Below are 71,357 nucleotides of genomic sequence, written 5' to 3' on the forward strand. Positions count from 1 at the left end.
ACTTGTCAAGTTTTGGCATAATATCTAAGAAAAATATCCACAATTACTGGAAATACTCTTTCTTTTTTTCAAATTACATAACTTTGTAAGGACGATTTTTCTTTCTTGTTTTAGAGAGAGAGAGGACAGGAGAGAGAAAAAAAAATTGATGTGAGAGGTTAACATTGATCAGTTGCCTCCCTCACACACCCCGACCAGGGATCAAACCCATAACCCTTTAGATGTAGTGGACTAGGCTTCAACTAACTGAGCCACACTGGCCTGGCCAAGGCTGATTTTCTATAATTACTTCAACAACAACAACAACAATAAAAAATAGCAGCAGACTGAATACAGAAGCAGACATGAAAACCTAGCTGTCTTTTCTATAGCAGACGTTTAAAAAGTTGCAAAAATGGAAAATAATGCTATTCTCATTAATTTTTTTCAGTTTGGGAAAATAGCATGTTCATAAAAACATGTTCTTTGTGTTAACATAATAGATGATGTAGTAATTTTAAATGAATTAATATTTTTAAATTTTCTCCCTTTTAATTTCTAATATAGTCAAGATCAGTAGCTATGACCTACATAAAGCAAAGCTGGTTGTGTTCTCATTTTTAAGAGTGTGAGGGGTTCTGAGAACACAAAGTTTGAGAACCGCACTTAAAAAACAAAGCTAGCGACCCTTCAGCGAGGGGAAAGCGGGATGGGTGAATCCTCCCTCTTCCCCCAGGTGGTAACTGAGAAAATGCCAACCAGCATGAGGGCTGCAGGCAGGGACCTCATTGCGCTGCTGCCCTGAAAACTAGTCTCTTACTATGAAAGCCACAAGTTACACACGGTCCCGCCGAGCCACTGGCCGAAGTCGAACTGAAACACCATGCATCCGAATAAAGCTGGAGATAAGCAGTGCGTCCCTTTCTGTGGGAAGGGGCCGGCAGGACTGCAGGAAGGGGTACTGCAGCAGCATTTACCATGACGAGCCATTTCATACCATGGGAGGGTGACTGCCAAGGGAGAACTATAAGATGCTCAACTTCCCACTTTTAATAGGGAGCATGAAAGGCCTTGTTCAAAAAATAGAAACTTCTCTTAAGAGACGTGTGGGTGGGTGGGTGGGTGTAAAATGTAACTCTTTTTATGGTCAGTGTGCAGATGAGGACAAGGAATCAGAAAGCCACACAACCTGAGGGACCTTGGAGAGGCCCTAGGCCAGTGGCTCTCAACCTTCTGGCCCTTTAAATACAGTTCCTCATGTTGTGACCCAGCCATAAAATTATTTTCGTTGCTACTTCATAACTGTAATGTTGCTACTGTTATGAATCGTAATGTAAATATCTGATATGCAGGATGGCCTGAGGCGCCCCCTGTGAAAGGGTCCTTCGACCGCCAAAGGATTGCGACCCACAGGTTGAGAACCGCTGCCCTAGGCTTTCTTCTTTGTTTTAAGTGGAAATAGACAGGGGGCTGGAGAAGTTAAGTGGTTTGACTGAAGTCAGTGCTCTGACATTAAGCCATGTTTTGGAGAAGGGCGATGAATGGGGATGATTTGGAGAGATGAGTGACAGGAAGGATGAGTGGGAGGTCAGGGGAGAGAGACACTTAATACCACACACACCACACACACACACACACACACACACACACACACACACACTGGGCAGTGAGTTGCAAGGCAGCTATTAATCTAATTAAAACTGGTTGTCACACTCGGGCACCGCTACACACACCTAAAGTTTGGAGACCACCGCACCAGGCCCAGTGCTTTGAATTCTGCAAGGCATGGAAATCATCTGGAGATCTTGTTAAAAGGCAGAGTCTGATTCTGTAACCCGGGGTGAGTCTGGGATTCTGAATCTCTAACCAGCTTCCCGGTGACACTGAGTCAACAGGTTCGAGGACCACACTTGCAGTAGGAGGCTCCGTGCCGCCAGTTCTCAGCGTGTGGTCCCTGGCCAGGCAGCAGCAGCACTGCCTAGGAACACTCTGGAAATGCAGGTTCTCAGGCCCCCCCCTCCCCCCGGTACCTGATGAATAAAAAACTCTGGGGTTGAGGCTTATAACCTGTCTTCACAAGCCCTTCAGGTAATTTGGTGCATGTGAAAATGTGGAGCCATTGCCCTAGGTCACAGTGCCTCCCCTCACCTTGTTGCCTGTGATCAGCTACCTATGTGTAGCAATACTGGATGTGCAACTCATTCTTTCCACTGGGTTGTCTGAAGTTTCTACTAGGAAATTCAACATTCCTCTAATTCTTTCCAGACACCCTTCAGGTTTGGTAATGACACCAAGATGCCGGGGCTTAAGTGTGATGCATAATTAAGGAAGGCCTCCTTTATTGGGATCTCCCTGACGTCCTCTAATTGGGTCACAATTCCAGGCACGGGGCTGAACTAAGAGAGATTCCCAACATCAGCACTCAGAAATAGAAACAGCTCCTCAAACTTTTCTTTTAGAATAAAATATCCCCTGGGCTCATTCACCCTGCTTGCCCGCTCTACACCCCTAGATCTGGTCCCGGATTCCCCAGGACCTCGGTTAATCCCGGGACCTTGTGAATCTGGCTCTCTGTCTGAATGGAGATAACAGTGGGGGGACCCTTCAGATTCAGTTGCCCCCCAGACTCCAGACTCAGAGTCCATCTCTGGCCTTCCCAGCCCCCTGCAGTCATGAGCTCTGATGCAGAAATGGCCGTTTTCGGAGAAGCAGCCCCCTATCTGCGGAAACCAGAGAAGGAGAGAATTGAAGCGCAGAACCGCCCATTTGATTCTAAGAAATCCTGCTTTGCAGTGGATGATAAGGAACTATACGTGAAAGGTATGATTCAGAGCAGAGAAGATGACAAAGTCACGGTCAAGACCCTCGATGACCGGGTGAGTGCTGGTGTCAGATGTCCTTGATAATCAGGGCATTCTCATTTTCCTTGGGGAGGAATACTGGAAATTGCATTCGGGTCCGTAGGAATCTGGCATTTATCTATCCTGCAGGGAAGCAGCAGGGGGAGTTGCCGCCGCACACACCTTTGCTCCTGCTTCTTTCCTTCTCTGAGGTCTTGGGCTTTGAGAGCTTTTGTGATGCTTGCTTTGGAGAAAGGGGAAGGTGAGGGTGGAAGAGCTTGGACTGTTTAAGAAAGAGATTGGTGCTGATGGCTACTGGGTGGGCTGAGCAAATATAGCTCTTTAGGTTCCAGAGTGACTTACAGAGGACGCTCCAGAGGCAATGCCTAGTTTAATGTAGAGAATTATAGTGCACCATTCAGTTCAATATTTACTGGGCGCCCACCACCTCTAGGTTATAGCGTCTCTTTCCAAATGTAATCAAATCTCAGCACCTGCCTCCCCAACGTTTATCACCTAGTGTAGAAGTCAAGATGGACATGGCAGGTATCAGTCTCAGGCCACAAACTCGGACATATGAGACAGATCTTGTTTTTCTTTAAATTATTGAACTTAATCTCTGACTTCAATCTCTTTTCACTGGGAAATTATAATTTAAAAAATAAATGTTCTTCCATCATTCTTGGGGCCCCCCTCCCAGGCTTGTGCCACATTTTCACAACCTTACCCAGAACCACACTGGGGCCTCACTGCCTCCCTGAAGGACCTGAAAAGAAACAAGTCCAGAGCCTGAACCTTGGGGTTCACAGACATTCCATCTCCCTTTGTGCTCCCTTGGGTGTCTCTCTCATCGAGGGCAGAGGGTAGGGGAGTGGAATTGTCTTCTTTCTTCAAGATAATTGATCTATGTCAACAAATCCCCTTTCATTTCTCTTTTCAGTAAAAACTTCAACTTTCTTCTAGTGACTTAGGCTTTTGGAAAGCAAAAGCCAGAAAGCTTTATAGGCTCTTTTCTGCCCTATTTTTTTTTTTTATCTCTTCCTTGTAATGGAGTGCAGAGCCAGTGGTGTGCTCGACTGGGGGACAAAGGTGGGAAAAACACAGAAAGGAGAAAATTAAGTGATAGCCTCAAAATACTGTTCAGTCATGGACTACGATGCAAGACCAAAGGTTTTAACTACTGGAGCAGAGGTGCAAACATTGTGAGAGCCTAGCCCTGGTGACTCCGTTGGTTGGAGCAATGTCTCAGGCACCGAAATGATTGTGGGTTCAATCCCTTGTCAGGGTGTGTACGGCAGACAACTGATCGATGTTTCTCACATCAGTGTATCTCTCTCCCTTCCTCTCTTTCTAAAAATCAATAAGCATATCTTGGGTGAGGATTTTAAAAAAATTACGAAAGCCTCGAAAAGGCAGGGGAGAGAGGAAACACGTTATGGAGAGATGGTACTTGAGCTGAACTCTGAGATTTTCTAGACATCATTTCAATAGACATTCCAGACAAAGAGCCCACGTGAGTGGCGGTACTGAGGTGGAGATGCACAGAATACATTGGAGTCGTTCTTTCCAGCCTTCCGACCTTTGTCTCACCCCAGTGCTCACAGCAAGTGGGGTAAACAAAGGCTGCTGCCCTGGCCCTGGCTGTCCTAAGTCCTACCTGGGCCCTGAGGGCCGAAGGACTCTATGCTCTGCACACCTGTACCCTGCTCCTGACACATGGAATGGCATGCTGACTGGGGGCAGCAGACCAGAATTGATTAAGCATTTTGACCAGAATTAGGTTAATCAAGGACAGTTATTTGTGGATCATCTCTGGGCCTGGAAATGCACTGCAGTCTCTCACTGCTTCCTCTATACCAGCAGATTGGGGTACAAGTCACCCACTCCACTCTCATCATTGTTCTTCCTCTCAATATCCAGACTCTCACTCTGAACAGTGACCAGGTCTTCCCCATGAACCCTCCCAAATTTGACAAGATTGAGGACATGGCCATGATGACTCATCTGCATGAGCCCGCTGTCCTGTACAACCTCAAAGAGCGCTATGCAGCCTGGATGATCTATGTGAGAGCCCTTCCAATCTATTTATTGTTTATCTCTCTGAGTAAAAACATGACCCACACGCTGCATTTTCTGCTTTCCTCAGACCTACTCGGGCCTCTTCTGTGTCACCGTCAACCCCTACAAGTGGCTGCCGGTGTATAACCCCGAGGTGGTGGCCGCCTACCGAGGCAAAAAACGCCAGGAGGCCCCGCCCCACATCTTCTCCATCTCTGACAACGCCTATCAGTTCATGCTGACTGGTGAGTACTTTCTTCAATCCATAGTCTAAAAACTAGTTAATTATTTGAGCCCTTCACAGGCCTCGGTCATCTGAATGGTTCAATGATCAAAGTGACCTTAGGAGACAGATGATTTCATGATGGAAAGCCAGGATGCAGTGTCTTCCACAAACACAGGCTGATCTGGGGGAATGTGGAACACAGGAGGAGTCCTGCTCCCACCTCCAAAGAACCCCCAACATGGGCACACATGAAAGAGAGACTATTGGCAGCCACTTAGGAATGCAAAGGGCACAGCAGTGTCCCTTCACCTGTCTTCCTCCCAATTCCAGGCTCCTCTTTCTCTTCACTAAACTTCCAGAATGGCACAAGAAACAAAGACATGATACCATCACACCGTCATGCCTAATATCACTTCTGTCTGTCCAACGTTTACCTGCCTTGCCGTGGAGCAGATACAAGTAGAAGCAAGCATCTGGGGTCTGATGACAAGAGTCATCTACTACAATGCTGTCCAAACGCCAGTCATTCCCATGTCACATTCTCCATCCTAGTCATTTCTGCGTGCTTAATATTCTTCTTCAAATTGTCTAAAGCTAGGGAGGATTAGTATCACTACTTGTAATAGCTTCCTAGGGGTTGCTGTAATAAAGTACCATGGACAGGGGACTAACAACAGAAATACCTTGCTCTGGGGGCTGGAAGCCTGAGATCAAGGGGTGGGCAGAGCTGGTTCCTTCTGACTCTCCTGGAGCTTCGGGTGGCTTGCTGGCAATAGGCAGCGCTCCTTGGCCTGTAGAAGTGCGTCCCTGATCTCTGCCTTCCTGTTCACGTGGCGTTCTCCCTGTGTGCATCTGTCTCCAAATTTCCTCTTTTTATAGTAAGGACACCTGTCATATTGGATTGAGTATCCACCTACTCTCAGTATGACCTCACCTTAACTAATTGCATCTACAATAACCCGATTTCCAAATAAGCTCAGATCCCGAGGCACTGGGGGTTAGGACTTCACCGTATGAGTTGGGGAGGAGGGAGAGACACAGTTCCAAGCCCTAACACTATTGTAAATGGAAAACCATCACTTTCCACAAGGGGAAGGTAAAGGTTAAAAAATATGCGATGTCAATCCATCAGTGTCCACACATTCTAATTCAAAGATGTGGCTTCTCACAGCTCTGAGTCTGAGGCTTCCTTTGTTAAAAAGGGAGATGAGGAAGTGCCACTGAAGAATTAAGATCTATGAACACAAGCCTCCCAGATCTTCATTGAACTGTGGGATTCACCGTTCACTTCCCATGCTGCCCATATGACATGTTTGGGAAATCTGCACAAATTATCTCAAAGAAGTTTACACATGTCCAGATCACCACACTTCTAGTTCGTGGCAAAGCCAGACTCTAACCACCCCCAACGTTGCCCAACTTTTATATTCTCTGTTTTTATTGTTTATGAGTTTTGTTTTGCTTCCCTATGTCTTTCTAGATCGAGACAACCAGTCCATTCTCATCACGTGAGTAACCTGTGTTTGCACCATGATGACTGGGAGCCAGCGCCACCCTTTCCACTCCTTCACGTCACTTACTTTTAAATCAACAGCGGAGAATCTGGTGCGGGGAAGACTGTGAACACCAAGCGCGTCATCCAGTACTTTGCAACAATTGCAGTTACTGGGGAGAAGAAGAAGGAGCAACAGTCAGGCAAAATGCAGGTGAGCAGCTTCCTCCACCCCAGGCTCGCTGGGTGGGTGCCACGTGTATGCAGAGCTCTGCGCTCAGCAGAGATGCACAGCACAAGGTCTGGCCCCAGCGGAGCTTCTGGGGTCCACCTAGTGGACTCGGGCTCTTGCACCAGCTCCACCAGTAACAGCCCAGTGACCTCGAGCAGCTGCACACCCTCCACTGGAGAAGGAATGGTGTGGGCCAGTGGTTCTCAAACTGGAGCACGCGTCCACCACCAAGAGGGCTTGCTAATACCAAGGCTGAGCCCAGGCCCAGAATTCTCGATAGAAATTTCTATCCCACATTCACAATCCTGATATTTTGCATTTCTAACATATTCCCACTGTTCGTGCTATTGGTCCGGGGATCACACTTTGAGAACCACTGGGCTGGACAGTAGTTTCCAAACCTCTCTGGAGCCAGAACGATAAGTAATCATAGAGGGGGTGAGGGTAAACACTCTATTTTTATAAGTGGACTTCTGAGGAATCAGTCTCATGAAATATTTTTTGGTACATAAGGGCCATGGGTTCGAGTCCCAGTCGGGGGCATGTACCTGGGTTGCAGGTTCCATCCTGCCCTGGTGCAGTAGACAACCAATCTCTCTCTCCTCTCCTCTCCTCTCCTCTCCTCTCCTCTCCTCTCCTCTCCTCTCCTCTCCTCTCTTCTCCTCTCCTCTCCTTTCCTTCCCTTTCTCCTCTCTATAAAGCAAGGTAAAAAATGTCCTTGAATGAAGCTTTTAAAAATTATTTTTAAGTTTTTTGAGAAGCGATGTTTCTATTATGTGATCTCTTGGGTCATTTCATGGGTTCTATGTATCCTTCTGAACTCAAATGTCTATATTGGATGGGTCATGACACATGCAGTAACAGAGGCATATACTCTAAAAAAATCTATGATTTATAATGAGATGTTATCAGAGAAGAGAGGCAGCCAGGGAAATCAGGATGGAACTTGGACCCTGCTGTGGCAGAAGCCACTTGGATGCTGTGCAAATAAGACCCCCTCTAGGGTGGGATCTGGAAGCCTCCTCGGGTGGGGTGGGGCTGTGGGTACACTTTGAACTGGCCACCAGGTGAGCTGGTCAACATCTCTCCCTGGACCCTGCCCAGAGCATCCACACTTTTGAGTCATCAAGGGGCTACTTCAGAAGACGTTTAACGTCCTCTCTTTTCCTCTTCCTGTTTAATACCAGGGGACCCTGGAGGATCAGATCATCCAGGCCAACCCCCTGCTGGAGGCCTTTGGAAACGCCAAGACCGTGAGGAATGACAACTCCTCGAGATTTGTAAGACTCAGTCCAGTTTTCAACCCTCCCCCAAACCAGGCCCCTTCTTCCGGTGCCAGCTATGGAAATTGCTGCATAAACTAAGACGTAGCTGGCCTTATTCTGTCCCCACGTGATTATGGTCAATCTACCCAACCGGGATATTCTCATACATTTTGAAGACAGTGTTGGCTTGCTCCTGGCAGAGGGACAATTTAACTTTCCTAACTAGTCAGCATCACCTCAGAGCACCCTGAAGCCACATGATTCAAATTCCACAAGAGGGGAGCAATTCTTTTATGCTCAAGTTGGTGTGTCTCAGTGGAAACATTTTAAAGCACTGAAATCCATTTAGCAACATCCATTGACTTATTAGCCACAGAAACCTTAGTGTGAATGAAGTTAGCAGATTAGAACTCCCCCGAGTCAGGAGGTATTGGAAGTAGGGAAAACCTGCTGAAGGCAAAAGAGTTCAAAACTTGGGAAGAAGTTGATATTGAAGATATTAAAGGATATGTTCATCCATCAACATTTCACTTAATATTAGCTCAACCAAGGATGCATTTACTTCCACATTGGCAAAAAACATAAACAAAATCACAAACAACACAAACAAAATCCAGCCCTCTAACTAATTTCACTGGCTAGTGGAGCAAGAACCCTAAGGGAAAGCCTTCATTTATGCCTGTAGTTGCAAAAGTGCATCAAAACGTCACACACGTCGATAGCAGAATGATCTCTAGCTTGCGTTTTATTGCTCCCTCTCCAAGATAAAATCATATTTGATGAGAAGGTAGGTGAATGAATTAAAGACTGTGGCTTCAAGCCCTGACCTCTTTTTCTTTCGCTTGTTCCTCTGTGCATTGCCCATTTGCACATCTGTCTTCCCAGTGCACAACGAAACTCTTCCTTGTAAGGGATGTGTTGCACAGCAGAGATGTGTTACACATACTTGGACCCATTAGTCATTGCATTAACCCGGCACCAGCTTCAAACGGAAGACGATGCTTTCAGGTACTCCCCATCGTCACCCCCATTTATGTTGTCCAAGGCCTCTTCTCTTGGCCCTGACCCAGAGGTCGCAACCATTCCGGTTATTCTGTCCACCTCTAACCCTCCAAACAAACATGTGCAGGCAAATTTTCCATCATCTTCCAATCAGCAGGTAACAATACTGAAGACCCAACACTTACAGTTCAAACATACCTCCACTGACCCTTCACTGACTCCTCTGAAGCTTTATTCAGAAAATACTGAGAATATTTTTGAGTACCAACTACATGCCAGACTGTGGGTAAACAGGGAAGGCAACATTTCCACCCTCAAATTTGCTCGCAGTGTGGTAGAGAGGACTCTAGCAAGTAAGACAAGAAGGGAGCACACACACACACACACACACACAATTTTACCCCTTCCTCCCCCCAAAATGGAGAATTCAGACTTTAAGTGGGTCTTTCGGGAGCCAGAGAGCCTGGCTGGGGCCTGGGAGATAGGTTTGCAGTAAGGAAAACTAAAGCAAGAAATCTCAGAATTAACAGCCAAAAGCAAAAAATAAGTCAGACAGATGGTCCAATCAGACTGTCAAAAGTTTTATAAAGAATTTGAAAATTTCACCAAGGAAGTAAAATTACTGCGGTGTTTGTCCACTTGCCATTGGACAGGGGAAGTTCATTCGGATTCATTTTGGAGCCACAGGAAAGCTGGCATCTGCAGACATTGAAACCTGTGAGTCCAAACACTCTATTTTGGTACCTTGGTATTTGGCCACAAAGGCATCTCTGGGGAACCTGAAATCACATTATTTTTGTTGCTTAGATCTCTTAGAGAAATCCAGAGTGACGTTTCAGTTATCCAGTGAGAGGAGCTATCATATTTTTTACCAAATCATGTCAAACAAGAAGCCAGAACTAATTGGTAAGTTCTTAGACTACTGTTCTCATCTTCCAAATTTGTCACATTGAAAAAACAAACAAAAATGCCAGCATAAGTTGTGCCTGAGAGGCTCAATGGATCTTCGTGTCTCACAGACCTGCTTCTGATCTCAACCAACCCCTTTGACTTCCCCTTCGTGAGCCAAGGAGAGGTCACCGTGGCCAGCATCGATGACAGCGAAGAACTGTTGGCAACTGATGTAAGCATTGGGCTACTTGTTGCTTTAAGCTTGGATTATTGTGTTTATGAACTGAGAAGCACCTTAGAGATCTAATGAGAAAGCTGAGATCCAGGGCTGCTGGGCGATTATACCCAAGAGCTCAGGGAATGAGCACCCTCCCCGCTGAGCTCCACTTCAGAATGGGAGTGCGGAGAGTTCTCCAAAGCAGCCTTCGTTCATTCGCTAGCATTTTAGAGTACATTTCTGCATGTGCCAGGTTTTTAAAGGTTTTGTTGGATGTTTGCAGGTTACAAATCCACCTAGTGGTTCTTTAAGAACAGTTAGAAAATGCAGAAAAGTATAAAGCAGGAAGAGACAACCCCAGTCTGTAGCAGCCGCTCCATCCCTCCTGCTGCCATCACCTCAAGCTCCTGTCAGGCACCCAGGTCCCAGCAGGCCCCCCGGGTCTCTGCCTGCTGCTTGGGGGAGCACCTACAGGGTTAATAGCTACAATAACAATGACCCGGTCCATTGAGCACTTGCATGAGCTAAGATCTGTGGCTGCATGGCCTCAGTATAGTCTCAACACCCCTTCTGGGATAGGTACCACCATGGCCCCCATCTCACAAAGGTGGAAACAGAATCTTAGAAAAATACAAATTTGCTTGAAGGCGCGGAGTTTATAAATGACAGAGAAAGTGTCTGAACCCAGGTCTGCTCAACTACAGAAGTTACATTTTTAACTAAAATACACCATCCCCGAGCAATCCATCTCCACCCTGCTGGCCGTGTCCGCACAGAAGCTACAAGAGCTGTGGAAAGGGGTTTGTCCGGCACCCTAGGAGCACGGCCCGGGGCCCAGCTTCCTGGCCGTCATTGTGTGAGGTTCCCAGGTGAAGCTAATTGTTCTAAAGCAGGCAGATAATGCTCGTGACCAAATACAGTTCAGTTAACTTCATTGCACCATTTTAACCAGGTTTCGCCAGCCTTTACCGACCGAAGGTACAGAAAGGGCAGGTTAGTAACCGATGCAAGGCCTGCAGCCCCTGAGAAAGGCTTCCCACATGATTCTGAGGGTCTCAGGTTCTCCCCGGAGGTCGCCGGCTGTCAGGGGCTGCTGTTGCAAGGCACCACCACCAACCCGCCCCCCCCCCCCCCCCCCCGCACCCTCCCGCCCCTCTCCCGGGCTTCTCCTGAGCAATGGTTTACGGCCAAGGAGGGGGGTCGCTGCCTCTGAGGGAGGCTTTCTCCAAGAGGCTCCATGGCAGCAATGCCTTCACCTGGCTCCCTTCAGTTTAGCAACAGCTCTTTGTCCTATGACCTCAGGGGCCCCTCTCCAGGACACACATGCATCCGCCGGGGTGGGATGTGGAATCACGGTGTGGGGGCGTCAGAATCTCTCCTCCTTCCTCACCTCCTGGTGGGAACTCTCCCTCCACCAAAGGGGGCGCCACAGCAAGAGATCTTCACTCTGCAATACCGTCCTGCTGACACTGACCTCCTGGTCTGTCCCACCAGCTCCCCAGGCATGTCCAGAGACATTTCAACTCCACCAGTGGCATTGACTTGGCTCGGCCTGCAAACCCGGATATGTAATAAATATGTATCCCCCCAGAGAAGGCTTTTCTAGTTTAAATTTTTGTAGTAGAAGATGGGCCAAGTGGTTATAAAACCAAGTCAGCAATTGCTGTAAGCTTTGAAGTGACCCGGTGCTATCTCCAGTCCCCGTCTTCTCGCATCCTGCCCAATACTCACCCTGCTTAGAAGCTCTGTTCTTCACCTGGACATTTGGAAAAATCTGTACACCTGTGAGATTCTCACAGGGACGTAAGGAGATAACATGGATGGTGCCTAACTCCATGCCTAATACACAGAGGGCTCTGCAAACTGTAGTACTTTCTTATTTGAAAAATGAGGGTGTTCTCTTTAATGAGTTTTCCTTCCAGTTCTCAACTATGCTTGGTTCTGGACAGTGTTGGAATTCCTGGACTGCAATGCCAGCCTCTCAAACTGTTGGACATTATTTCTCTGGCACTGACCATTAGACTTCCTTCTCCCTGTTTCACACAATGGCTCCCAATGGCCTTATTTAGAAAATATCCTCCCCAAATCTATGTACAGTGGGAAAGGACTCAAGTCAGTTCCTGTTGAATGAAACAAAACTTGTTCACATTTCCTTCCCATAATCTCCACCCACCCACACAAACATGTTAAATTAAAGAAACAGATTTAACCCCTAACTTACTATACCCCACCTGCCATCCACGTGTGTGGGCAAGGGCCGCCTCCCGTGCTGTACGGAAAGGCTGAGTGAGGTCTTTGCCAGAGAAAAACTGCATTTGCAACCCTGAGTCCCACTGCGACCGCTGTCCTTTCTTCAATTCCCAGAATGCCATTGACATCCTGGGCTTCAGCTCCGAGGAGAAGGTTGGGATCTACAAGCTCACGGGCGCCGTGATGCACTACGGGAACATGAAGTTCAAGCAGAAGCAGCGGGAGGAGCAGGCGGAGCCCGATGGCACGGAAGGTAACCGCATCTGGGAAGGGGGCTGGAATGGACTCTCGACCTGCGTGCCCATGTGAGACAAACGTTGTGTTCATCTCAAGAGCTGCTCTTGGGAAACTGTACAAACTGAATGTGAGGAGCCCAGAGCTCATTGTGCACATGCTGGGGGAGCTGGTTCACTCGGTCAAGGAACCCCATGGCAGTGAATCCTGGACAAACAAAAAGCCTAATTCTCATGTGGATAATCACCATCCACGCTGCTCTCTCTCACCAGCAGTTTCCCCATTACCTTAAGGTGGGCATTGGCGAGAGGAGATGGTAAAGCAAACTTCCCCTTCTCTCTGTGCCTATCATTATTAATATCCAGAACACTTTCCTAATCACCGGACCAAAGATGAAGCCGTTAGTAAGGTGGCAGCTGGGTTTCACCCTCCCATCACTTTCTCCTCCACTCTGACATCCATTGAACTTGAGCCTGAACCAAGGGCCAGTGTACAAATCTTCCTGCCCAGGACTATCCTCTATCCTGTGGAGGATCTCACCACTCCCCTCAGCCTCATTAAAGGCCAGGAAAATTATATATATATATATATATATATATATATATATATATATATATATAGTCACTGATCATAAAGGTCCACCTGATTAAGTTAGATTTGCCCAAGACAATCTCTTTTTAGTAACTCAAAGTCAGCTGATTAGTAACCCCATTACAGAAATAATATCCTATCACATTCACAGGTTTCACCCACATGCAAATAGAGGGGATTACATAGGGAATGTCCAGCAGGGGGTGCAAATCTTGGGCACCATCTTGGAATCCTGCCTATCACAATGGTGCACATGGGGTGGTAACAGGAGAGAAACTGTGTGTCAGAGCAGGAAGCACTTCTGATTGGGGTAATCAGGGAAGGCTTCCTGGAGGAGGGGGCACTAACATTGACTTTGAAGGATGGGTAGGATTCTGAAAGGTGAGGGTGAGAGAGCAGTCTAGTCAGAAGGAATATCATGAGCCAGGGGCAGAGGAAGGAAGGTGATGGGACTGAGGAGCAGCGAGTGGTCCACTTGGGCTACAGAAGAGGATATGTGTAGTGGATTTATAAGAGATGAAAGTTAAAAGTGATTATTTTGGCATCAGTTTGGGAAGGCCTTGGGTGCCAGGATAAATGGTTTAGAGAATGTATGTGGTAGGCACCAGAAGCCATGGATATCCCAGGTAGCGCAGATGTATGTGGGACAGCCTGAAATTAATCTGTAAGCAGTCAGACTCACCAAGAGTGTGGGACCCTGGAAAAAATGTGTCAGGCTCCTCAGCAAGAGCAGACCACATATGACAGCAGGGTCCCTGCCCTCTCCCAGCCCTGGTATCTGGGTGTTCAGTGTTCAGGGTCAGGAAGAGCCTGGAACGGGGAAAGGGGGGCAGTCGGGGGGCGGCGGGGAGGTGAGCTCTCATGGTGGTAGCAATCTCAGTTAATATTCACTGAGTGGTTACCGTGCACCAGGTCTGCATCACAACAACCCAGCCACTGTGCAAATGACAAAACTGAGGCGTAAGCGAGCACAGACAATGTTTGACCCAGGCAGACTGACGCTAGAGCTCAGGCTCTCTGTCACCATACTGTGCCCAACCACAACTCTTGGAAACAACGGAGATGCCAGCTTTTTTGAAGGTGAAATGGGCAGGATTTGGTGCCTGTTTGAACAGAGGCATGCCATTAGTGAGAAGGAAGGACCCCAAGCTTTCAAGAGTAAGTGACTAGAAGGATAATGGTACCAAACACCAAAATGGACACCGCAGAAAAAAACCGTAGTTTGAGCAAGGAGTAATGCATGCATTTGGCCTCTTATCAAACACTTAACAAGTTCTGTGCTGACTTTCATTAACTCCCCAACCAGCAATGTGGAGACGGTCTCCACCAAGGAGGAGCTGTCCCTGGGGAGCAGCATTTTTCCATCTTCTCCGTGAGCGTAATGCCAGGAGCCAGCCTCATCCCAAAGCTAACTGAGCTCCCAATGAACTATTAGTTGCCAAGAGTCAACTGCTTTTGACCATCTCCCAACGCTTAAAGACTGCGTCAGGTTTCACACTTCTCTCTCAGCTCTTAGTACAGTGTCTTATACAACAAATTAGAGAGGTACTTAACCTTCTGTTGTACTAGCAGACTCCAATATATAACTGTATTTTTAAATAAAATTTAAATATCAGCAGAGCAAGATCAACCTATAATTAAAGATTGTGTCTAGAAGGCAAATTGAAAAAACATTTTAAAACCTGGAGCCCTGGACTATGGACTTTAAGCTTCACTGGACAAGGCCAGGCCTGGCGCACATAGAACAGAAAAACACCAAGAAGGATTATAGAAAACATTTCTGGGAGGACCCGATTGGACACTGTAGCATCTGCTGTTTTTGTTTTGTTTATCTCTCCTCTTCCTTCAGTGGCTGACAAAGCTGGATACCTGATGGGTCTGAATTCTGCAGAAATGCTGAAAGGCCTGTGCTGTCCGAGGGTGAAGGTCGGGAACGAGTATGTCACGAAAGGGCAAAATGTCCAGCAGGTAACGGAGATGCTCTGAATCTAGTTGACTCGGGTATTTTGCTGTTTTCACCATCATCTTAAAGTTGGTTGGGTTGCAGGTATCAGAAATACATATGAAAATGGCTTCAACAGTGGGGTTCATCAAGGGATGCAAATCAAGGCATGCCCACTGGGTCTCCAGGGAGCCTGGAGCCAGGGACTGAAGAGCCCTCCAGAGGCAGGCACCCTCTCTCCAGCTCCTTCTCTGGGGCTCCCTGGGCTGCCATTGCTCTTCTTTTCTGTTGTGCCCTCACTAGGCAGATACGGTTTCTCAACCTCTCCTGCCCACAGCCGCCCTGCAGCTCCGACATTGGTATCTCCACAGTTCTACCTCCCCCTGCGACTGAGACCAGTGTCGTTTGATCCCAATTCCAAATTCTCAGGAAAGACATTCTTTTTAACCCAACTTGGATCAAATATCCATGTCTGGTTCAATTAAGTATGGCCAAGGGCTAGACGCAGCCGTGGGCAAACTACGGCCCGCGGGCCTGATCCGGCCCGTTTGAAATGAATAAAGCTATTGAAAAAAAAGACCGTACCCTTTTATGTAATGATGTTTACTTTGAATTTATATTAGTTCACACAAACACTCCATCCATGCTTTTGTTCCAGCCCTCCGGTCCAGTTTAAGAACCCATTGTGGCCCTCGAGTCAAAAAGTTTGCCCACCCCTGTGCTAGAGTCAAGTGCTACCACCAGTGTTTAGAAAACGAAATGTAGAAACGGGATAGTTCTCAGGAAAGGAGAAACATTATGAGCTGGGCAAAGCCTCAAGAAATAGTTCGTATTAGGTTGAACTATATAAAATTGTCATTTCCAACTGTTTTTAATCGTCAAGATGTCAACTTAACACAACCATAAACACACTAATTTGAGGGTTGAGTGGGTGATCCTTCCTCAAGGTGACCAACTCCGTGGGTGCTCTGGCCAAATCCATCTACGAGAAGATGTTCCTGTGGATGGTCACCCGCATCAACCAGCAGCTGGACACCAAGCAGCCCAGGCAGTACTTCATCGGGGTCTTGGACATCGCTGGCTTTGAGATCTTCGATGTGAGTTGTTGAGTAGATGACTATCCTAAAAAGGCCCTCCCACTCTGTGTCTGCTTTACTGGATCTCCATGGAATTTCCAAACTCCCTCCAACTGTTTTTTATTTGAAACACCCAGTACAACAGCCTGGAGCAGCTGTGCATCAACTTCACCAACGAGAAACTGCAACAGTTTTTCAACCACCACATGTTCGTGCTGGAGCAGGAGGAGTACAAGAAGGAAGGCATCGAGTGGGAGTTCATTGACTTTGGGATGGACCTGGCTGCCTGCATTGAGCTCATAGAGAAGGTAAGGAAATAAATGCTATTCCCCAGGGATAGCTCCTCTTTAAGTGGGGCCATCACCTCTTCGCTGTAACTCTTTCCTGCTAATACGTTGCTGCCCCTAAGCCCACTGACCCAGGCTGTAAGCCCTCTGACAGTAGAATCCCCTTGTGCATAAAGGCTGTTTGGAAAGCACCTAGAGAGGTGCCTGGGTGGTTAAGACCCCAGGGCGCAGTTATCCCCAAAAATGTGATGGGAGCCCAGCAGGGACTGTGGCATTTCATACCCTTCTGGTTTGTCCAAAGACCCATGGAGGAGGGACCATGGAGCAGTGGGGTGCAATGTCACTGTGAAAACACAGATAACATTAACTTTTAAAAAAATGTTTTCCATAATGTTTTGAGCGCTGGTCATGTTGGAAGGAGGTGAATGCTGATCAATCCAGATTATTGTTTAAAATATTACTCACATTTTAAAAAATAAAATAAAATATTACTCATATTACATGATGTCTATGTACATAACTACATTGTTGGCAAACCTATTGCTAAAAGTGGGCAACATTTACATACACATAATTTCATTCCATGTTCTTTTGTTCAATTAAGCACATACCATATGTCTGGTGCTGCTCTGTCATTGCCCCGAACAGACCAAGGGCCTTGCTCTCACAGCACTTACAGCCCAGTGTTCTAGTAACAGAGCGGCAGCACCAAAGTGGCCTTGGCTCCTGCAGACAATGGAGTCATTGGAATAGACTGGTATTGAATACTGAGGTATGTTATGCTCCTTCTAGCCCATGGGCATCTTCTCCATCCTGGAAGAGGAGTGCATGTTCCCCAAGGCCACAGACACCTCCTTCAAGAACAAGCTGTATGACCAGCACCTGGGCAAGTCCAACAACTTCCAGAAGCCCAAGGTCGTCAAAGGCAAGGCCGAGGCCCACTTCTCGCTGGTGCACTACGCGGGCACCGTGGACTACAACATTGCCGGCTGGCTTGACAAGAACAAGGACCCCCTGAACGAGACCGTGGTCGGGCTGTACCAGAAGTCTTCCCTGAAGCTGCTGTCCTACCTTTTCTCCAACTATGCTGGTGCAGAAGCAGGTGAAATTCTTTTATCTCTTGACCTGTGGAAATCTCTGTGTACGTACTCATAACCCAAAGCTGCTTCTGAAGAAGCAGTAGTGAAACACAAGCTTCCAGTTTGGCTTGCTTTATTTGTTGTCTCTGGTCTCCATTTTCCTTTCTCCTCTTCTTCCTCTCCCTTATGAGGTGGAGCTCTATGGAGCTGGACAAACCTCTCAGTAGACATGACAGCCAATACCGCACACTTTAATAGTTTTTTATTGAGATATAATTCAGAAAGCATAAAATTCATCCTTTAAAAATGTAGTGATTTTTAATATACTGACAGGGTTGTAAAACCATCACATTATCTAATTCAAGAACATTATCATCACCTTTGTAACCTGTTAGCAGTTGCTTCCCACTCCTCACATCCCCACCTGCTAACAACGACTATTCTACTTTCTATCTCTATGGATTTGTCTGTTCTGGATATTTTGCGTATGAAATCATACACTCTGTGGTCTTTTGTGTCTGGCTTCTTTCACTTAGTCTAGTGTTTTCAAGGTTGTTCATGTTGTTGTATGTATCAGTACTTCTCTGCTTTTTATAGACGAATAATATTCCTTTGTATGTATATATACATTTTGTTCATCTACTCACTGATTTATGGACATTTGGGTTGTCTCCACTTCTTGGCTATTGTGAATAATGCTGCTATGACCATTTGTGTACAAGTTTTAATGTGGAAATATGCTGTCAATTTTACCCAGGAGTGGAGTCACTGAGTCATGTGGTAACTCCATGCTTAACTTTTTTGAGTAACTTCTAGACTGTTTTCCAAAGTAGCTGTACAGCCCAGTATCACTTTGTAAGGTTATTCATATATGCATTTCTAACATAATTGCCAAAATAGCGTTTAAAAATCATAAATTATCTTAAACACATAAATTTGTCAAATTTATTTTTAATTTGAAAAGATATGCAATATAATCATTCATTCTATAATTAGACAATTTAAAAAATTAATTGGCACAAGTTTCAACTTGAACAATTAACATCAGCTTCCTTTAATCTAATCAGAGTTCTCTGAAACTATTGAATAACATCACTTAGAGATACACCAGGACTCTAAATATAAGACCCCCGGTGGGTGTGGATCTGGGGAGGTGGTTTCCTGTCTCTCTTCCCCAACCCAAACATGAATCCGTGATGGACCCTGGACAGGAGAGTGGAGTGAGGGGAGTACAGGGGAAACTAAGACATGACATTTCCCACATGAAACTTGATGACATATCAGAGACTAAATCGGAAATTGAGCCATTTAGGAAAAGTAGACCTGGTATCACTGACTCCAAATCAAATTTCCATCTTTAGAAAAGAATACTCTACAACTCATTCCTTGTACAAAATTCTTGAGAATGTTCAGTTGCATTACTTCCGGTTACTTCCTCGCTAAGAGATGAACAGGGCTCAAGCATAGAAGGAGGAAACCTCATGAAAGGAAGGTCAATCCTCAAGAGAGGTGTCTCCATCTTGCCGGCGACTTGGCTGAGCGTCAGGTCTGACTTCTGGGGGAAAAGATTCTCCTTGGATGCGGAGGACCTCAGTTACATCCCGGTTACTGCCGTCCACACCCCACCCCACCCCATTCCCAGTGACAAAGGATCGCATACCCAAATCTAAGGAGTTCAGAGGCACATTAAAAAACACACATAGAAACCCTCAGGTCTCTTCTATCAGGAGAAAACCAAAACCTTCAGGGCTGGGGAGAGTGATGCCCTCAGAGCTCATCTGACACCTCCTCTGTGTCTGTCTCCAGGTGACTCCGGGGGGAGCAAGAAAGGAGGGAAGAAGAAGGGCTCCTCCTTCCAGACCGTGTCGGCCGTGTTCAGGGTGCGTGTTTGGCCCCTTCCACGTTCAGCTGTGGTTGTTTTGCCCAGTGAAACATTCGCTAAAGTAACTGAGCTTGTTCTGGTTTGTGCCCCAGGAAAACCTAAACAAACTGATGACCAACCTGAGGAGCACTCACCCTCACTTTGTACGATGCCTGATTCCCAATGAAACCAAGACTCCTGGTGAGTGCGAATCCCCCAGAGCAGAGCTCCCTGAAACGTATGCAAAATTCTGGGGGTGTGAGCGCACACATGCGTGTGTGTACGTGTGTGTGTGTGTGTGTGCGCGCGTGTTCATATGCACCGCTGTGTCGCTGAGAAAAGCTCTCTAGTCTTCGTCACTTCTCTAGACAATCTATGAAACAGCTGCCAGATTTAGCAAATAAAAGCACCAGACACCCCGTGAAATTTGAACTCAGATAAACAATGAGAAGTGTCTTAGTATAGCGATGATTTATGCGATATTTGGGAAGTACTTATACTAAAAATATATTCCCTGCTTATCTGAAATTCAGTTTCAACTGGGCACCTTGTATGATTTATTGGGCACTCCTACTATGAAATCACATCCAAAGTATTGGATATACACACATAGATACATGAAATCCATAACTTTCATAAAGTTCTTCAAGGGTTCTGTTGTTCCCTTTCCCCGAGAATGAAGAACCACCAGAACTGACAAGTAATTCTCTTAGGTATCCCATAATACAATCAACATCAATCACAGCTGTTTCTTGAGCCTAGACCAGCCGTGGGCAAACTACGGCCCGTGGGCCGGATCTGGCCCGTTTGAAATGAATAAAACTATTGAAAAAAAAGACCATACCCTTTTATGTAATGATGTTTACTTTGAATTTATATTAGTTCACACAAACACTCCATCCATGCTTTTGTCCCGGCCCTCCGGTCCAGTTTAAGAACCCATTGTGGCCCTCGAGTCAAAAAGTTTGCCCACCCCTGGCCTAGACGGTATGTCAGCCACTTCATTACATTGCCTCTACTGCTTACCACAGTTCGCTGCAAGAGGAGAATGATCTCCATCTTACAGAAGAGGAAACTGAGGATGAGACCAGGTGTACAGGGGACACTGTGCAGCCCAGCAGACCCTCCACCACACCCAGCCCTGGAGTCACAAATATTCCCATAGCACAGCCGTGTTTCAGGGTCGTTTGTCACGAAGGGGAAAACGAACTGTCACGTGGAGCTGTGGCTACAGGTAGCTCACTCCGCAGTCAAACTGTTCTATCCAGAACATGGGTTTCTGGTACATGAGTAACCTCCCTGCCTTGGCAACGTTGCAAGTGAGCAGAGGAATTAGATGGTGGAGAAAAGAAATCCCAGCTCCATCTTCTACTGCCCGTGGGACCCTAAGCCAGTAACTAACTTTCTGCTCTATAGAGCAAGCAGAAAACCTGTGCTCATTCGTCCATTTATTTAGTTAGTTCTTCATCCATTCCTTTAGGTAATGGGCACTTATAAAATGTTTACTCACTTTGTAAATATTAACTCATTTAACCCACCTCAGAGGGTGGTGAAGAGTAAATGAATGAGTGCACGGCAAGCATTTAAAACAGGACCAGTCGCATTGTGAACACTGAATTAATGTGGGCTGTCAATTATAATAATGATAATTATTATAGGATAATAATATGTAAGATGATAAAATTATAAGAAATTATTATGAGAATAATATTATTTATAATAATGATAATATGGGAATTATTATTACTATTATTTAAAATCAAAAACTTTAATTCCCCACACTACCTGGTCTACTATATGTAGCAGAATTTATTTGCCATGGAAGTTCTGTTCTGAAGTCTAAGTTAAAGGCACCGTGTCTGGGGCAAGCTGCACCCCTCCCTAGAGCCCAGCACAGCCAGTTCCCTCCAGTGTAGAAACAGAATTGTTTCTCTGGTTAAGCATCAAATGAAATTGTTGGCTTGCATTGTCCTAAAGAAAATCAAGTTCCATTATTGTTGTTGAATATGTATTTGTACCTGTGCGATGACTCTTCGATAAGGCACATGGCCTGCAAGCGTCAGGTGACGGGAAATAGACTGACCGTCTGTGGGTTTAAACTGCATCTTAGGGGCCCCAGGGGCTCGGTAATCCATTGGGTTACTATTCCTTCTGGAAGGTAGACGTTAGCGAAACCTCTGTCCCATCCTCTCTGTTGGCGTCCCCTTTGCTCTGGCACTCTGCTTCCTATCCCCATCCTGGGGGTAGACTAACATGCGGATACCGGAGCCTGGGGGTAGACTAACACACGGATACCGGAGCCTGGGCAACACTCCGTAGCCGCTCCTTTTCTAGGAGGGGGAAGTGGGACCATGCAGACTTCAATGCCTCACCCCAGGTGCCCAGAGCTGGGCTGGAGCCACGGCCCTTGATCTAATCGCAAGCCCCCCTCCCGCCCACGTGTTCCCTTGGTGCTTTGTACCCGTCCTCACTGTCCTCCAGGTTTCAGGGGTACAGCCTCTCTCGGCAACTGGAGCTGGAGCCCCTCCGAACTGGGCTCGGGGCTCAGGCCTCGCGCTTGCTCTGTGGCCAACCTGGATCCGCCAAGTGTGTGCGGTGCAAGGGCCATGGGTGACTCACTGCTGCTTTCATGTAGGTTCTGTCCTTACTCAGGCGGGAGGCCAGCAGACCAGCAGGCGACTGCACTGAAAAGATAGTTATTCACAGTGCCCAGGAGGAAAAGGCTGCCACACCACACAGGGTCCCTCGGGGACCACAGGGTCAGGCAGGAGGAAGGGAAGAGAGGGGAGCCCAGGGCAAGAGCCTTTATTGTGGTTTCCACGGGAAGACATGGGCGAGGCGGGGGGGGGGGGGGGGGGGGGGGGGGGGAGGGGGGGCGGAGGGGGGGAAGAGTGGGGAGAGCGAGGCAGGGGAACAGGCTTGGGATTGGCTGCTTTGAATACCTTCAGTGGGCTCTGGGGGTAGAGGCTGTCCTCAGGTGTGGGGCACCTGGCCCTCGGGGAGCAGGGCCTGGGAATACAGGCCCTGAGGGTGAGAGGCCTATACAGGTAGTGGTTGGGGCGACGGGCTCTGCATTGGATGGCTTGCCTATGAACTATGTGTCCGCAGGGGAGTAACTTGCCACCTCTAGGAATTGGCCGGTTCTGGGAAAAGCAGTCTCTCCTGGGCCAACATGGCGCCAAGATGTCAGAGTATCATAGAACACAGAAAGTAAAACACACAATCAGTACAACTGCCCATGAAGGCTGAAGTCGCTGGAGGAAGGAGTGGGGCCGAAGGAATAACTAAGGAGGGGAATAAAGAGGGAAATGTCCTGCAGCAAACGTAACAGGACAAAGATGAGGCAGTAGCTTGGGGACCTTCGCAGGAGCTTTGCATGCTGGTACAAAGGCAAAGGCCGGAGGGGGTGGGGAGTGGAGGGAGAGTATGGACCTTCTATAAACTGCCGCAGCCTGGGTTGAGGGGGACATAGAGAGGGATCTAAGAGAACTCAACCCCGAATTCTGAGCCTGCACGAATAGAGGGGCCCTTGCGGGGTGGGGAGGGGGGCGTCCAGGCTCAGACCTGCTATTACCTTGGGAGGCACCTCACCCCTCCGGGCCCTGCCTCCCTGGGCATCCTCCCGCCTTACAGAGCGGCTCTGTGGGAACTAGCAACAGTCCCCGCTCCCAGTAGCTCCTGCGCCCCTCTCGGTGTGGCCAGGGCTGGTTTAAGCTCTTCACTCATGTGAACTCACTTCGTCCTCACAACAGCCTTATGAAGCAGATAGATATCATCGTTATATTTATGTTGCAGATGAGGAAACTGTGGCATAAAAAGTACAAGTTCACACGGCTAGTACACAAGTTCCCAGGTTAGAATCCTCAGCGGAGAAATGATGGGGTTGGACTGGATGATTTCCATGGTTCTCTCTCATTGGAGATTCTCTGAGTTTCTGACACATTTCCTCCTTGCTCGTAACCACTTCTTCCTTGAGAATCGCTCTCCACTAGGACTTCTGGGAATGATGGAGAAGTTGTCTATCGGAGCTGCCCCGGATGGTTTATACGTCATGGGGCTGGTGCAACTAAGACAGTGGTTCTTTTAATTTAATTCACTTTGAATTTAAATGTAAATAACCACATGTGGCCAAAGACTACTGGGTCACACAGTGGTACAGCTCTAGAAGAATCTTCAAAATTGTATAAATGTGTAAGCAGCTCTCCTCGCAGCATTCAGGGGAACTTTTGAGCATTCTAGAAGTTTCCATAAGGTTAGGCCAAAACCAGCTCTAGCCCTTCCCTAGAAACTTAGGGAGCTCACAACTAAAAGCCATTATGTAGCCATATGCCTCTCCTCAAACCCCTCTCAGAGTCTCAAGGCAGAATTTTCTGGGTCCCCGTTTGGTTCGTGCCTGACCCAGGCTGGTGCCAAGAGTGACCACGTTGCCTCCCCACAGGGTCTGGTCCCTCTGGCTCCTCTTCTCGCCTCCTCCCTTGCAGGTGCCCAATGTTTAACAGACGACCGCCCTGCATGCTGCTCCCTCCACCCCTGCCACAGCCCCCCTGTTCTCTCTGGTTTTCTTCCCCCACTGAATGCACAGCCTGCACGTTGACATCCCTGTCCTTGAGTAGGGACCGCAGGGCACCTCAGGTCTCACTGGGAGGCCCAGAGGGTCCGCCCCACCCATCTGCCTCCCTTGGGGCCTAGCTACAGGGCCAAGGGCCATCTACAGGGTAAACATCAATACTTGATGTTGACTCTTGCTCCCATGGTGATGGGATGTAGAGTCTACCCAATAAATCGGGTTTGTTTCTACTGAGACTTAGGCAAGCTCCAGCCACTCCCACCCTGGAGCGGGCACCAACCCTCTCCTCTCAAGTCTGGGTGTCGGAGTGGCCCATGGTGTCCAAAGCGGCAGCCTCGGCACCTCTCTCCGCAGGCGTGATGGACCACCACCTGGTCCTGCACCAGCTGCGCTGCAACGGGGTCCTCGAGGGCATCCGCATCTGCCGGAAAGGCTTCCCCAGCCGGCTCCTCTATGCCGACTTCAAGCAGCGGTAGGTGGTCTCGCCGTTGCCCTCTCGCTCTCGGGCGCCTTTGCATTCCCCCAGTGGCTGGGTGTGGGGTGGGCCCACAAGCCCCCCACCCCAGGGTGTCCATGGCTCTGTCTTTTTCTTGGGGGAGAGGGAGAGGTCCTCTGCCCAGGGACAGTCGACACCACTCCTTTTCCACTCCTTACCCATGGGGGGGGGGGCCATAGCCTCGCTGGCCTGGACCTCGGAGGGCTCTGCAGCCCCTGGGCCTGAGCAGCGAGGAGCAGGGTGCAGCCCTCAGGAGAGCTGTGTGGCCAGAGGCCCTCCCCGCTGAGGCCGTCCACCCCAGCGGCCACAGCCAGCAGCCCCGGGCCAGGCCTGCGTCCTCCCTCCCCAGCTACCGGCTCCTCAACGCCAGCGCTATCCCGGAAGGGCAGTTCATTGACAGTAAAAATGCCTCCGAGAAGCTTCTGACCTCCATCGACGTGGACCGGGGGCAGTACCGGTTTGGCCACACCAAGGTGAGAGCAGGGGGAGCTGGGCACCCCCTCCCTCCCCCCTGTGTAACCGTAACCACAGCCTGAGCTGCTTGCTAGCTGAGCAGAAGAAAGGGGTCTCTTTCCCCATCTGCTGAGTCTGACCGCTCCCTGCCCAGTGGCCCAGGAAGAGGGAGGCTGCGGGCTGGGCACAGAGGTCTCCATCTCGGTGCTGGCTGTTCAGAGTCTAGAGCAGCCGTGGGCAAACTACGGCCTGTTTGAAATGAATAAAACTAAAAAAAAAAAAAAGACCGTACCCTTTTATGTAATGATGTTTACTTTGAATTTATATTAGTTCACACAAACACTCCATCCATGCTTTTGTTCCGGCCCTCCGGTCCAGTTTAAGAACCCATTGTGGCCCTCGAGTCAAAAAGTTTGCCCACCCCTGGTCTAGAGGCTAAATTGGAAGTGGGAGCCCCAACAGCCGCTGAAGAAAGCGATGGGAGCTGGGGTGTCCTGGATGGAGCAGAGTAAAGACACTCCAGTGGAGATGAAGGAGCCCAAGGGAGAGGAGAACATGGAAAGAATTACAGGGGCCATGAGGACTTGAGAAGAAGAGCTGTCACCCACAGAAATGGCCGCCATTTGTTGAGCTGATGTGACTGAGGGAGCCCGCGACACGTCCTCTGCACACGTTTCATTGGGCCTCCCAAGAACCTAGTGGCGATGGAGGTGGTCCTGACCTCAGGGGGTTGATGGGAGGGTGAGATAACATAGGCTCCTGGAGGCAAGAAACTTGCTCACAGTCACTTGGATGCTGAGTGGCAAAGGCTGGCTTCAACGCTGGCTCAAGCCCAGCGCTCCACGTCCCAGAGGGACAGGTGGGACTAGAGCATCCACCCCGCCAGGGAGGAGCCTGCTGCCCCCAGGGTGCCCTGCTTCTTGGAACATCATGGAGGCCAAAGGAGCTCTGCCCACGTGGGCCGGGGGTGAATGGGCCCGAGGTGAGGCCTGCCTTCTCGGATGGGCAGAGAGAGAGGGAGGCGAGGAGGTAGAAGGCTGGATCTCTCTCGGTCTGGACACAGCTAAGAGCGGAGGTCACTTTCTGGACTCCTCTTTGCTTACTATGTGTGAGCTTTGTCGGGATCTGTCCATGTGGGTTGGTGGGGCCTGGGATGTGCTTTGGGACAAGACACAGGAGGGGCTGCTGAGGAGACCGGGCCCCTGAGACTTGAGACCGGGGAACCACCCGGCATGAGGTCCCCACTCAGGCCTAGATGTCGAGGGCTGGGGTTGGACAGGAAGAGGTTCTCCTGAGGCAGAGGCTGCTCCCCTGCTGAGAACGGAGCAGGGCTGTCTCTCCTTTAACACAGGTGTTTTTCAAAGCTGGGCTCCTGGGACTTCTGGAGGAGATGAGGGATGAGAAGCTGGTGATCCTGATGACGCGCACGCAGGCCCTGTGCCGAGGGTACCTGATGCGGGTGGAGTTCAAGAAGATGATGGAGAGGAGGTGACCAGACCCTCACCCCCTCCTTACCCTGCCCTCCCTCCTTAGGAGCAGACGATCACTTCCTGCTTTTAGTCTCGGGACTTTCATGTACTTGTTCATCCACTCAACCAACATCCCCTGAGCAGGAATTCATTATTGGGGTCTCTGCTCGGCCCTGGGGACACAGAAGGGAACCCTGGCCTCTAGGAGCTCCCATGGCTGGGAAGCAGACAGGTGCGTGACTAATTTTAATGCCTGTGATGCGCACACTGTCAGCATTCTATTCAGGAGAGGGCGGGACTTGAGAATAGGTCCCCAACCTTGCTGGAGGTGGGGTTGGCCTGAAAGGGTCAGTGAGAAGGAAGGACTTTCTGAAATCAGCTCTGCCTGGCCTGAGAGGGTGGCTGGAGAGGGAGCCCAACAAGCCGGTCACATTGGGAGCAAAGGTGAGGTGCAGGGAGTGAAGGTCCCCGTGTTAATGAGCCCCCACGGGACCATCTGGTCGGTGGGGAGCCGTGGAAGGTGTGTAAGGAGATAAGTGAGAGGCCCTGCCTGCAACTCACACCTCTGGCAGCTCCAAAGAGAGGGGGACCTAGAGGACGGGACCAAGACCAGTTCAAATAACAGTTGGCATGGACCTAAGTGAGGAAATGGCCCATGGGTAAGCGGGAGGAATAGCAGCAACGGTAGCTGGTCATGAGTGGGAATCCCAGGAAAAGGGGCCTTTGGGGGGAAGCCCACCCTCCCAGATGTCCTGACCAGAGGTTCTCAACCTGTGGGTCGCGACCCCTGAAAATACATCCTGCATATCAGATATTTACATTACGATTCATAACAGTAGCAACATTACAGTTATGAAGTAGCAACGAAAATAATTTTATGGTTGGGGGTCACCACAACATGAGGAACTATATTAAAGAGTTGCGGCATTAGGAAGGTTGAGAACTACTGTCCGATGCCCTGTGTTGCTCAGGCATTGTCACTGCCATCTGGGCCATCAACATGTATTAGTCAAGAACATCTCCCAGGCACCCGGCTTGGTGAAGCGAAGGAAAGCCAGTGCAGAAATTAAAAACATCCCAAGAGAAGGTACAGTTTAGAGGAAAGAAAACGTGAGCTACGTGATAGGAAGCTGCGGAGGGTGAGGAGTAGGAGACAGTGTGGGTGTCGAAATTAGGAAAATGGATCAATTCAACGAGGGCAGGAGTCTGGGAGACGACCAGTGGACTGAAGGCAGGCCCGGGTGTACGCCGATACTTAAGCATAAAAACGGAGCCCACATGGCAAATAATTAGCTCTCAGAGTTTCAAAAGGTGAGAGCTGACTAATCAAATGTGGGAGAAACACCCAATAAACAGGAGGCACCAGCACGCTTAGGCACAGCACTTCCAGGAGGGAACTGGTGAATGGGAGACCCACCAGTGGCCCCTGCCCCCTCTTGCCTCCCAACTTTTGCACATTGTTTCCTCTGCCCCAGCGCCCCCCTCCCCACCCCCCTTTTAAGAATCTACTCTGGAGTCCGTAGGCTCTGCTCAGCTTGGCTGTACTTCCTTCCCACCCAGCCGGGAGCGGTGCAGGTCCTGGGGCCCACAGGGTAGGTGGGTGGAGACAAGACCTCGCTGTGGTCCCTTAACCCCCGTCCTAACGGATGTACAGGGACTCCATCTTCTGCATCCAGTACAACATCCGCTCTTTTATGAACGTCAAGCACTGGCCCTGGATGAACCTGTTCTTCAAGATCAAGCCCCTCCTCAAGAGTGCGGAGGCGGAGAAGGAGATGGCCACCATGAAGGAGGACTTCCAGAGGGCCAAGGAGGAACTGGCCAGGTCTGAGGCTCGCCGGAAGGAGCTGGAGGAGAAAATGGTGTCCCTGCTGCAGGAAAAGAATGACCTCCAGTTGCAGGTCCAGTCTGTAAGTACCTTCTTAAGAGAAAAGGGGGAGCAACCTTGAGGCCCCATCGGGTGTCTATTCGAGGGACATTGGTGCCACCTCGTGGTCATATCAAGTATCGCAGCACCACACTCTTGTCAAAGGAGGCGGGCCCTGGCTTAGGGAAAGCAGAGCCTGTGGAACACACACTGCCCGCCTGTGTTCCACGGTGGAGTTAGACCTGCCTTGCTGTGGGTATGTGTCATCATAATAAACGTTGTCAGGAGCGTAACAGGTATTTTAAATATTTATAAATAAGCCCTGGACAGTTTGCTCAGTGGTTAGAGTGTCAGCCCTGGTCAAGGGTTCGTACCTCGGTTGCAGGCTCCATCCCTGCCGGTCTGGACCAGTGTAGGAGGCAGCCAATCGCTGTGTCTCTCTCCATCGATGTTTCTCCATCTCTTTCTATCCCTTCCACTCTCTCTGAATATCAGTGGAGAAAATATCCTTGGGTGAGAATTTTTTAAAAAAAATGTCCATAAAAATTAAAAATTCACAGTAGAAAGAGTAATTTTCTATACATGATTTTTAATGATATAATTATAGTAAAAATACTTTAAAGATCCGCATTTTTATCAAGGAAATAGGGGAGACATGGCCATGTACACAGTGACACTCTGACCATGTAATTGCACCATTTCACAGAGTTAAGGCGTTTATCGTTTGTCCTTTTTAAATTCCCAAATACCTTTTGCCTTCTGTGAAAAGCATCTTCCCTTCCCCTTTTCACGTTCCTCGTCCATAAATGTGGTTATTAGGTGCCCGCTCCCAAGCATAGTGGCCAGAGGTTTGGAACCAGCCTGCTGGGTCTGCATTTCAGGTCCTGCATTTGACAGCTGCGTGGCCTTGGGCAAGATACTCATCCACTTTGTGCCTCAGTACTCTTATCTGTAAGATGGGCGTAGTAATAGACCCACCTCATAGGGTTGCTGGAAGGATCAGATGAGTCCATACGTGTAAAATGCCCAGCACAGAGCACATGTTCAGTAAACACAGACGCTTACTCTTTGCCTGTCTGTGTTCATTCATAACCTTGGAAGATGCGTCCGGTCCTTACAATACTCTTGTGTGAGAAGCTATGGCCCAATTAAGTTTAAGAACTAATACGGTCTGTCCTAGAGACAGGTGTTCTGGGATGTGCACTTATTTAATCACTTACCCCTGTCTGTTTTGAATTTTCTGCTCTGTAGCTCTAGGAGGCAAGGCTAAGGAGACATAGACAGAACTTTCCTGTTGAAAGTTAAAAGGCAGTGACATTTTCCAGATATTCGTTAGTTTGTGATAACATTGGGATCAGTTACTTTTTAGCTGGTGGCAGTAGGCAGAGTGAGATGGTTGGGCATCGAGAATTAGCAGAGGCTTTATCAACTCCACGAATGCCTTGGCTTGAAGTTATTTGAGGTGAGTTTTTATGAAGTGGGTGGTGCCCACAGTGGTTTAAAATGAAGCATGTGGATGCTATATGCACGTGAGGGGGTGTGTGTGCGTGTGCGTGCGTGTGTGAGTCTGTGTGTGTGTGTGTGTGTGTGTGTGTGTGTGTGTGTGACCACTCCTTGGCACTAGTTAATGGGCTTGGGGAGGGCAAAGCCCTTCCTTCCCAGGGTCTGTCAGGAGCCTGAGCAACACATAACGCCCCGGTCCCTCCAGGAAACGGAAAACCTGATGGACGCCGAGGAGCGGTGTGAGGGGCTCATCAAATGCAAGATTCAGCTGGAAGCCAAGGTCAAGGAGCTGAATGAGAGGCTGGAAGAGGAGGAAGAAACGAACTCTGAGCTTGTTGCCAAGAAGAGGAACCTGGAGGATAAGTGCTCCTCTCTCAAAAGAGACATCGACGACCTGGAGCTGACCCTGACCAAAGTGGAGAAGGAGAAGCATGCCACGGAGAACAAGGTGGGCGAGCCCCAGGGACCCCGCGGCTTCTTGGCTGGTCCTGACTCCTCTCTGCAAGGAAGAGGCAGGCAGGCGGGACCCCCACTAACCCAGCATTGCCTGGCGTGGCGGCAGGAGGAGTGGAGGGTGGCTGGAGTCCACCCCATTCCACCCTGTTCTCTACCCTGCAGGCTTCTCAGCCCTCCCTGGGGGTACCAGACTCCCAGCCCCACCACTTCCTCCACAAAGCAGGAGGTTTGGAGTCCCGTTCATCTTTGTTTCAATTCACTTGACACAGGAAGAGCAAACAAGAATGCCCCCAGGGCCAGGCAGATAATGAGGGAGGCAGAATGCCCCCAGGGCCAGGCAGATAATGAGGGAGGCAGAGGGGGAAGGAGGCAGAAAACTGGATAATGGCAGGGGGGCACTATTGGTATGGACTGACGCACTGACGCGCGCAGCCTTCAGGAAAGCCATCTGGAAATATATCGTTGAATTCAGAATCCACACATCCTCAACCCGGTGTTTTTGCTCCTCAGTGTAGAGACCAGGGACATTTCACTCCAGTTCGTACCGGGACATGTGTGAGGATGTTCGTGGCAGCATTGCCTGTGGTGGTGGGCGGGCGTGGGGTGGGGGGCGGGTGTCGAGCTGGAGGCAGCATCAGGGCCCCTGCTGGGGAATGGAGAGGTGAGATGTGGAGGATGCTCATAGAGAATCAAGATAGATATAAAAGAACTAGTGCTGAGTGGAGGAAAGTAGGAAAATGAAAGACACAGCACGATGCCATGTGTAGACTAAAATTACATGCACACAAAAGAGTAAATATTTCACAGAACTAAGTGAAGAGTGCACAGTACATGATTCATTTCATATTGGCTGCCAATGAGATAGAACATAGGATGATGTTGGCCAGGTGTGGGATGACTCAGTCAGTGCTGGGTGGACAACTGGATGTAGTGGAAAGAGACAATAGGGAGCGGTGAAGATTGTGGCAAACTGGAGAGCATTTACTCTGTGCACAAGTGGCAGCCATGACAGCGCCAGCCAGCTGTTGCCAGGTGAGGATGGGAATCCAGCATTGCCAGGGCTTCCAACTTTCGGTAAGAGACCAGAAACCCAGATTTTATGTGACATCTCAAGTTTTTCAAAGTTGGTAACTTATTCAAAGAAAAGGAGTCTGTGGTTGGATTCAGCCTACGGGCCAGGAGTTAGTACTCTGTGATCTGGAAGAATGTTGCACATGGGGCAGCGTTTAATTTAATGCTTTCAAGTTCCGTGTTCGGTGCCCTTGTCCTGCTTCCGGACAACTTAGGACCCCCATTCCGGATTATCCTTCCCCTTCCTGCCTCATTCTAAACCCCCAGCAGCCAACCTAATAAGCAAGTTCCCGTGATGCGTCAGGTGAATAGAGATTGGCGTGTTCCCTTCAGAGGCAGCATATTCTCATCGAACGGTGTCCTTCAATAGAAGGTCACCACTTAGCCAAGTCCTTCAATAAGAGAATCAGTAGCCTTTGCTGGACGCCTTGGTTTAACTGTCTGACTTGGACTGGTGTTGACATTGTCCCAGGTAAAGAACCTTTCCGAGGAAATGACGGCCCTTGAAGAAAGCATCTCGAAGCTGACCAGGGAGAAGAAGGCCCTGCAGGAGGCCCACCAGCAGACCCTGGATGACCTGCAGGTCGAAGAGGACAAAGTCAATGGTCTCATCAAAGTCAACGTCAAGCTGGAGCAGCAGGCAGATGACGTGAGGGCGTTTCTCTGCTGGGCTCTCAAACCCGGCGCCTGCAGACGCTCAGGAAAGGCGGGGTCTAGGTGGGATGCAGGGGTCTAGACAGGATGCAGGGGTCTAGACAGGATGCAGGGGTCTAGGCGGGATGCAGGGGTCTAGGCGGGATGGAGGGGTCTAGGCGGGAGGCAGGGGTCTAGGCGGGATGCAGGGGTCTAGATGGGATGCAGGGGTCTAGGCGGGATACAGGGGTCTAGGCGGGATGGAGGGGTCTAGGCGGGGTGCAGGGGTCTAGGCGGGGTGCAGGGGTCTAGGCAGGATGCAGGGGTCTAGGTGGGATGCAGGGGTCTAGGCGGGATGCAGGGGTCTAGGCAGGATGCAGGGGTCTAGGCGGGATGCAGGGGTCTAGGCGGGATGCAGGGGTCTAGGTGGGGTGCAGGGGTCTAGGCAGGATGCAGGGGTCTAGGCGGGATGCAGGGGTCTAGGCGGGATGCAGGGGTCTAGGTGGGATGCAGGGGTCTAGGCAGGATGCAGGGGTCTAGGCGGGATGCAGGGGTCTAGGTGGGATGCAGGGGTCTAGGCAGGATGCAGGGGTCTAGGTGGGATGCAGGGGTCTAGGCGGGATGCAGGGGTCTAGGCGGGATGCAGGGGTCTAGGTGGGATGCAGGGGTCTAGGCGGGATGCAGGGGTCTAGGTGGGATGCAGGGGTCTAGGCAGGATGCAGGGGTCTAGGCGGGATGCAGGGGTCTAGGTGGGATGCAGGGGTCTAGGCAGGATGCAGGGGTCTAGGTGGGATGCAGGGGTCTAGGCGGGATGCAGGGGTCTAGGCGGGATGCAGGGGTCTAGGCGGGATGCAGGGGTCTAGGCGGGATGCAGGGGTCTAGGCGGGATGCAGGGGTCTAGGCGGGATGCAGGGGTCTAGGTGGGATGGAGGGGTCTAGGCAGGATGCAGGGGCTGAGCTTATAACTCTGGAATCAGAGTTGCTGAGTTGCAATCTCAGCCCTTTCCAAGCACATCTGGAATGCTGAGCAAGCACTTAGACTCCGAGGCCTCAGTTTCCACCTTGTGAAACCGGGACACAACTAGCTCCACCTCAGAGGGTGCCAAGGAAAGCTCAGCACGTAGTGTTAGTGAACCATGAGCTAATATCGTCGTCATCATCATCATCATCATCATCATCATCATCATCATCACTGGCATCCATTTCTAGGTCTTTGGGTCCCCAAAGCTTCAATTTTGTTCTAACATTGCTAAAAATGAGTTCTATTTGTGACCATGAAAATGGTCATTTCTCCCACCGTGTTACATTTGTTCTTGAGCTAAGAGCCAGGTTCAGCGTCTCTGGGTTTCACGCACAACTGTGGCTAGAACTTGACCAGGTGTCCCTGAGGCCAGAGAAGGTGTGCTCCACCCCTACACTCCCCCCACACACACCCACAGGTGCCCACATGCATGTGTGCGCACAGACACACACACACACACACACACACACACACACACACACACACACTTTGCCCTGGGCTCCCCGCAGTGCATGGTGTAAGTGGGGAGGGGGACAGTGAGCATCTAGGCCCTTGGGCATGGCTGTGGCAGTGCCCACCCCCAGAGCCCCGTTTGTTCCTGCCTGGGCAAGAGCACGACCCTGTGGGCACCATGTTTCTGCAGGGAACCTGTCCCAGGACAGGCCACCTGGGAATCGGGAATCGGCTGAAAGAGGCACCATGGGAGCCTCTGAGGCGCCAGCCCCTGGGGGAGCCTCTGCTGGAGGAGGAAAGGCAAACCTGCTCCCTCCCCTCAGAGCCCAGGACGCCCTGGAGCCTGGCTAAGGGGCACGCTCACTCTCCCGGGAGGGCCTCAGCCTTCCCCCTTTCTCCCCAGCTCGAGGGCTGCCTGGAGCAGGAGAAGAAGCTGCGGGCCGACCTGGAGAGAGTGAAGAGGAAGCTGGAAGGAGACCTGAAGATGGCCCAGGAAGCCATCATGGATCTGGAGAACGACAGGCAGCAAGTAGAGGAGAAACTGAAAAAGTAGCTGTTTCATCTGGTCCTCTGTGTGCGAGCACGAAAGCCAGCTTCCCCTTTAACAGGCTTCTCTTTCATGCGAAATGCATGTGTATCTATTTGCAGGAAGGAGTTTGACATCAGTCAGTTACAGAGCAAGATGGACGACGAGCAAGTCCACAGTCTGCAGTTACAGAAGAAGATTAAAGAGCTGCAGGTGAGGCTGGGAGCCCCTGACAGTGCCCTGGGCCGCGCCGCCCCGCCCCGCCATCCCCTCTGCTTCCGTCGCTGCTTCTTTCCTCCCTCCCCTGGCAGCTGGAGACAATGTCCTTCCTTCCCTTTATTTACAGAAGTTAATATTTCAATTTTCCAAGTCCCACATCCATGGGTGTCCTTGGACATGATTAACCTCTTACCAATGAGGCAGGACATTGCTTTGCTCGCCACTCTGAGCCCAGTGCCTTCGCCGTCTTCTCGGGGGTCACCACCAGTGCCAGTTGGAGGTGCATCCTTCTGGATGTGTCACTATGGATTTATGTACATAAGACCTCAAAATATATCTATATCTATAAAAGCCTAAGCGACCAAATGACCAAACAACCAAACTACTGAACGACCAGTCACTGTGATGCACACTGACCACCAGGGGGCAGATGCTCAATGCAGGAGCTGCCCCCTGGTGGTCAGTGAGCTCCTATAGCCAACCTCCCATGGCCAGCCAACCTCCTGTGGTCCCTCCCCCACCCCCCAGCTGGCCTCCCATGGTCCCTCACCCTGGCTAGACAACTGCCTGTGGTCTCCCCCCACACCCCTGTCCAGCCTGCCCTGATCAGCCCCAATGGCCCTGATCGCCAGCCAGGCTGAGGGACCCCACCTGTGCACAAATTCATGCAGCGGGCCTCTAGTGCTATGTTATATATACAACACACGCATAAGCTTATATATATATGCATAAAAATATAGGGAACAAGAACATTATTATATATATATGTACATAAATATATACATAAAATATACATATAAATGTCATGCTGAGACTATCATTCCACAACTTACTCAATTCATCCTGCAGAGCTGTCCATGGTGCCATGGACCAGCTGCTGCGGACGCCCAGAGGGCGCAGCTCCCTCATGGCGGACCTGACCACCTCCCTACTGGGGGACAGTTGGATTGTTGCTGAGTTTTCGACACTAATTTAGTCGTATAGTGTGTTCTTCAGTTCACGCGGCCTGCGCTCTATCCCGCACCCTCCTGCCCTCCCCACGCGGCTGCTGCCCCCACAGCCGTGCTGACACAAGCCCTTGCAGGCCCGCACGGAGGAGCTGGAGGAGGAGATGGAAGCAGAACGCACGCTCAGAGGCAGGATTGAGAAGCAGCGCTCGGACCTCTCCCGGGAGCTGGAGGAGATCAGCGAGCGGCTGGAGGAAGCTGGTGGGGCAACCTCAGCCCAGGTTGAGATGAACAAGAAGCGGGAGGCTGAGTTCCAGAAGCTGCGCAGGGACCTGGAGGAGGCCACGCTGCAGCACGAAGCCACGGCGGCTGCTCTGAGGAAGAAGCACGCGGACAGTGTGGCTGAACTTGGGGAGCAGATAGACAACCTGCAGAGGGTCAAGCAGAAGCTGGAGAAGGAGAAGAGCGAGCTGAAGATGGAGATCGATGACATGGCCAGCAACATCGAGAGCGTCTCCAAGTCGAAGGTACCTGCCTCTCGGCTCTTGGCAGACGCGAGGCTGCCATAGCCACTGCCCAGCGGGCAGGTGTCAGAAAATGCCCTAACTCCCTGCACGTTCTACCCCGAATCCCTCTCCCCACGCTGCCTGCTCTCAAGTCCCCAACTCAATTCAAGTCAGTCGAGCTTGACCCAATGACCTAATACAGTGGTTCCCAACCTTCCTCATGCCGCGACCCTTTCATACAGTTCCTCACGTTGTGGTGACCCCCAACCATAAAATTATTCTCGTTGCTGCTTCATAACTGTAATGTTGCTACTGTTATGAATCGTCATGTAAATATCTGATAGGCAGGATGTATGTTCATTGTTACAAATTGAACATAATTAAAGCATAGTGATTAATCACAAAAACAATATGCAGTTATATATTCAATATGTGTTTTCCGATGGTCTTAGGCGACCCCTGTGAAAGGGTCATTCGACCCCCACAGGTTGAGAACCGCTGACCTAATACAACTCCAGCCCTCATCATCTTCCCAGAGTTTTCCACAAAGTTTCCGATCCATCCCGCATTTTCTAGAACGAAACCTGTGGGTGGATTGCACCGAGGGGACTTGCTAGGTGAGCTTCTCTGAGCCCACAGCACGAGTCCCTGGGAAGCAGAGCCCTGGGAGGCCCAGGGCAGGCCCAGGTTTTGCGGCACTAAAAGCATAGAAAACTCGGGGGGGGGGGCGCCTTTAAGGAAAATGTACATAAAATACAAACACAAAGTTAAGCATGTAAGTACATATTTATTTAGAATGAGAAATAAGTCACAGATTACTGGCTCCTTGGAGAATGAGGGCCCTGCCTGCTCAGGCCTCCTCAGGCCATTGTCAGAAATGCCCGCCCAGGAGGACATTCCTGCTTGTGCCTGGACTCCCCCGGCCCCCGCCCCACCTGGGACCACAGCTCCATGCAGTCGGGGCCCACGTGAGTGAGGGCTCGGAGCCTAAATGTCGCCAGCTTCATGGAAAACTGGCCTCTGTGTGTGGCCAAAGCAAAGAGGTCCCCGGAGAGGAGCCGTGGGCTCCTTGATTCAAGAGGTGCCCTGGCTGGTGAGGCTCAGTTGGTGCACTGAAGGGTCTCAGGTTCGATTCCCAGTCAGGGCACATATGCAGGTTGTGGGTTCCATCCCCAGTCAGGCTCCAGCAGGAAGCCACTGATTGGTGTTTCTATTTCTCTCCCTCTCCCTTCCTTTCTCTCTAAAATCAATCAAAGCATGTCCTCGGGTGAGGATTTAAAAATAATGAGCTCAGAGTTGTCCTTGAGACTGCTCGGCTGGGTTAGAAGATGGGGTGACCCCAGACTGGGGCTGTGGACCTCCTGCAGAGGGCTGCCCAGAGGTCGGGGTGTCTGTGGAGGGAAGGAATGGAGAGAGGATCAGAGAATTAGGATGGTCTCCTTGGTGCCTCTTGCTGCCTTTATTGAGCTTCTGGGTTCACACTGCTCATTCAACCCTTTTATTTCTTCCTCACTGCAACTTGTTTCTCTCTCCCTCTCTCCTTGTAACGTAGCCATTTTCCCCACCTGTGTCGTTTTTCCCCCTTCCCTTGAGAAGTGTGTCTGTATGTATTCTCTTTCTATTTCTCCCTCCCGCCCCGCACCCCCCACCCCACCCCCAGCAAGCCAAGCCAGGTTGCAGGATGGGTGAGTTACAGGAAACTCCAGGATCACCCATGTGCTGTGCCCATAACCAGACCCACCCTACTGCCCCCCTATCTTAGCACCATGCTCTCAGTTCTCATTTTTAATATTCAGTGGAAGAAGCACTTTATAGTGCCTTATTTTTTTAAATATATTTTTATTGATTTGAGAGAGAAAGGGAGAGGCAGAGAGGGAGATAGAAACATCAATGATGAGAGAGAATCATTGATTGGCTGCCTCCTGCACACCCCCTACTGGGTATTGAGCTGCAACCCGGGCATGTGCCCTGACAAGGAAGCAAACCATGACCTCCTGGTTCGTAGGTCAATGCTCAACCACTGAGTCACACAGGCTGGACTATTGCCTTATATTTTTTTACGAGGTTCAATCCTTTGATTTTTCTCTTTGTGAGTCCCCATCCCTTTTTTGACTACCCCCGAGTTAATGATTTCACACCCCTAAGTCATCTCCTCAAAGATGCCCTGAGCTCTTTCCTCTGAATCTAACGTCCCTGCCTCTCCTGCTGTCATCTCACACTTTGCAGCCTAAGGACAAATACATGCTCAATATATTTATTTTATGTTTATGAGGTGGGAGGGGAGGGACGAGGTCTACAGCATATGCAAGGTTTTTAAACAAACTTCACGAAAAGACAGGACAGCCAGCGGCTGCGGGAGGGGCTCTGGCGCGCGGCCGCCACCGCAGGAAACTTTTTGTGTAATTAATGAGATGCTCAGCACTCCCACCTGATTACGCTGCTGCAAACAGACGCATCAGGAGGTCATGTTATCGACATGGGAATAGAACTGCTTATGTTGTAAGGAGAGCCCGGGGCTCCTTTGAGTGGCGTTTTCTCAAAGGTCTGTTCACAAATCACTAAATACTTGTCTGCCAGGGCAGGCTGCTCCCAGCTACTGGTGATTAAGCAGCAACCACAAATAAAAACACAGCACAGATGAAATGACTTTTTAAAACTTTCCTCTGTGCGCTCTCTGTATTTTCATCTAACCTAACAAGAAGCTAATCTATCAGACAGCCTGGGCCACTCCGGACACCAGCAACCCATTTCCCACTCACGTTGGCTTGTTTTTAAGAGTAACATGGAGAGACTGTGCCGGACTGTGGAGGACCAGTTTAATGAAATCAAAGCCAAGGATGACCAGCAGACACAGTTAATCCACGATCTGAACATGCAGAAGGCGAGACTGCAGACCCAAAATGGTGAGCCCGGGCGGGTCGCTGCGGTGCCGCGGGCCACGGGGGGAGGCAGGCACAAGGCTGACCGGGGCCATGCCCGTGCGTTAGGGGAGCTGAGCCACCAAGTGGAGGAGAAGGAGGTGCTGGTTTCACAGCTCACCAAAGGCAAGCAGGCCCTCACCCAGCAGCTGGAGGAGCTGAAGAGGCAACTGGACGAAGAAACCAAGGTAAGGACCACCGTTCCTGGGATGGCAGCGCCGGATAGCACCTGAGAGCCGGGAGGCCTCAGAGCTGGTGGGAGGCCGGGTGCCGCGGGCCTGTCCTCTGCCTGCAGTGTGACAGGAGCCGGGTCTGCGAGGTGAGGGGACCTTGGCATCGGATCTCCTTCCTCAGCCCTAGAAAACTCTTCCAGGTGCTCCATCCTCTGGGGTTCCCTGTCCCCCCAGGGGGTTCTGATGCACTTCCCTCTCCAGCTAGGGGCGTCCCCTTCCAGCCCTCCCCACACACACTGCCCTGGCTTGACCATCCCTGCCTTTGTGTATTCTTTCTGCCCAGCAATTCATCCGGCCCCTCGAGATGGCCTCTTCTTTCTTTATCACACTTTGTGCAGCCCCTGCTGCAATACCCAATTTTAAGCTGCCCTCCTCCGAACAGACTACATGATTGTAGAGGCTCCCCTGGGACATCTGCATAAACATGAACATCATCATCATGTTCTTGATGCCAATATCTAGCCGTTTGTGTTCATATTGCAGGTCTCCCACTGATCTGTAAACTCCTAGAGGGCAGGAATAATTCCCCACCGTAGTTGTAAAGAGCAGGTACAGTGCACAGTAGGACAGAGCACACAGCAGGTGCTTCGTGAAGCTGCTCCTTAGAGTGAGAATCCAGGAGTCCACAAACGTGTGTAATTCTAATTCTGAGGGCCGCGTGCACTGGCGAAGACTTCTGGAGCCATCTTTTGGCAATCTCTCACGCTCTGTCTAAAAAGGAGCCAGTGCTACATTTGTCTCCGTCTTTCTGTTGTATGGAAAGGGCCGGGGAGCAGTGAGAACCGGAGCCTGATGGGGTCACGAGAAGGTCCGCTAACGGAGCACGCTGTCCTCCGGCCAGGATACCATAGCCGCTAAGTTCTCCTCAGCAAAATCTTGTTGTTTATTTGTGTCTTTAAAAGGATGCAGATGTACACATTGCTGCGTTTGGTGGTACCACAAAATGCTTGTGACCGGGATGGTGAGCGCTAAACCATCCGGGGTCCTGCCCAGACAGGGAAGCGTGTGGAGGCCTCCGGGCATGTCCTCCTTGCAGGAGGAGGCAGAGTATGGAAATGGCACAGATCAGGTGCACGGAGGTGGGGCAGCAGCCCACGGTGGCACCGAAGATGCCTTTGAGTGTTCATGGTCGCAGGGCTCCACTGCATTGTATCGACCTTTGTTTCAATTCTTCTGATCACATGAGGACGCGGTCTCTGCTTGGGGACCATCTCTCTAGCACTTGCTGATTTACTGACCAGCACCTAGGGGGCAGGCCCTGGGCACAGAGCCACGGTGGCCAAGTACCTACCCACGGAGAAGGCGATGACGCTGCTTTGCCGCCGTTGGTTGATTCTTAGGGGCGCCTTCTCATCGCGGCACATATTAACGGTGTTCCATCTGCTGTAGTGCGACAGTTTGCTTTTAAATCAAATATAATTAAATGTAACAAAGGAGTCAGCTTCCTAAAAATTAAGTACATAAAATAGGCGATGCGCTGTTACAGCCAAGTTTGGGAAGGCAGCAAGGAAACGATTCGACTTGGGGAAATGCTGGTTTACGTGGCTATACCTTACCTTGGGAAATGGCCAGATATTTTTTTGCCATTTGTCACCCCTGCGATTCCCCAGGCCAAGAACGCCCTGGCCCACGCCCTGCAGTCCTCCCGCCACGACTGTGACCTGCTGCGGGAACAGTATGAGGAGGAGCAGGAAGCCAAGGCCGAGCTGCAGAGGGCGCTGTCCAAGGCCAACAGCGAGGTTGCCCAGTGGAGGACCAAGTACGAGACGGACGCCATCCAGCGCACGGAGGAGCTGGAGGAGGCCAAGTACGGCCCCAGGTTACGTAGGAGAGGTGACCTCAAGGCACAGGTGATGGAACAGAGAACCGACCCTTCCTGGAGCACCCCTCCTCCCAGGCCTTGGGTTTTCTGAGCATTCACATAGGTGCTCCTGTCCCTCCTGTGGGGACTGTCCATTCCACCTGGCTCCCTGGTGCCCACTCTGTGACCTGCGTGGCCACCAAGCTCTTTGGGGTCCTTCGGATGTTACTTAAATCCTCTCTATTCATCAAACTCTAGGTCTTGCTCTTGTCAAATTCCAGTCCGTGTAAACCAGTGGTTCTCAACCTTCTGGCCCTTTAAATACAGTTCCTCATGTTGTGACCCAGCCATACAATTATTTTCGTTGCTACTTCATCACTGTCATGTTGCTACTGTTATGAATCATAATGTAAATATCTGACATGCAGGATGGTCTTAGGCGGCCCCTGTGAAAGGGTCGTTCGACCGCCAAAGGGGTCGCGACCCCCAGGTTGAGAACCGCTGCTGTAGACTGTGTGTTTCTCTCCCGATGTAGCCCTTCTGAAATAGTGCCCCTTTGCCAAGGGCGACACGTCTGGTTCTCGTAGGAAAAAGCTGGCCCAGCGGCTCCAGGAAGCGGAGGAAAACAGGGAGGCCGTGAGCGCCAAGTGCGCGTCCCTGGAGAAAACCAAGCAGAGGCTCCAAGGCGAAGTGGACGACCTGATGCTGGGTCTGGAGCGGGCCAACGCCGCCTGCGCCACCCTGGACAAGAAGCAGAGGAACTTCGACAAGGTCCTTCCTCCCGCGCGGCGGCGGCGGCGATGAGAGCCACGGCCCTCATGCCCGCGTGCGAGATGCTCACACAACCTGCCCAGCATGGAGGCCCCGTCCGGGGAGCTTGGGGATTGGCGGTGTCTCTTTACTTGGGTGACGGTCCCTCGAAAAGGGATTCTCTTCTTAGTTAAGGCTAATTCTGTTTCCTTTGAGATGAAAACATCCTCAAGAACACAGTGGATCACGGTGGGGGTGGAGTCTCTGCTCTAGAAGGGGGCCCTGTCTCCCTAGTCCTAAGGATGGAGGGGTAAACCGCGGTGTTGCTGACGGTCCCTCCCCCCTTCCTGCTCCCCACATGCCCTGCGTCACCCCCAGGTCCTGGCAGAGTGGAAGCAGAAGCTGGATGAGGGCCAAGCTGAGTTGGAGGCAGCCCAGAAAGAGTCCCGGTCACTGAGCACTGAAATCTTCAAGATGCGGAACGCCTACGAGGAGGTGGTGGATCAGCTGGAGACGCTGAGGCGGGAGAATAAAAATCTGCAAGGTGAGCCCTGGCCGGTGCGGCTCAGCTGGTTGTAGCGTTGCCGGGTACACCACAAGGTGGCAGGTTCGATTCCCGGTCCAGGCACATACCTCGGTTGTGGGTTCCATCCCCAGTTGGGGTGCATGCAGGAGGCAGCCAATCAATGTTTCTCTTTTTCTCTAAAAAAATAATAAAATTTAAAAATCTGCAAGGTGAGTTCTCTGCCCACCACAGGTGTGTAATAGTCCCCCTCTCGTCCAGCCACCCCTCCCCCATGTGCCAGAGCCACCCCCGGACGCCTCCTCCCTCCCACTGCCCACCCAATCCCCACATCTGCTCAGTTTTCCACGAGGCCTGAGGCCTCCTGTGGAAGGCACAGTGGCAGAAAGTCGCATCCTCACAACCAGGGGGCACAGTGGGGTGCTAAGGTCCCTGTGGGAGAACGTTTCCCAGATTCCGTCTCAGTTGGCATGTGGTCCTGTGCATGGCCCCCACACTTCTCCCCTCGGTCCTCTGGGCCGCTGCAGCGCTTTGGGGAGTTTGGGGCCACACGCTGCTCTTTCACTCGCTCTCTGCACAGCTCAGGTGCGGCAGCCCACCCCCGCTGCTCACACCTCACCCCGAGGGCTCCGCCTGCTCTCTCCCACCTAAATGTCCTGGTGAATCGCCCGCCCTAAGCTGCCTGGCCAAGGCCTGCGCTGTCCCTCGGAACCTGTCGCGCAGCCTCAATCAGGCCTGTCCTTTGCAGAGGAGATTTCCGACCTAACCGAGCAGATGGCAGAAAATGGCAAGCACCTGCAGGAAGTGGAGAAGACCAAGAAGCAAGTGGAGCAGGAAAAGTCGGACCTCCAGGCTGCCCTGGAGGAGGTGGAGGCAAGTTCTGGGACGCAGCACACGGGAGCTCAGGAGGGCGGGTTCTGAAGGAGGGGCCAGCGCACCCCTGGGGGCCCCTCCTGCAGGGAGGCCCCGGGAGACAGCTGCGCTCTGCTGCATCCTCTGGGGTCCTCCTGTCTCCCCTTTTGAAGATAAATACATTTGTTTGTTACATCCTCAATGTTTCCTCTTGGGAAGCAAGAAATCCTTCACCAAACATCTGACAGCCGGCTCTGAAGCCCTCGTTTTTAACCGTTGCACATGATCACCTCTGGCTACTGGGAGTCCTGCACTGACCACATACTCAGCTGCAGCCAGTGCAGGGCGGCGCTCGGGAAGTTTCTAGGGAAATTTGCGTAAATTTGTAAAGTTTCACAGGATAAAGGGAGAGCAATTGCCCTGACATTTTAGAGAATAGGTTGGCTCCCGACTTATAGCCTTATTAAATAGACACACTCAATAAAATGTTCACTAATTCAAAGGGATTCGCTGTCCCCCTCAAGACCTGGTTGTTAATAACAAAGTTTTAGTTCTAGTTTCATTACTAGAAGGGACATTCAGGAGCAATTCATTTGAGCTTCTTGAGTGTTGTTCTACTCATCTGTAAAATGGGTGTTATTATCATACTCATCCTATATAATAAAAGGCTAGTATGCAAATTGTCCCCTTGGGAATACAACCTACCTGAGTTAGACTGCTAGCTATGACATGCACTGACCACCAGGGGGCGGTGCAGAACAAAGGAAGGCCCTGGCTGGCAGCCGGAAGGCCCCGATTGGCCCTGATCGCTGGCCAGGCCTGAGGACCCTACCCATGCATGACTTTCGTGCACTGGGCCTCTAGTTTGATCATAACAGTGGAAAATACACATTCAAGTGCCTATAGCACTTCCGATCGCTCCTGTGTTTTTATCAGGGCTCCTTGGAACACGAAGAGAGCAAGATTTTGCGTGTCCAGCTAGAGCTGAGCCAGGTAAGATCCGAGCTTGACCGCAAAGTCACGGAGAAGGATGAAGAAATCGAGCAGCTAAAGAGAAACAGCCAGCGGGCGGCAGAGGCCATGCAGACCATGCTGGATGCGGAGATCCAGAGCCGGAACGACGCCCTACGGCTAAAGAAGAAGATGGAGGGAGACCTCAATGAGATGGAGATCCAGCTGGGACACTCCAACCGCCAGCTGGCGGAGACCCAGAAGCACCTGCGCACAGTCCAGGGCCAGCTCAAGGTGACCGTGGGGCCTTTGGGGGAGGGGGGTGGCTGGGCCCTCGGCCTGTGGACTCCGGCCTCACCCCTGCTTCCCCCTGCAGGACTCCCAGCTGCAGCTGGATGACGCCCTGAGGAGCAATGAGGACCTCAAGGAGCAGCTGGCCATCACGGAGCGCAGGAGCGGCCTGCTGCTGGAGGAGCTGGAGGAGATGAAGGCAGCCCTGGAGCAGACGGAGCGGGCCCGCAGGCTGTCGGAGCAGGAGCTGCTGGACGCCAGCGACCGGGTGCAGCTGCTGCACTCCCAGGTGCAGCCGGGGTCCCTCCACGGGGCCCTTTCCTCCTCTGAGCATAGACGGTCATGTGTGTTGTGGGAAGTCAGAGCAAGGAAGGGTGAACGACTGCATGAAGGGGCTGGAGAAGGCCTCACGGTAGAAGCCATAATCTTAGAAAGTCAGGATTGTCGTTCAAAGTACTTATTTTTGTCATTTTTATGAAAAGTTTTTAAAAGTTCCTTTTTATAAACAAATAGAGAATGCAAGCAAAGGAACAGAAGAAAAGTGCTAACCATATTGTTAACATTTTAAGACTTTTCATGCTAAGCCCTGTTTATGTCCATAAATATTATATTTTTTGTAAAAATGGGATCAAACATTTTGCAACTTATTTTCATTTAGCAATGTGTCATGGACATGTGTCTACATCTTTAGAGATTTTTCTATTACTGTTTTTAATGGCAGAAAGATAGTCCATTTTAGTTGTGTATTATGGCATTTTTATCTAACTAATTCTCTATGATTAGATGTTTTATATCATTCCCCCCCAAAAAATTACTATTAGAAAGACTGCTATGATGAACTTCTTTATAATCAAGTTTTCACATATATCCATTATTATTATTTTCCTAATATTCCTAGAAATAAATAAATTCCTAGAAGTAAAACTTCACGATCCAAACAGTAAAGACATTTTTAATATACTGTAAACTGATCTTTAATTAAGTCTCAATTTTTATTACCCATTGGGAGCTCCTTCCTATAAATTCTCAAAGACCTTAGCTATTATTTTTAAAACTTGACCAATTTTATTGTTGAAAATATTTCTTTTTAAAAAATTCTTATTTCTTTCATTACTGAGGCAGAATATTTCATCATATTTTTTGCCACTTGGATTTCTTCTGTTGTGTCTTACCTATTTGTGCTTCTTGCCCTTTTTGCTTATCGATTTGTTTTACGTTAAGACAGGGAATATTTTTCAGTAATAATCATTGCAAATGTATTCCAGTTGGTCCTCACTTTTGCAATTCCATTTATGGTATATTTTGATCATTAGAACTATTTTTCATTTTATGTCACTATGTCAACAAATCATTTCCTTCTTCTAACACCTTTTTGAATAATCTCTTCTTCCCCAAATATTTGAAAGTCCATTTTTATCATTTATTCAATTATTTCACATGCAAGTCTTGGGTCTGTCCTGGGACTTTCTGTTTGGTCAAGACCAAAACAGTGTCTCGCACACCCCGTGTGACAATGAGGAACGGAACCTGACCATGGTTTACACCCTTCCCCACCAAGCCCTCTCCCTCCCAACTGTTTGACGTGTCCAAGGATAACCTACCCTTCTGGTATCTGATTTTCCTTGTAGAACACAAGCCTGATAAACATCAAGAAGAAACTGGAAGCTGACATAGCCCAGTGCCAGGCAGAGGTGGAGAACTCTATCCAGGAATCCAGAAACGCAGAGGAGAAGGCCAAGAAAGCCATCACGGATGTGAGCGCCCTTCTTTCTCTTCAGAGACGCCCTTGGGAGAGAGGGAAGGGGCTTCTAAGCCCGGGCGTGACACGCAGGTTCCATCTCCTTAAGACCTAGGTCCGTCAGGGGTGGCTCCCTGAAGAGATGGCCTAGCAAAGTGGGGGAGGGGAGTGCAACGCACACTCCGTGGCGGCTGAGGGAGGGAGGCACGCATCAGCACACACAGCACCAACCTTAGCATCTTGCGGTGCTCCGGGCAGGGGTGGGCTGGGTGGAGGGCCCACGGATGTTTTCTGTGAACTTACCCAGGCGGCCATGATGGCCGAGGAGCTGAAGAAGGAGCAGGACACCAGCGCCCACCTGGAGCGGATGAAGAAGAACCTGGAGCAGACGGTGAAGGACCTGCAGCACCGTCTGGATGAGGCTGAGCAGCTGGCCCTGAAGGGCGGGAAGAAGCAGATCCAGAAGCTGGAGAACCGGGTAGCTGGCCCGAGGGGACTCCCCCCAGAGTGATGCCCAGCTCCCGGGCAGAACCCCCGTCTGGAAACGTGGGTGGTGGGAGGGTGGCCACTGGCTGAGCCGACTGCAGCCGTAGCTTGAGGACCTCTTGCAAAACTGCCTGTGAGCCATGCATCCCACCGGTTTCCTCTCCGCCGATCCCTGCACCCCAACTCACGCAAATCCACTGCGGACTGCTTCTGCCTCCATAACTGCAGGGCGGTGACATTTGTAAATGTTCACATTCTGGTTTTATAGCGTTTCAGACCCACACAAATGGGGTGAGATACAGTTTACAATTTAAAAAGTACACGTTTTAGTGGGATTTAAGTTTTGGACCAACCTCCACTCTGATAAATAGTGGCCCATCCTGTGTAAAACCTGGAGTCTCCCTCCGTCTCCCACTCCTGGATCACCCCCTCCCCTGACTCCCCCATCTCTGAAGGCATCTGGGGCATCCCTGGGAGGGCGGTTGGCGCCTCCTGCGGCCGGTGCACCGCGTCAGTCCCCACACAGGGCAGCCCTGCGCTCTGCCTTCTGGGAGTATACTTTGTGGTTGTTTAGTTTCTTGGCTGATCGGCCCCTTTGTTGCTTGCTTCCCTTTAGGCCTGTGATGGTTTATTTAATTTGTTCTTAAAATGGGCTCCACTACCAGTTAATATTTTGAAGAAGGGTTGTGAGGAGGAGGTTGTCAGATGCCTCTTGTCCCCGGGAGAAAGGAAATGAGAGAGTGGGAGGGGAAGAGGAGGAGGAGGCGACCGAGAGAAGGAGACCACTTATCCCAGCAGGAGAGACCCAAATACAGTCATTCTCCCGGCCAGCTTCCCCCGGAGGTGGTCCCAGCACGGGCGCACTTGAAATGTGAAAGGGTTTTTTTGGCTGGGAACGACACAGCATGAGCAGCGAAAGTCAACACCGGGGAAGCTGGGGCTTCCAAAAAATATCTTTCCATGTTGTTTTTAATTATTTCCAGTCCTATTCTATTAACACAAGCTCAGGCCTGCCCTTCTCGTGGCTCCTCCCTCGAGGGAGGAACTCGATCCCTTGCCACCCTCTGATTCTGTGATTCCTGGGTTGGCAGGGTCCCTCAGCCAGCCTCCACCCTCCACCCTCCCTCACCCCGCAGGATGAGGAACCTTAAAAATCCTCCCATTGCCAGCTGCCCAGTTACCTTGGTTTCATAAACCTTACAGAGGCCTGGAGGGCTCGCCCTGGGGAAAGAAAGTTTTGTAGAACCTGAAGGAAGACAGCTCCCAGGACCCACAGGGTATGGGAGGGGGTGGGATCCTGTTTGGAGCGGTGGCCAGAGGTGGCCTTTTCCACTGGTAGTTTACAAAGCTGACCTGGGGAGTCTGCAAGCCCAGAGCCGCCCCTGTGTGTGGCAGCGGGATCCCCAATGGCTGGCCGCCACCCCACGCCCCACTTCTGGGTTCTCTCTGATCATGGAGTTGGGGCCACAGTTGGTGACCTGAGTTCTCGACGGCTGTCCTCTGCCGTCAAGACTTCAGGAAAGGAGGGCGCAGCTATGAAATTAACACCACCCGTGTAGTGCCATATCCTCTAAAAAGTACTTCCACGCCTTTTGTGTAATCTGATCCCCACACTGGAGGTAGCCCGGGCAGGAATGACCATCTCCACCCCAAGTACACAAAACCTCATTCCCAGTGCGGAGCTGCCTTGCTTTGGCTCACTCAGCGGACCCGAACTTGAGCCCCTGGACTGCTCCTGGCTCTGGTTCTCGCCGGGACCCCGCTGCCTCGCTCGGTCAGGAGCCGGGCCACCTGGAGCAGCCATGCAGCCTTCCCTGAGCCTGCGGGGCAAGTCAGGCTGAGGCACAGCTCTCGCCGGGCTGCGTGGCGCCCGAGGAAGCGGCTTCCTTGCAAAGCCGGACCCGGCAGCTGAGCTGTGTGCACCTGAGGCTGCCCCTGCCCACAGAAGGTGCCTCGTTCTCATTTGCACAAAGCCCGCCGTGTGCACGAGTGCTGGCCTCGTGAATACACGTGGCTTCTGATCCTCCAAGGAGACCCTGAGATCACCCTGCAGGACAGGCACCCGGGTCCGAGAGAGCCTGGCGGTCTGGCCTGAATCCACGTTTTCTTTCCCAGGTGAGGGAGCTGGAAAACGAGCTGGATGCTGAGCAGAAGAGGGGAGCCGAAGCTCTGAAGGGCACACACAAATACGAGCGAAAAGTCAAGGAGATGACTTACCAGGTAGAGGCTGGAACCTGGGTGAGTGCTCGGACCGGAGGCGGGGGTGGCCGAGCCTGGAAGGATGCTCTGTTCGCAGGCCGAGGAGGACCGCAAGAATATTCTGAGGCTCCAGGACCTGGTGGACAAGCTGCAGGCCAAAGTGAAGGCGTACAAGAGGCAGGCCGAGGAGGCCGTAAGTGGGGGAGCTCTCGGGGGCCCACGCCGGTCTGAGTGTCCCCCAGCCTTGCTGGGAGTGTGTTCCCGTTTCCTACAGTCCACAGAGCTCAGGCGGTTTTTCACAGGCCATAAAGCAAGAACACCTGTACCCTCCCTCCCCCGGTCCATGTAACACATCCTGCCCACCTCCTCCTCTGTGCCCTTGCCTCACCCCATGTGACCAGCTTCCCCCATCCCTTCGCTGGGCCTCGCCCAGTTCACACTATCCCACCCACCCCAGAGCGTCTTAGCCCACCTGCTGGCCTCTCTTCACCCTGACTCCCTAACCACCTCAGCCCACCCCACCAGCCCTCCTGCCCCTGTGACCTGACCTTAGACACTTCATCCCCCTCCCCTCCCTGGCCCCCATCCTCCACACCACCACTCCTGCTCTCCCTGAGGTCCCCCCACCTCCTCCTTCCTGGCCCTCCCTGATGCCCATCTCCCCAGTCCTTCCTTTTTGATCTGCCCTCGATCAAACAGGGAAGAAATGAAATGGGCTGAAACCGGCATTTCCCAAAGTATCTCCTGGGGACATTGGGTCTGAGGGGTGTCAACAGCAGGAAGCTGGGGCTGGAAAGGGGAGGGGGGTATTTTCTTTTATAGAAAAGAAATCGATTGAAAATGCTGGGTTTAAAAACATTGAACTGGTTGCTTTACTTCAAGGATTTCTCGGATTTTGTAGGGAATATGTAATTGGCTCTGCAAAGTGGAAGAGGCATTCTAGAATGTAGCATTTCCCACCCTTCATGGGCCTGGGCACCTTGTTCGTATATGCAGAGCTTCCCACAGGACCCGTGTTCAGAGGAACAAAACGGGGGGGACCCTGCCCTCGATAAACACCTGAACATGTGGCTTCTCTCCTTGTCCTTTCTCTTCCCTGCCCAGGGGGCTGGTTGGTTCTATCTTGACATGAAAGGGACAGATCTGCGCTGGTTACATAGCAGGGAGACGCGTGCTCCTCGCATTAGAACAGTGGCAGCGGGACTGGCCAGCCTGGAGGGGCCCAGAAGGCCACCTTTGTCAGGAACCCTTGGCTAATGCTGAAATAGACCCAGACAAGGGCCTGGCCATAGGCAGATGATGCTGGGAGCAGGAACAGGGCAATGGGACTTGGGCCATTGGTCTCTGACACCTCCAGGTGCCAGGGAAGGACTCTGGACTTGGGTCTCTTTCAAAAAGCTGCTGTGGGAGAGACGGCATAGAAAAGGGGTGCAGGGACACAGGGGTGCAGGGTGCATCCTCACCCCTGGATTGCTCAGCTTTCTCTCCCCTGGCATCAGTGAAGCTGGGACCCAAGCTGTCCTGGTTCCCCAGATCCCCAGAGGCCTGCAGGGACTGGGGGCCTCAGAGCCAGAGTAAGGGGCTGCCTTGGCCTCCCACCCGTCTGTCTTCTCAGGAGGAGCAGGCCAACACGCAGCTGTCCAGATGCCGGAGGGCCCAGCACGAGCTGGAGGAGGCCGAGGAGCGGGCAGACATCGCCGAGTCCCAGGTCAACAAACTGAGGGCCAAGAGCCGAGATGTTGGGGGCCAGGTGAGAGCAGACTTCTTCCCTAGACGTGCTGGGCCCCAGGAAGGGTTCAGAGGGTATCTGTGGGTGCCTCTTCCCTGTGCTGGTCGTTGGCTCACAGATGTCGCTACTTTAGCCAGAACCCATGGTTCTAGGCTCCAGGAGAAAAGCAAGGGACCAGGGGCCACACATCTTATCCCTCCCATCCCTCCCTGTGGCCACAGGCCCTGCTTTCCAGGGGGCGGACTCCTTCCCCGGGGCTTGAGGGCCTTGCTTTGGTCATGCATCCGTAATATTTGTCTGAGCTTCCAGCCCTTGCAGCCGCCCCACTTGCAGACGACACTCAGCCTCGCCTTGGGTTTGACTCATATCCTGTGTACGATTCTTTTCTCCCACAGAAGATGGAAGAATGAGGCCCTCCTGATGCCTGTTGCCATGGGCACCTCCAGGCGAGTGGAGGGAAGATATTGTGAGAAATAAATTCTCCCAACCACTCAGACACTCGGCTCCTCTGTGTGTATTACCGCGGCCCGTGGCTCTCCCGTGGGCTGCCTTTTAGATCCTCGCCTGATCTCTCCTTCATATAAAGACAGTAAGGAATGTGAAAGGGGAGGCTCCTTGCCCCGAGCAGAAAGGGGAAGTCCAGCCCATTGCCAGATAAATCACTGGCCTCCATAGCATCTCAAAATAAAGACCCTTTCCGGTAACTATAGCACATGTTCTTCCTGGGACTCATGATTCTTTCCAATTCAGTCCCCCATTTCTCCCTAAATTTACAGACAGGGAAACTGGGCCAGGATGGACGTAGTCCTCTGACTGTAGTTGTTCAGGGCAGGGTGGAGCGTAGGCCCAAAGATCAGAGACTCTACCCAGGGCTCTTTCCTCCAAGCAAGTCTGCTTCTCGTCCCATCCCTCCTGGGACCACGTTACCCGCCTCTCAGACCCACCCACAGCTCCCAGGCAGCGGAGAGGTAGTAGGTGCTCTCAAATGCTCAACTGGACAGGGGCCTGTCTTGCAAACTTTGCTCCTTCCTCTGGCTGGGGTCACTCCTCTCGACCTGGCTGGATCCCCCTCACGATGCTCGGGGCCCCCGGTGAAGGGAGCAGGTGGGCCCCAGGAGCCACTAACTTTCAGACTCAGGCCTGAGGCTGGGACCAGGCACCTATGAAGGAGCTACTGCTAGTTTTAGGGCTCACTCCCAGGCCCAGGGATCCCACGGATTCTGATTATGCTGCTTTGCTTACCCTGAAGGAGCGGGATTAGGAGCCAGCACTACATTTGAGTCCCAGCCCGACCACTTCATGCCTGTAGCTGTGTGGCCTGGGGTTGGTTACACGTGTTCTCTGAGCCTGACGTGCCTCCCAGTGTGGTCAGAGCACGGGCTGTGGGTTCCAGCAAACCTGGATGGAATGCTGATGCTGTCACATACGACTGTGTGGCCTAGGGCAAGTTAGTCTCTTCCTTGAGCCCCAATGTGCTGATGGTGTGAGGCAGAGGTCATAGAAATCGCAGCTGCACTGGGACACTGGCTGGGCGGCAGGGGGCAGGGCTTCTTTTAGAGGCAACAAAAATGTTTCACAATGGATTGCTTGATGGTTGTATAACTGTGAATTGTGTCTCACTAAAGCCATTAACTGATAGTAAGTATTGGGTTACTGTGTCCCAGGCAATGAGACTAGCAGCCTCCAATGTCTTAGACTAATCCTTCTAGAACCTCCTTTCCATCTCATCCCCAGCCCACCCCTGCCTGACTTTGACACAGCAGGGCTGGGAGCTGAGGGCTGGCAGCAGGGTGCTAACAGGAAATGATTCTGAGGTCAGGTGACCTCAGATGTCTGGCATCACCATTATCACTATCATCAGCATCCTCACTATTGTCATCATCATCATCATCATCATCATCATCACTGTCACTGCTATCACTTTCATCATTTCCATCCTTACCACCGCCACCACTGTCATCACCATGGTCACCACCATCATCGTCATTGCTGAATATTAGGAATGAAAGAGTCTATTAACAATCATCTCTTTATTCTCCTCAATTTTACAGGCAAGGAAACAGGCCATTCTCAAAGTCCGGGTACCAGTCCCTAGGTCAGCCCTCCTGCCACCTCACCACATCGCCCTCCCAATAAGAGCAATGATACCATATCATATACACGGATCGATTTTGTGTGATGCTAAGTGTTCAAATGCCCATTTTCTCTGTTCCAGTCTCCCAACAAGCCCATCAGCAGTGTGGCGGTATCAACACCTTCATTTTCTAGAGGCGTTGCAGACCGGGTAGGGTGCCCAGTGTTGAGCAGGAAAAGAGAGGCCAGCTCTTCAGACTCACACACAGGCAGAGTCTCTGGAGGGAGGGTTTTCCTGTGTGTGATGATGCTGTGGTGGTAAGAGCCCTGGGTGCCAACCCCTGAGTCCCAGCCCTGGCCCACCACTCACTATCTTTGTGATTTGGGGCCAATTCCTTCATGACTTAAGGGTCAGCTTCCTCACGTGTAAAATGGGTATAACAATGGACTCCACAGGGTTGTTTTGAGAGGTAAATAAGAATATTCAAGAAGTGCCCTTAGTCTAGAGCAGGGGTGGGCAAACTTTTTGACTCGAGGGCCACAATGGGTTCTTAAACTGGACCGGAGGGCCGGAACAAAAGCATGGATGGAGTGTTTGTGTGAACTAATATAAATTCAAAGTAAACATCATTACATAAAAGGGTACGGTCTTTTTTTTTTTTAGTTTTATTCATTTCAAACGGGCCAGATTCGGCCCGCAGGCCGTAGTTTGCCCACGGCTGGTCTAGAGCCCGGCCTACAGTTAGCACTGGTAACCTGTTATCATGATGGGGTAGGGGAGACATGCCTGGGACACAGTGGAGTGTAAGACAGGGTCCAGATGGACATCAGTCTGCGGCTTGGGCTGTGTCTCTCAGGAGCTTCCTCTGGTTTGAGGAGTTAATACTCCATGCAGTTGGAGGTCATCAACCAAAATTCCTATGGTGTCCCTCCTCCCTGGCACCCAACAAAAGCAGGTCTAACTTCCATCTGCTCAAGTACTCCCCCCCTTCACCCGGGGCTCCCCAGGAGGAAGCCACCCCCAAGTGTCTCTGCACTTACTTGGCCTTCACACCCCAGCTCCCAGCCCCCAGACCTCTGAGTTACAAGAGAAAGAACATTTCTACATCCTTCATAGTACATAACAGTGTCTTATGCGATAGAACAGCGGTTCTCAACCTGTGGGTCGCGACCCCTTTGGGGGTCAAACGACCTTTTCATAGGGGTCGCCTAAGACCATCGGAAAACACATATATAATTCCATATTGTTTTTGTGATTAATCACTGTGCTTTAATTATGTTCAATTTGTAACAATGAAATTGGGGGTCACCACAACATGAGGAGCTGTACTAAAGGGTCATGGCACCAGGAAGGTTGAGAACCACTGCTATAGAAGAATCCCAATTATTGAATGGAGAGATGAATGAATGAATGAGTTAATGAATGAATGAATGAGACACTTTCCTACCTAGGCGCCAAGTAAGCCCTGGAAATGATAAAATAAAGATTTTATTTTATTTTATTTTTATTTATTTTTTTTTTAGTTGGAGAAAATGCAGGACAAAATCAGGGCTTGTCATTAGAGCACAGTATTGTACTCAGAGAAGAAAAATAAAGATTTTAAAACTTTTCTGAGAACTGGAAGAAAGAGGAGGGTATGAACACGGGGTTCCTATGCTGAGTGTTCTTTCTCAGCACCCCCATGGCAACCGGAAACCAAATTCAGGCCCTGGGTCTTGGGCTGGGTACCCCTGGGGTGTTTGAGGAAGAGACTTCACAAAGATGGGGGCAGGTGGAGGGGAGTCACAGGGGCACAGCAGCACTCCAGGTCTGCTGAAGAGGGAAGGAGAGGGGACTTGCACATGGTGAGACAGTGCACAGGAGGAAAGATTGGGCTTCTGTCTTGGCACATCCTACTTTCCAGGAGACCTGGGTAAGTCAGAGAGTGTCTCTCAGCCTAGGCATGAGCTGAAAGCCCAGCACTTCCTACCTGCACGATGGTGGTGTTGAAAGATCCCTATGGGATACTGGGCAGGTTTCCTCCACTACATAGCACTACCCAAATCGGAGAGGGCATTGTGGCTGTCTTACTAACAACAGAGATAATAATAATGATGCTGTTGTTGTTGTTACTATAATTATTATCATTATTATTCAGCAGTGAGGCCTAGCCACCAAACCTGGACTCTGAACCCTGGGCCTTGGAGAGCAACGCCTACCCTGGCCTACCGGCCCCTTCAAAACAGAGCTTTGCTGCCACCCCCTGGCTGTGGAAAGACAGGCTTCATTATGCAAAGGACCTTGAGAGGACGCTCCTAAAGCCTTGACATTAGACAGAGGTCTTCCTGGAAATCATGGTCACCTGGCCAAGACCCCTGGTCTGGCAGATGAGAGCACTCAGATTAGTGATAAGGTCGGGTAACCCCTCAGGATATAGTTGGAAGGAGACACCCAGGTCTCCCAAGCTCCCAGGCTCCCCAACCAAGTTTCCATAGAAGAGGACTCCGAAGAATCTCAGATGGAGGCTAGGGCTGGCTGGGCAGTGGACGGTGAAACCGTGCCCAGGTTCTGCTCCCCAGCCCTCCTTTTCCTGCCCTGGGAACTTCTAGCAGGTGGGACAAGAAGGCAGTGCACCTCCATAGACGCCCCTGCCCCCAGCAGGGCAGGTGACCAGGCCTGAATGTTTCTGGGGGGAAGGCGGTCCATGGCAGTTCCAGGAGGCCCAAGACAAAGGATCAGGGTGTCCGCTCCCCGGCGAGGTACCCAAGCTACCTGTGCCATTGGACCCTGCAGACCGCATCTACCTTTTCCAGTGGCCCAGGACTGGCACAACAGGCTTCCTTGCCCTCTGGCTTTTTGGGTGAGTCCAGCCAATGGGGAGCTGGGATAGAAGAAGCAGAAGGAAGGAGAGGGAGGTCAAGGGTGTTTATCTCCCGAGTCCCTCCTGCAGTCAAAGGTCCCATTTCCTGTCAAGTGTCCCACTCCCCCAGCCCTCTCTCTCCATCTCAGTAACTGGCCCCCTCACCCCTGCTTGCACCTCAGGCCTAGGGAAGGTAACAGAGTGAGCCCCGAGCTATTGTGTCCCTGTGGCTCCCCTCCACCTGCCCCCATCTTTGTAAGGTCTCTTCCTCCAACACCCCTCGCATGCTGCTGATCTGGGTGCGCCATCTATTTCCTGCTGGAGCCTGACTTCTGCAGGACCCCTGCCCGGCACAGCTAGCTCACTCTCCATGCCTCGTTCTGTGGAGCAGGTCCAGCTGACCATGCAACGTAGGCGTATTCCCGCCCTGCAGCCCGGGGACATCTCTGGTCATGAATCGCAGTCAAGTTAACAACACATGCAGTCTCACTGCGCGTTTCAGACTGGCACAGGCCCTCACCAAAATCAAGCTTTTAGGGCTGCTCCCAGGCCCCCGACTTTGTTGAAACAGCTCTCGAGCCCACGAACAAGCAGCCGTTTCCTCTGGGAGCTGAGCGGCACCATGGTGCCCTGGAACCAGCTCCACCCAGCCCAGAGGAGCCAAAGCATTTTTAAGGAATTTTGTGAGTCAGTTTTTATTAAGGGCTAAATCACATAAACTTACAATGAGATAAATTATATGAAACACAAAGGTAATAAAAATTCAAAACTCATAAGTCCCGAATTATGTACTGCATTTGATCATCATCTATGCTCCGGAGGATAGTTACGACGAGTACGCCTGGTGGGGGAAATGCCACCGCGGGTGTGCCACTCTCGCCGCGTCCCCTCTCCGCACTCACTGATGTCATGGCGGTAGCTTGCAACAGGCCAGGGTGGAAACTTCACATCACAGAAGCTGGCAAACACCACGAAACCGGGCTTTTTATTTGTTTGCTTGTTAAACATTCACCAGCACGTCCCTAAATGGAGCCAATGAAGTCCAAATAAAAACAAACCTGCGATTCTGCATGTAGAGATATTGGAGCATGCAGGGCTGAGCCCACCCCCACTCCCCACCATCCCACCAGATGGCTTATTCCAGGCAGTGCGCTGAGAGGGCTGCTGGGGCTGGGTGTGCATCCTTGGGAGTGCGGGCAAGTGGGGGGACCGAGCAAAGGGAAGGAAGGTGCCCTCTAAGTCCCCCCACAGCTGTGCCCTGCTCAGAGGAACTCATTAGCTGTAGCAGAAAGCGAGCTGCCACCCTCTAGGCGTGAGAGACAATTTGTGGGTTCACCCAAGTGAAAATCTGAGGGCAGTCCATCTTCAGGCTGCGTGGATCCGCAGATATGTGGTTTGATCTACATTTTCAGATGATTTCTTTTTCTCTCTTTCTTTCCTCTCAGTTCTACTTTCCTTTAAATAAATTCATTCCCAGGAAGCTGCCCCCCTTAGAATTATGAAAGGCCAGCTCGTATCCTGTATCTTAAAGTCTGATGCTAGCAGCCTAAAGAGCTTCTCTTTCGTCCTGGCCAGCATGTTCAGTGGTTAGAGCGTCAGCCTGTGCACCAGAGGGCCTTGTGTTCGCTTCCTGGTCAAGGGCATGTATCTGGGTGGCAGGTTTGATCCCTGCCCCCAGTTGGGGAGCCTGTGGGAGGCAAACAATGGATGCATCTCTCTCACATCGATGTTTCTCTCTCTGCTCTTCCCCACACTCCTTTCTACTCTCTGAAAATTAATAGAAAAAAAATATATTCACTCCTCCAGTGAATATTTTTAAAAAAATTTTTTTTAAAGAGTAAAGAGCTCTCCTTGGAGTCCCAGCAAAAGCTCCAGTTTCTAACTGGCCCTGATGGCCCTGATGGCCAGGCCCCTGGTCAGGAGGTGGTGGGAGGTTTGGAACTTTGATAGGTCAGCTCTGAGTCATGGGGCCCAACTCCACCCAAACCCGTGAACTGAGTGTGAGGAGGGCTGTCTCCTCCTCCTCCCAGGAGGGGCAGGGCGGGTGGGGGAAGCACCAGCTGCTCCCTGCGATGCCCAGGTGCTCTGTGCTGTGGACGTGCTGTGCCCCTCACTGTGGACCTGGGCAGGCCATGCCCTCCCACAGGTCCGAGTGTGGGCAAATCCATCCAGTGTCTGGAAACCTCTGGCACAAAGTGGCTACGAACGCCGATGGCCAGTTCCTTCTCTTACAAAGGTATCCTCACTGTCTCTTTCCCACGAGACAGACAACACTGAATAAATGATTCTAAGGCATAGGATGTGTGCGGTATTTTTCTCCATGGCCTGCTGAACCAGTGGGCACTCAGACCCTGCAGAAACCCCCTGTCCTCCAGCACTCCCTAGTCCAATTCTCACACATAACATCATTTCCTCCCGTCCCTGACCCAGATTCCATGCGGGCCTCGCTGCTGACAGGAGCAGAGACTGCTGCTCAGAGGCGCTGCCTGCAGGCAGGCGTTTCCTGTCCTGACTCAGGAAGGAGAGGTCTGGGTGGGGCCAGACAAAACATCTGGACCAGATCAGGACATGGCTGGGACCTGAACCAGGGCTGGCCCACAGCGGGCTGGTGGCACTGCCGGGCCTGGCTCCCTCTGGGGAGCAAGCAGGCAAGCCACCCATCCAACAGCGACTGAGGGCCCGTGACAGGCAGGAGCAGCTCCGAGCAGGGGGAGCACAGCAGGGACATAAATAACAAGCGATAGCAGTGCCTTCCTCTCAAAGCTATTCCAGCTTCATCTCAAATGTCATCCGCTCCTCCGAGTGGTTCCGGATTCTCACCTGCCTAGCGAGTTCTCTCCAACCCTCTGCGAACACGCGCTTCCCCTCCAGGCCTTTGATTATTGTAATCATTCATTTCTCTTGGTGTTAAACTGCCAGCCTCATCCAGGGCCATCTCTTTATCATCTTGGAATCCTCTAGCACAGATGAGGCAGTCCTTGGAGGTTTCTGGAAAGCATCAAAGTTCATCACAGAATTTTGATAATGAAATAATTTCAAATAGCCAAAAATGCTTAGTAATAAAGGATTGTCTGGGTGCCTTATGGTAATAACAATGACAGCTAACATTAACTGAGCATGTCTTATGAGCTAAATGCTATTTTTAGAACTTCACATGATCATTGCAGTTAATTCTCACAAAACCGCTATGCTGTAAGGTCTTGTAGTGCCCTCATTGTACAGGTGTGGCTCAGAGAGGTTAAGAATTTGCCTACTATCACACAGCTGGTAAGCGGTGGGACCTGATCTTGCAACCGCCATGCTAGTCTAGGATTACTTGAAGGGTTTGTATACCTGGTGGGTTATGCAAACTTTAAAAGGCAAAAGCACAAACAACATTCGGCTGCATCCAGATGTGTACATTAATGTATTCACTAAAAGATGTTAAGTGGAAGAAGCTTACGTTAATATATATGTACTGATCACAGCCATGTGAAAATGCATGGATGTGCCCATGATCTGGGTAATGAAATGGAGTTTCTAATCTCTTTGAGTCTTCATTTCCCTGTGAAGCTCTGTATAATTTTTTAAAGTTACCTACCTCTGAGTTTTATGCCCCAGGGGCTGGACAACTACTCACCATTTTGACAGATGAACCGTTGCTGCGATGCTAAGGTACGAGATGGGCTCAATTCTGCTGCTTCCCAGCAAACACATCTTCCAGGGATCTTCTGAAGCAATGCCTTGGCTGGAAGCTGGCCTTGGGGAAGTGGGGTGGGCTCGGGGAAGTCCTGAGGATGGAGGAGGAGACTTTGGGGTGGTGGGGATGGGGGACCCTTGTGAAGAGTGTCACAAAAGTGTCAACTTTGTCACAAAAGCTACTTTGTCGTGGCTGGCTCAGAGACACCTCTTCGCAGCCAAGGAAGGGCCCCTCTCTGCTCTGTGCTATCCTCCCAGCCCCTCAAATGCCCAGGGTGGCCCTAAGGGGTGATGGTTACTGGGGTTGAACTGAGGTGACCTCAGACAGGGGCGGGAGTGTGTGGAGAGGAGCGGTGGGAGAGCAGGAGGCTCACCAGGGCTGTGTCCGGGCTGGACAGATGCACGTGGCACTGTCCGGCTCTGTGTGATTTCCCTCCCACAGCCCGAAGAGCTTCCCAGAAGCATGAGTGATCTGAAAATCCCCCAGGGACAGGAGCCAGCTCAGGAAATACTGAAAGAAATAGCTCCAAATGGCAGGAGGACTCGAAAGAGGTTGACAAGAGGAGAGAAGATGTGGACTGAGGTGCAGGGAATGGATAGTATGCATAAGGGCAGGCTGGATTGGGGGTTAGGAGTGTGGAAACATTGCTACCCAAAGAGCAGTCCAGGGAACTGGCCATATTTAGCCTTGAGAGGAAGCCTGGGAATGGGAACACAATTGCATCGGTTCTCAAAGTGTGGTCCGTGGAGCTCTGGAAGTCCTGAAGTCCCTTTCAGGGGTCTGCGAGGTCAAAACCATTTTCGTTATAATTCCAAGATGTCATTTCCTTTTTCACTGTGTTGACATTGGCACTGAGGGTATACAAGCGGTGGTAAATGATTGCTGCCTTCGCCCAGACCAAGGGAGTAGCACCAAAGTGTGCTAGCCATCATCTGTTCCTCCCTGCCAGGTACTCTCAAAAAACCACAAAACCCACTTTTACTTAAGTATACTCTTAATGGAGCAACACAAATAATTAATTTCATTAAACCACGACCCTTGAATACATTTAAAAAACTATTCTGTGTGATGAAATGGGAAGAATACAAAAGCGCTTCTGCAAACCGAAGCAGAATGATTATCTTGAGGGGAAACACCTGTGCAATTGAGTTACCAGCTGCCCTAGCCACCTGTTCGTGAAACATCACCTTCACTTCAAGTGCGAGGCTGGATTTTACAAACCCTGGGTGTACGTCAGACAATGCTTGGAAGTGGATGAAGTATGTTTATCACAAGGAAAAAACAGACAAGTGATATTTGACAAAAAACAGAATATTTGTGGTCAATGATAAAATTTGAGCTTTCCAATAAAAAATTAGAATTTTTGAAAACTTGAGCTTGATAGCTTTCCAATACTGAAAGACATTTCTGAGGAGAAGGGCATGGTATTCATAAACATGCTTTTACATTGTACTGTCTAACAAAATGCGCTAACATTTGGAATGTCTGCATAACTCAGTGAACCAATGTTTCTCCAGTGGCCAATGCCCGATGTTAAAGAATCATCCATGAATAAAAGATCCATTCAAAGTGCAAGACAGCCCAGCAGCGTGGCTCACTGGTTGAGCGTTGACCTGTGAACCAAGAGGTCATGGTTCGATTCCAAGCCAGGGCACATGCTTGGTCCCCAGTGTGGGGCGTGTAGGAGGCAATCGATCCATGATTCTCTCTCGTTGATGTTTCTATCTCTCTCCTCCTCTTCCTTACTCTCTGAAATCAATAAAAATATATTTAAAAAAAACAAAACAAAACATGCAAGACAGACCAATGGACTCTAACGTAGCAGAGTATGAAAAGTTGATGACATAGTTTTAGCTTTCACATTGCACCTAACTTTTAGGAAATTACCAATTGTCAAATTTTGGTGAACAATCAAAAGGAATATCCACAATTATTTGAGAAATCTATTAAAATATTCCCTCTTTTATAACCGCATATAATTAGAATTTTCTTTATATACTTTAGCAAAAAAAAATAATTTTATTTTAAGCTTATTGCAGTGGATTTACTACAGAAGCAGACAGGAGAATCAATTCAAAAATTAAAGGGATTTGCAAAATTTAAAACAATGCCACTCTTCTCATTAATTTTGTTCGATTCTGGAGAATACAGTATGTTCATTTCAGTGGATTAGTTGTTATTTTTTAAAAATACATGAAACATTTTCAAGTTTTCGGTTTTATTTTCTAGTTGGCAAATATCAGTCGGCAGGCTCTGCAGGGACTAAAGGCCTTTGGGGTCCTCGATCTCTTTTTAAAGCATAAGGGGATCTGGAGAACAAAGCTTTTGAGGATCACGAACATGGACTTTCAACCTTGCAGGGCTCAGCTGCTGCGGCTTCCACTCCTGGCCCAGCACCACCTCAGCCTGCCCAGAGCGGCAGGCATCCCGGGGCCCCGTTTAGGGAAAGGGAAAAGGAAACCTTTCTTCACTTCCTTTCCTGGAATCTGCCCGGACCGGCCTCCCTTCAGAGTGCCACACCCTGTCCTCCCCAACAAATGGCTGTGGAGGCTTTCCCATCACGGAAAATGCTGAAAATGCCTCTGCCAGCCAGTCGGGGGGGGGGGGGGGAGGGGGGGGCAGGGTTAGAGACCAGGACCACTGCTTGTGGTGCACACCTCTGCGCTGATTCTCCTTCCCGAGATCCTCTCATGAATAGCTTTGGGGTGGACATGAATGTAGCCACTGAACTGGGTGGTTCTGCAGTCCTCCACCTCCTCCTACCCTGAGAAAACAACCACGCAGCCCACAGCTTACAAAAATGACCTTTCCCCTCAGCTTAGGGAGAGACTGGCGTAAGTCACCGTGGTCTGTCTCCTGCTTCCAGCATATGGAGCCCAGAGAGAAGGTGTCAGGTGCGCTCTGCTCCTCACAGTGAAGGGGTGGTATGTCGGGGGGCGGGGGGGGGTGGGGCACCGAAGCTCTGGAAAGTAGTGTGGGAGGGAAACATGTCTCAGACACCAAGCCAGGACCCCACACTTCGCTGTAGAGGCTCAAGGGACTGAAACGTTTAAGGAAGAAAGAATTCCAAGCTTACCCAAACTCTTCCAGAGAACAAACAACAAATAAGAAGGTATATCCCCTCCCCAGCTCATTTTGTAAGGCCAGGGTAACCTTTAATATAGAAAATAAATTATAGGTCAATCTCAACTATGAATGTGGACATAAATGCAAGATATTCTACAAAATATGTTAGGAAATGAGTCTATCAATCTACGGTATAAGAAGGATAATATATCCTGGATAAGGTTGGGTTCGTTCCAGGATTGTAAAATTGATTTACCATTAGAAAATCAATACTCTGCATAAACAGATTAAAGGAGAAAGGTCATATGATCACCTCCGTTCAATGAGTACAGAAAAAAGTGTTTGATAAAATTCAGTACCCTTTCCCCACTTAAAAAAAATGTTCCTTCTTAAACTAGGAATAAAAGGGAATTTCCATGACCTGATAAAAAGTCTCTGCAAAAGGGTTTACAAAAGCAGACTTCATGTTGAAATCTTTTCCTTGGAGATTGGAACTAAGACATGCACACCCACCATCATTATTTCTATTCATCAGAGTCCTACTTCATATACTGTAGCAAGGGAAAAATGAAAACACAAGGATTGGGGAGGAGGAGGCAAACTTCCATTATTTACTGGTTGTATACATACAATTTTCCAAGGAATAAACATATAAATATTAGAATTGATAGGGGGGCTTAGCAAGGCAGTGATTGTCAAAAATCAAAATACACTAAATGCAATGGGGTACCCTTGAGTGTACCCTGGGGGGGAGGGGGAAGGCACTGCTGGAAAAATGAGTGATGTCCAACTAAAATCTGGAGTTTATTTATCAATAATGTATCCATGTTGATTTCTTAGTTTTGATAGAAAATGTTAGCATTAAGGAAACCTGGGTGAGGGGACCTTCTGTATTATCTTCCCAGCTTTTTTTGTAAAGCTAAAATTAACCCAAACTAAAAAGTCTGTTTTTAAATTTTTTAAAATCAAAATACTAAACCCAATTGTGTGTGCATCGAACAGGTAGAAACTGATTTTTTAAATTATACTACTTATAATTGAATATAAAAAAATCAAATTTTACCAGCTGGCATGGCTCAGTGGTTGAGCATCAACTGACCTATTAACCAAGAGGTCATGGTTTGATTCCAGGTCAGGCACATGCCCGGGGTTGTGAGCTTGATCCCCAGTAGGGGGCATGCAGGAGGCAGCTGATTAATAATTCTTTCTTATCATTAATGCTTCTATCTCTCCCTCTCTGAAATCAATAAAAATGTATTTAATAAATAAAGAAATAATCAAGTTTCTAACAGCAAATAAAACAAAACACATATAAGAGAAAATAAAAAAAAACTTATCATTAGAGCTATTTAAGAAGACCTAAAACAAAGATATAGCATATTTATTGATCATAATACCCAATAGTATAAAGGTATCAATTCCTCCCAAATTGATTTATAGATTCAGCACAGTCCAAGTTAAAAACTTCTACAGCCTTTTAAACTTTTTCCTTACAAGAATAACTAAGGCATTTTTGGAGAAGAACATGGTGGAAATATTTGTTATCCCAAAAAGAGACTCATGGGGATACTAGGAAGAGTATGTTTTTTAAAAAGAAGCCGTTTACTTTTAAAAAACAATATGCTACAGGAAATAATGGATACTTATTAAGTGCTTACATGTGCCAGGCACTGGTTCTAACTCTTTCTATCCTGTATTACTAGCATACCCATTCAGTCCTCTCAACATTTCAAAGAGGTAGCTACCTTTATTGCCCAGTTTAACATCTTTAGAGCAGCAGGCAAAGCCAAGGATTATCAATGAGTACAAGGCCAAAGCACATAGAGGAATCCCTGGTCCCCAGAGGATTCCGGCTGCCAACATAATCCAGAGAAATTTAGATGCATGCTGGCTCCCCATGTGAGCTCACCTGCTCTACAAACGTTATCTCCTGAGGTGAGCCCAAGGGAATGCTTGTTTCATGCTAAAATCAGCCTCTCGCACTGGCCAAGTTCAAGAAATGTTAGGAAGAGTGCTGGCGGGTGGAGGGGATGGGGGTGCAAAACTTCCCAGGTCATTAGGATTCCTACTGGTGCCAAGAACAAATTGGGAATTCCCAGAATATTTCCTTTTGTTTTTTCCTCTTTAGCATCCTTGCCCTTCACCAGACCCCTGGCATCTAACAAAAGGTGCCAAAATAAAGTTTTGGAATGTTATGCAAATCAACCTCCCCCACCATCTCCCCCTCCGCCCCCTCCCCTGTGGGACCAGGGCAGAGCTAAGCAGTGAGTGGGGAAGAGGAGGCTGCCCTGATGGGCAGAGCCCATAGTTAGCATGTCAAGGTCATGGCGACAGGGGCTTGGGAAGCTGCAGTGTCTCCTCATAATGAAGTGCAACCTGGGGGCAGGAGCAGCTTCCGCACAGACCCCCGGGCTGTTAGAATTCAGGAGAGGAGGGACCCCTTGGGCTTGTTTGTTTCCAGGCTTAGCTCATTACCCAGGGCCACACCCCCTGGGAGACTAGCTCCTACCACCCAGGGCAAAGGAGGAAGGAGGTAACAGGGGAGGGAGAGGCCTGGGACTTTCTTGTAAGGTTTGTCCTAGACTTCCTCCTGTTCTGAAAAGTCTTGTTTGCCCTTGAAACTAAGGAACAAAGGGAAATGGTATATTCCAAAGAGTGTGTGCCCTTTCCCTGCCAAACAACTCCCAGGAGCAATAGTAATAATAATAATAATAATAATAATAATAATAATAATAATAGCTATTATTTATATGTATTAAGTGCTTACTATGTTCTACAACCTGTTAAGCTTTCACTCCCCCTAGAATCCCATGAGAATGATACTAATGTGCCCATTTTGCAGAAATAGAGGTTAACATTTGCTCAACGCCACACTGTAGAAAGGGAGGGAGCCTCGATGTGACCTGGGGTGATGAAGGCCCACACTTTCAGCACCTCATGACTCTGCCGCTCTAACAGCGGGCATGGCAAGAAAGGCAGGAGATTCCAGCCTGGTGTTCTCTGTGCCCCTGGGCTTGACCTGAGCCAGAACGTAGGACCCACACAGCCTTTGGGGTCCCCTCAGGGCAGCTTGGGTCTCGTGTTCACCAGTTCTCTGTCTTACCCAGTGACCCTTGGGGCAGATTCTCGGGGCTGCAGTCAGTCCCTGTTTCTCCCTGTCACATCCACACTCCCATTTGGTAGGCTCTAGGACCCTGAAGCAAGAGCCTGATGCCCCACCGCTGGTCCAGCAGGGTTGTGCTGACTCACAGAATGTCCTGTGCTGTGGCTCAGGCACAGTGACATCTGAACCCTCTACCCCAAGCCCGGATTCATCATGGACGTCCCATGGGGGCAATTCCAGTCCCTCTACTCAGGCAGGTGCAAGGTGCAGAAGAGATATTAACAATCATTCTAGATTTGGGGTTAGAGAATGCCTCCCACCACTCCATCTACCATCTATCTATCTATCTATCTATCTATCTATCTATCTATCTATCTTACACACACACACACACACACACACACACAATCATACAATCATCTGGATTTGGGGTTAGAGAATGCCTCTCACCACTCAATCTCTCTCTCTCTCTCTCTCTCTCTCTCTCTCTCTCTCTCTCTCTCTCTCACACACACACACACACACACACACACACACACACACACACACACACAAGCTGCATGTTTCCTGCAGACCACAATGACTTTCCTTATCCAACAGAAGAATGAAGCCTTTTCAAGCCTTCACCTGTACAATCATCGCCGGCCTATTTCCAGGCACTTGTGAGAATCCCTTTCATTACCGCTGGCTCTTTCTGCCTTCACGGGGTTTAAGGCTTTTCTTTTAGCACCCTTTCCTCTCCCTGCAGCTCGGATGCAAGCTCTTCAGACCCCTGCCACTCTTCTGCTTTGCTCTCCCCTCTTGTTCTTCCTTTCATGGTTAAGATTGATCTCTGCCTCATACTTTTGTGAAATCTCCCGCTATAGTTCTTTCATCTTCAGCTGGCCTCATCTGTGGCATTTTAATAGTAGCACCTGCGGTAGGGTCCGTTCCCATCTCACTCTCCAGACCGGAAAGTTCCTTTCTGGTGCGCCAAGCCTGCCCAATTGCTACAAATATAGGTCCATCGATTTCTTTACTTCTTTGTTGACTTTTCCAGCGCTGGGATTAGACTGTCAACTCCATGAGGACAGGTACCCTTCCCTTCAATATTATATCTTGGTATCTAGGGCAGTGCCAAGCACACAGGAGTGGCTCAGTAAATACCTGCAGAATTGGCTAAATTCACCAACTGGACATTCTTAACAAGTCACATCCCAATATCAGTGCAATCACAGGGGAAGTGTAATGGGTTGACCGAGAGAGCAGAAAGTGAGTGCTGGCTCTGCTACTCGTGAGCTGGACGACCTCAGGCCAGACATGTAGCCCCCCGTGCCTTAATTTTCCCAGCTCTAGAATGGTGTTATCAGTAATGCCTACCCCAAGGTTACTGGGAAGAGTAAATGAGTCAATACATGTGAAACAGCTAAAACTGTGTATGGCATGAGGTGAGTTTCAGTAAACGTTATCTATGATCTTCATTAGTCACGTTACAAGCCCAGTGTCTACTCAGAGCAAAAAGATGGGAAGGACCTAATCCTGACACGTGAGTTAGCCAGACAAGCTGTTATCAAAGAGGCAGGAGTGAGGGGTTGTAAGATCCCTGGGGTCAGAGAAGCTCTCCCCACTAGGAGGAGTGGGGTGGGAAAGGCCATACTGGGTCTTGAGGGTCAGGTGGGGAAGGGCCTTGCACCGTGTGACTGACGTGTGAGGAGGGAGGCAGCAGTAATGCTGGAAGGGTGGTTTAGGACCAAACTGTTCAAGACTCAATACATTATATTTCACATACAATTAAAATAAAATGAAAGAAGCCTTCTGCATGTGCTACTCCTCAACGTATTTCTAAACTAGGCTTTCCCTTTCTTAGAATACTTTCAAGTCCAGGAGGATTTCCTCTTTTCCAAAGTAGAGCTGGAAGGTCACAAGGGAATGGTCACTTTTTCTGAGCCTGTTCTCCAAACTTGGTACCTTTTCTATTAATTTTAAGTATATATTGACATGCGAGACCTTCAGACTATTATGAAAAAGACTTTAGAGGAAGCAGAGTGAAATCTGCAGTCGCGCCTTCTTCTTTGCAAACTAACAGTAGCCTCTTCAGGGAAAGTCTCAATAATGCACGCATTTGAAAATATTTAATGAGCATCTGCTATGTGGTAGGCCTTGTTCTGAACCTTGGGAATAAAACACTGAACAAAAGATCCAGAAACCCACACCTTTGTGGAGCTTGACTCGAAGGGGGGATACATTTTAACTGCTACTGATATAAGTATATGTGGGGTTTTGCAACAGCATCTGGGATTTCTTATAAAGGGATTTAAGCATTAAAACTCAACTTGAGAGGTATAGGGAACCCTGGCCAGTGTGGTTCAGTGGTTGAGTACCGTCCCATGTACTGAAAGGTCACCAGTTCCACTTCCTATTAGAGCGCATGCCTGGGTGGCCAGCTTGATCCCCAGTAGGGAGCGTGCAAGAAGCAGTCAATCTATGTTTCTCTCATTGATGTTTCATTATCTCCCTCTCTATCCCTCTCTCTCTACAAAGAAAAGAAAGATCAATGAAAACATCCTTCTTTTTTAATGAGGTATTTAGGGTAGGAAAAAACATGGGAAAACTCAAGTAGGAAGAGGGCCAGAGGAATGCTCCCATCAGCCCATTCCCCAGGTTTCTGGCTTCCCAAACCCTTGGTTCTTTCCAAGGTCAGTCTCTCAGATCCATATTCCCACATTTTTGTTCCTCACCACCCTCCTTCAGCCAAGCACTGGCAGACCACATCCAGCTGCGAGTATTGAAGAACTCTGCAATAAAGGTCTAAACAACGCAACACTTTCGGAAGTGGCCTCGCTGTCTGGCAGCACAACTGTGTCCTCCTGGCTCTTTCTATCTTTCTGTTCTTCCACCCGTAGTGTGCTGGCTTTCCTTCCACATGATCGTGCCATTACGGTCCCAGGATGGCTGCCCCAGCTCTACATGTCCCTTCAGTGTGTGAGGCTGCATTCAAGATGGGCAAAGGCGACCGACACCAGTCAGTTCTCAACGAGTCTCAAACAGAAAAGAAAAATCTTCCCAGAAACCCCAAGTAGACTTCCTCTACTCATCATTGGCCCAAGCCAGGTCACATGGTCACATCTAGCCTGAGGGAGACTGGGAAATTCTGTATTTGGATTTTCAGTTTCCGTAATTGGAGGCAACGAGAGAGAAGGAGGCCCAGAATGGCTCTTGTCAGCACACAGCAGTGTCTGCCAGGAAAGCCTTCACAGAGAAACCACGAGGCATCAACTGATGGTTGCTCAAGCCCTTTCAGGCTGGGAAACTTTAAAAAACTGAGAAGAAAGGGCATATTTCAGGCTGAACCCACCCATTGTGAGTTAGACCAGAGCCAGGCCCATCTTAGGAAAAACCCGAGGCCGCCAGAACCTCGGCACCAGGAACCCAGAAGGTGGGTTATACTGTGCTGTGAGCAGAAATTGAAGTTATGTTGATATTATGGCGTCATCAGTTGTTAGGGATTCATAGCTAAAGGAGAGGGCAACTTCCACCTCATGGTGATCACATAAGCCCATCAAATCAAGACATGATTTTGTCAGGCATAAGAATGGGACTAAGGAGTCAAGTCCACTTTCCCATTAAGAATATCCTTTTCCCTAACCAGCTGAACTGCATCCTTGGCCCAAGTTATGTAAACACTTGCTAGCACCATAATTATGGGTCCAAGTGGCTCGTTTGTGCCGACCGCAGGGCTTTGGGCTCCCACACATGGGAAGCTGGAAAGTAATGGTTCAGTCAAAACAGAAGTTTGGCATGATACAGGAAAAAAGGAAAGAAAAACCCCAAACAAAGTTTTGTGTGTGTGTCTGCACATGTGTTTGTGAGGAAACACACCCACACATAATGTTAAAGGCCACACTGGCCTGATTCCATCCCAAGCCCAGGCCTGTCCTTGCATCTCTGACCACACTCAAATGTTTTAATTCAACAAGTGATTTGGGCTCTCCACAGTGCCTTGCTCTCATCTGGACACGCTCAACCCAGTCTCTTTGTGAAGAGAATACAAGTTATCATCATGCTGCTGTGTTTGGAGACGTTCTCAGTAAAATGAGCCCCAGCTTCTGCAAAATGTGGTTTATCCATCTATTCATCTATCCAACCATCCACCCATCTACCATCCACCTGTCTTTCCAAATCATCTATTTATCTGCCCAACCACACCCCCATCCATCCATCCATCCATCCATCCATCCATCCATCCACCCAGCACTCCTTCATTTCCCTGGGCTCTCACTGTGCTCCCTCTCTGTTGCCCGGCAGAGATGCACTTCCACCCTGTTAAGCCTTTCCTTTCCACGGGGAATGCCTTTCCCCCTTCTCCATTCTGTAAAATCCCATTGATTCTTAGAATCCAGGTTTAATTTTCTTTTGGAAGATCTTTCATGGACCTCCACTGTAAACCCACAACATTATCTTCCATCTTAACTGTTCTGGTACTTGTGTTTTGTATCCATCCCTCTTCTGTTATGTAATAAACTAGAGGCCTGGCACATGAATCTGTGCACGGATTGGGTCCGGCTGGCCCGCCCCGATGGGGGCCAATTGGGAGCTGGGCCAGCTGAAGGGAGGGGCTGAGGGAGGCTCGGAAGAGGGGGGGCTATCGGGGCCCCAATTGGGCCAGTAGTGCGCATCAGAGTGACCAGTTGTTCTGGTCGCTCAGCTTTTATATACATATAAATTATTGCCTTTAACACTTCTTTACTGTTACATTGCTCTTGTCTCTTGAGATTTAAATATTCTGTATTATTTCTCATCTCCCCAAGGAAATAGTAAACTTTGTGAGGAGATTACGGTTTTTTACTTCTTTGCAACTTCCCTCCACAGCTGGCCTTTTGTATAACATTATGCGAATTGTAGACACTTAACAAACACACTTGGATTGGGTGCATAGTGTCCTAGTCTGTGGAGTGGGGATAATATTGGTATTATAGGAGTATTATGATGATTAACTAAGATGGTGTAAATCGAAGAGCTTCTTAAACTGCAGAGTCCTCAAGACATTATTACTGATGATAATATTGCTTTATTTTTAACAAAAATAAATAAAAGTGATAGCCATAGGCTATGTTGCCTACAATCTGGGTGAACAAGTTTATACTCAATAAACATTTCATTAATACCTCTTTAATATCTACATAATGCTTGGGTCCCATGCAAGGTACCAGAGCTACAAGGTGGATGGAACACAGTCCATGCCTTCTTATTTTAACAAAGAAGCAGCCACATAAGTGCCTGTGATTGTGTGTGAGGCTGCAGGAAGCGCCATAACACAGACACAAAGTGCTCAGAGACACTTAAGGAACTCCTTCCTTCTGTTTGGGGGGTAGGAATAACTTTAAAGAAGAGTTGTCATTTCAGCTCACCCTGAAAGGTGGATGGAAGTCCAGTAGATGAGGAAAGAGGAAAAGAACATTCTAGGGAAGAAACAGATAGAAGTGCAGTATGTTTTCAGAAAAGGAAGCAAGATTGGTGATCAACCTAAGGATTTGTGAACCCTGTAAAGACCGTAGACTGATTCCAAAGGCAGTGCACAACCACAGAGGAGGGAAATGATTAGATTTGTATTTAAACTAAATGGTTATCAGTGGCAATGCTTTCCATTGCAAGTAACAACAACACAAAAAATTAAAACCGGCTTAAACAATAAAGACATTTATTATCTCACTTAACTGGATATTCAGGGGTAGGCAGTATAATTGTCCTGCTGAAGATCCATGACCTTTACATATCTCCATTCTGCAAACAACAATTGCTTTAAAATTGGGGTGGTTGCAAAATGGCAGTTCCAGAAATATATCCAGGCCTTATCAAATCCTAAAGCACCCTCCCTACAGATGCCCCATTTCACGTCTTGCTGGGTCACATGGCCCTGTCTGAGGATAGGGGCGTCAGCCATGGCTGGCTGAGAGCGATCCTCTGAGACAGGACGATATTGGAGAGTCAACCATGATGTCTACCACAAAGTCCTGGCTGCCAGCATGCAGATGGGCTCCAGGGGGAGACTGGGTGTGAGAAGATAGTGCAGGATTACTGGCATCAAGTAAGCAAATTGGACCAGAGATGTGGCAACGGGCATGAAGGAGGAGGAGAAATCGTGTGAAAAAGGACTTGGCAGCTCATCCTCTGTAGAGTGAGAAACCAGGAGCTGAGAATGCTCCAAGCTTTTCATCTTAGGTGACAATGTGGTTACTGTCTTGTTGCCCGAGGTGGGTGTCTGGGTGACTGGGCATGCCCGCCCAAGGCCTGCCTGGCAAAGACTGAAACATGAGAAAGGGAGGATTCGCCCAACTTCTCTCTTTCCCCAAGAACCAGTACAGTGTATCAGTTGAAGGGCCAACTCGGATGTCATGCTGCCTGCTTCCCATCACTTAGGAGCTGAGAACCCTGAGGAA

At 49.9% G+C, this 71,357-nt stretch overlaps 1 protein-coding gene across 1 annotated transcript; it reads left to right on the forward strand.

Moving 5' to 3' along the window:
* Positions 1-2,651: 2,651 nt before the first annotated feature.
* Positions 2,652-52,180, forward strand: LOC308532645 (myosin-13; the record flags this gene model as incomplete). The annotated part of the gene is made up of 39 exons (XM_081110169.1): positions 2,652-2,855; positions 4,740-4,883; positions 4,966-5,122; positions 6,584-6,611; positions 6,698-6,809; positions 8,015-8,107; positions 9,748-9,811; positions 9,902-10,000; positions 10,114-10,217; positions 12,567-12,705; positions 15,127-15,245; positions 16,167-16,316; positions 16,433-16,603; positions 17,375-17,684; positions 19,468-19,541; positions 19,636-19,723; positions 24,444-24,561; positions 24,935-25,058; positions 26,390-26,526; positions 28,162-28,417; positions 30,083-30,325; positions 31,877-32,053; positions 33,915-34,060; positions 34,160-34,250; positions 35,341-35,730; positions 38,486-38,612; positions 38,697-38,815; positions 40,471-40,667; positions 41,249-41,432; positions 41,790-41,955; positions 42,683-42,807; positions 43,723-44,031; positions 44,114-44,317; positions 45,657-45,782; positions 46,074-46,244; positions 48,368-48,472; positions 48,549-48,644; positions 50,067-50,201; positions 52,010-52,180. 39 exons carry the CDS (start codon positions 2,652-2,654, stop codon positions 52,178-52,180), a joined length of 5,973 nt encoding a protein of 1,990 aa, XP_080966295.1.
* Positions 52,181-71,357: the final 19,177 nt, after the last annotated feature.

Source organism: Myotis nattereri, assembly GCF_964212035.1.
Source record: "Myotis nattereri genome assembly, chromosome: 16".
Taxonomy (NCBI): Eukaryota; Metazoa; Chordata; class Mammalia; order Chiroptera; family Vespertilionidae; genus Myotis; species Myotis nattereri.